The 72,089-nt window shown below is 35.7% G+C and overlaps 1 protein-coding gene, 1 long non-coding RNA gene and 1 other non-coding gene across 23 annotated transcripts; 1 reads left to right on the top strand and 2 right to left on the bottom strand.

Annotated features, from left to right (window-relative positions):
* The first annotated feature begins 20,702 nt into the window (after window positions 1-20,702).
* On the top strand, window positions 20,703-22,183 carry LOC114257200 (uncharacterized). The gene is made up of 2 exons (XR_014364642.1): window positions 20,703-20,937; window positions 21,868-22,183. It is a non-coding gene; the product is annotated as an uncharacterized LOC114257200 (transcript).
* A 5,653-nt stretch (window positions 22,184-27,836) lies between these two features.
* LOC145822835 (uncharacterized) lies at window positions 27,837-32,755 on the bottom strand. Its single transcript, XR_014364651.1, has 2 exons — window positions 30,989-32,755; window positions 27,837-28,614 (listed from the first exon to the last, which is right to left on the bottom strand). It is a non-coding gene; the product is annotated as an uncharacterized LOC145822835 (long non-coding RNA).
* Window positions 32,756-34,519: 1,764 nt separating this feature from the next.
* Window positions 34,520-46,061, bottom strand: LOC114257171 (exosome complex component RRP45A). 21 transcript variants are annotated; one of them, XR_014364644.1, is made up of 14 exons: window positions 45,763-46,020; window positions 45,585-45,664; window positions 44,206-44,355; window positions 41,563-41,707; window positions 40,565-40,774; window positions 39,936-40,031; window positions 39,720-39,834; window positions 38,910-38,990; window positions 38,609-38,797; window positions 37,476-37,768; window positions 36,700-36,758; window positions 36,495-36,577; window positions 35,360-35,599; window positions 34,520-34,971 (listed from the first exon to the last, which is right to left on the bottom strand). XR_014364644.1 is itself a non-coding variant. In XM_082921135.1 (13 exons), the coding sequence occupies exons 4-12, from the start codon at window positions 41,697-41,699 to the stop codon at window positions 35,382-35,384; spliced, it is 1,398 nt and encodes a 465-aa protein (XP_082777261.1). In that variant the 5' UTR covers window positions 41,700-41,707; window positions 44,206-44,355; window positions 45,585-45,664; window positions 45,763-46,020; the 3' UTR covers window positions 34,520-34,971; window positions 35,360-35,381. The 21 variants fall into 21 exon arrangements, 13 of the variants coding, with proteins under 13 accessions (XP_082777261.1, XP_082777258.1, XP_082777270.1 ...); XR_014364647.1 differs by having other exon boundaries at window positions 36,495-36,604; XR_014364649.1 differs by having other exon boundaries at window positions 36,495-36,604; window positions 45,752-46,020.
* Between the last annotated feature and the right edge of the window lie 26,028 nt (window positions 46,062-72,089).

Genomic DNA, 72,089 nt, shown 5'->3' on the forward strand with positions numbered 1-72,089 from the left:
GCGAACCATGATTGGAGCGACATGCTTTGACTCTTCCACAATTTTGGATATGTCATTGGACACGCGAAGAGGAGGAGAAAAGGGCGGCCAGGGAGGAGGTCATCGGTGGGGTGTGTGTCGAGGAAGAGGTATCCACGTGTTGTGTTGGGGCGCCACCATGACTCGGTGTAGGCCTTTCGATGTCTCCATGCATTGACAGATCCTACAATGCCAAAAACAAGGTGGTTAAGGTTGGTGGGAGAGGAATGATTGGTATGAGTGAGGCTATTAAGTTGTTGAGAAGGTGGTGATGCTGGCCATATGTGTTGGAAGGGGGTGAAGAATTCGGAAGATGGGCAGCTGGATTGGCTGAAAAATAACAGGTATGCTAAGTAGAGGACTAGTCCTGAAATACCAAGAATTTTGCATAGGTTAACAGCAAAATTATTGTTGGCTTTTTGGCTTTTCGAAGGGTATTTTTGTGAATGTGAGCGTGCCAGCAAGGATCAATCAGTCCTTACAGAAATTGTGATTGCCAACCAATTATCAGACGATTGTGTTTTAGTTCTTTTCAGCCTCAATGAAGAGGACTTTTACTGGTGGCTTGACTTAGGAGAAATTAAGAGAAATAACAGTGATATGAAGAACAATTGAAGTATTTCATAAAAATGAACACTTACAATGGTCCGAACTCAGCCTCGGAGAGGTTTACAACAGCAATCTACTTGAATCTACTTGAAGCTACTCCTATGAATCGAAGTGCAGTGCGGGTATTTAAAGTACAGGTATTTAAAGAACAGGTATTTAAAGACTGGAAATGTAAAAGACTGGAAAAGAAAATATATGAAGTAAATGACTGATTTGTATGATCTGAGTTCATCCTCTTTTCTGGGGGCTGCCCTGCTATTTATACTCGTCAGTGATGACCTTCGAACTGCACTTCGAACCGTCGAACTGCTCCTCCATGATCGCTGATCATGCTTCCTTAAAAGTAGCTCCAGTACGCCATTACTGGCAGTTGAGCTTCCCTCTTGTACTGGAATTTGAATATGAGTAACCGTTTGAAGATATGTCATCTTGCATCCCATTATTGATCTAGTGTTACTCAGATCATGTGAGGACCAATATTTATTGCCACGTGTACGATCAGGATTAAAGGCTTGAATAACCTTCCTTTATTACCCTTACTCTGTCACGTGTCGAACTGTAACTGGCTTTTACAAAATATGTAGCCAACATTACCCCCCGCACTAATATACCCAATACTTGGTGATATTAGTGGATTACAGTTTTCCCGCGCCTCTAGATCGTGTATGGAGTCCAAATTCTGGAAATACAACCGTCATCCATTTGGTGATCATTTGCATTAATTCGTTGAACATCCCAATACCTTAGTATTCGAACAGGCTATGGCTGCATCAACTGACCAAGCATATGAAGAGCCTTTGAGTGATGTTATTCCTCCTCGAAAGAATCTCCACGCATTCATTAGCCACCTTTACCCGCCCTTCTCTATTCAGGTAATGGAGGCTTTTGCAGATTATAAACCTTTGGACTATGAACACATTGCCTTTAATCCCTTGGTTTACAAACTTACAGATACAAAGAGTTCTTCCCCTAAGCTCCCTTTGTATTCTGACCGAACTACCCTCGAGCCTTTGCTTCGACAAGTTGCAAATATGGATCTAGGAAACTCTTCCTCACAGACCTCTGCATGGGATGAAACTGTGACCTCTTCATCTTCTGGGGCTTCTGGCTGGACAAGCTGGTCAACTCCTGAGACTTATGATTTAAGGGAACGAATCAATCACCATTTTGTTGAGTTTACTGACCCCTTGGAGTTTCCCTCCTACGCTCGAAGCTCAGTGGTCTACCCTTACGTGCCCATTGACCTTCGACGTAGCTTGGAGGAGAATCTGCTTGTGGCTTGGTATACTTCTTCCATGCCTACGAAGATAATGCACCCTGCCCAACGTCCAGAAGAAGCACAAGGGTACACCCCTTCATTCTTAGCCAAAAAGGCGAAGATTTGTTCTTCTGATTGGCTTGACTACATCAATGCCTTTGTTCCCTCTGCTCCCGTGCTATCTCCCATAATAGAAGCATCCACACCTTCTTCTACATCTGCATCTTCTGAGATAGAAGCACCTGCTCCTTCTCCTTTGTCTTCTGAAGCAGAACCATCTTCTCCTTCTCCTTCTCCTTCTCCCATCCTTTCCTGGACAGAGAAACTAAGACTTGCCCTTCCAATGGACAAAGTTTTTCCACCTTACCAACCTCCGTCACCCCCTTCTCCAGCCGAGCGAAAGCAAGCTCAACTTTTGCTCGCGGCTTTCTCTCACCTGCCCTTCAATGTTCTTGAGGATGACATTCCTCTTAAGAACTTTCAATGGGCTTGTGATATCCTGACTAGGGGTCATGTCCTCAACCCTCTTGCTCAAGCAGAGCTCCATTTGTTTTTGGACCAACTCCCAGTGCTCCTCTACTGGCATCAGAATTCTAAGATCACTATCCAAAATCTGGATCAACTTTTATCTCTTCGAATTCATGCCCAGTATGAAGCAGAGAATTTCATCGAAGAGTTTGATGACTTCAGGAATAAAGATTCTGTGTACTGGGATGATTTGGTTATAGATGAATTGGAACAAAAATCGAGGGAAGAGGCTTTCGAAGCAAAGGCTGAAGAACTCTATTATGAAGTGAGAGCTCATCAGCTTATGCAATCAACTTTAGAAGAGATAGAAGAAATAATAAAGAAAGAACAGAAATTTATTGACCATTGCTGGACAAAATTTCATGACCTTGTTATTTATTCTATTCCTTATTTTTATGAGCTTGAATTTGTACCCAGATAGGGTTACTTAATGTAATCATCTTGGCTTTAATATAAACAAAGTCTTTCTATACTTAACACTGTTTGACTCTGTTTCCTTTCATCTCTAAAAGCTAACTCATAACTTCGAATTGAACAATTTCATCCTTCGAATCAACTGTTTAATGAAGTACTAAAAAAACCAATCATGTCTTTTTCCAATTCATGGAGTAAAATTGACAATTCTGGCAGATATTATTTTAGTACGTCGATTTCAATGACTTTACTTCCTCAACACTAACTGTAACCAATATATGGTCATGGTTGATAAAGCCAATCAATTTTAAACTGATCTCTTTTGGCTTCGAAGGGCAACCTATGGCAATTCCCTCTTGCTCATACAGAAACCAGTGATTGGTCTTGGATGTTTCGAACAGTGCCCGTCTTCCTTAAAGAGTCCTAGGGTTTGCTTCGAATGTTGTCATTTTGACTGATAACCTTCAAACAGGTCTTTAGATTTTTGAAGTAGACCAATACTTTGAGCATTCAGGCATTTTTAAGCATGTAGTATGCTCTGAACAGCATTTCTCATACTCAGAGAATACTAGGGTTTGCTTCGAAGGTCGTTACTTTGATTCATAACCCCTAAACAGACCCATGATCAAGCAATTTAGCACCTTTAAGCATATACTAGGCTTCGAAGCCGACTTATGTATTTCGAAGCCGTTGTTATTTGATTTTTTGACGCCAAGATCTTGTTTTCGAAGCCAAATATTTCATTTCAAAGCTGGCCCCAATCCCCGGAATAAGCTTTTCCCTCCAAAAATTATCAATTTGGAAGAAATTCCTCGCATTCGTACTTTTAGTACTTAACGACTTACAGGGTATAATTTTGGACACAAAGGTTTTAAAACCCTCTCGCTTCGTGTTCCGAAATCTCTTGCCTTTTACAAACCCTTCTCTCTACTGGTTCTTCTTTGCTTCGGTCTTCATCTTCTGAAGAGTGCATTATCAATGGCTTCTTCTTCGCAAAAAGTGCCAGTCCCAGAGCGCGTAAGCTCATCTTTAGCTTTGAAGAGGCTTATTGACGCAGAATGTGAGAAGTACAAGGCTGGAGAGAAAAGTGCTATCGATGGGTGTATCTTCGTCCCTCGCCATCATGAGCAGCAGGACTACGTGCTCGGACCAATTTTCAAGGAAGTCCTTACTGAGCTCCCAACTTTTTATCCGCGTCTGGTGGACCAACGTCTCCTTTATGAAGGTGGCCTTGACTGGAAGAACTGGAAAAGCAATCGTCCTCATCGATGCTGGCCTACGGTAAGACCGGAATGGCAAGAATGGTATGATCGGATCATTCCTGCTAAAACAATGGATCTCCAAGAGCTCTGCCTCCTTGATGCCCTTCGATTATCTAGGGTAACTATTTGGAGGACCCTTTCCTAGTTCCTACTGCTTTGTGCTTTTGGAACCCCGTCTTCAATTTCTTTCAATTCAGATGTGGGATGATGGCCCCCACTGTTCTTGATATTTGCCATCTATTAGGAGTCTCCCCTATTGGTACCCCCATTACACCAGATTTTCCTGACTTGGCAGTCCCTTTCTCCCTCCCCTCTCTTAATTCATCTTACAGTGATTTTGTTAGAGCCGAGAACAAAAGAGTGGGTCCAGTAACTGATAGGGAATTCTTTTCCTTTTTATTATATTGGCTTTGCAAATTTCTTTTTTGCACCTCCTCCCAAAGAATCATGCCTGAATTTGCCCCTCTTGCCAAAGCCTTAGTTTTGCAGAAAAGAGTAGCCTTAGCCCCATACATTCTGGGCCATGTATATAGAGTTTGTTCCCTCTTTTGTGAGAAACCCTTAGATGCTAGTCAAGGGGGACCATTTTGGATCCTTCAGCTTTGGCTCTTTGCCTATTTTACTGAACTACAAACCAAATGCCTTAAATTTTCTGGGCTACACTCTCTCACTCATGGCATAAAACTAGCCAATGCTTCACTTTATCCAGCTACTTTTGCTTTTTATTTCTCCTTCTTTCATCAACTACCAGCTGCTCTTCCTGATCATCGTTTCCGTCCCTTCGAAGCTAACATAGGTCCAGCCTGGTTGAATCACTTCCTCAGTGACAGGCTCTGTGCCTTGCCTATTCATAAAGGCATGTGGGCTTCCCTACTGATCCCCAGAGAACTGTTTATTGGGACCACCAACCCCAGAGCCTATAAATGCATAGCTGAGCCTTATTGTCCTGCTCAATTTGCTAGACAATTTGGCCTCACACAAGGAGTTCCAATACCTCTCTGCAGCAACACCAACCTAACTCTGACCAAGAGAGATTTGAAGGTTCGAAAGTCAAGGCTAGAAGAGGCAACCTTCAAGTTTATGGATGATCTGGCCACTTTTGAGTACATCCCTTTCATACATCAAGGCACCTTTTTGAAAAGATATCAGAGTTGGTGGGTGAATAATATGGAAGTTTATTTAGTTGAAGGTGATCAGAAACAAAAGAAGCGGAGACTGCTTGAGCCCTCGATGAGGAGGAAAAGGGTGATTGATTTGTCCCAAGAAGAGACAACTACTAAGGAAGTAAAGGAGGAGGTTATTTTTAAGGAATCTGAACCTCAGGCTGAAGGAGCTGAGAAAACAGTTGAGGAACAGACAAGGCCAATTCAAAGAAAAAAGAGAAGAAAGATTACTGTCTCTTCTTCTGAGTTTAATATCTCCCCTTCCAACTTTGATGAGGATTCTGATTCTGAGACAATTGCCCAAGCAATAGGAAAGAGAAGGAAAATGACTACTTCAACTACTGCCTTGATTGAAGATCCTCTCCATGAGGCAGCCGCCAAGGTCGTGGAACAAAAACATTCCAAAGCCATAGTCGTCTTTGAAAGGGCTGAGAAAAGACGGCAACAACAAATTTTAAGAGAGAGAGCTGTTGCTGCTGATGCATTGCGAAGGGAACTAGCCAGAAAACAACGGACTGCTGGACACTATTCTCTCCGCAGTTCTCCCATTAGTACCAGTGCCTTTGGAACAAGTAATTTCTCTCATACCTCTGCTGTTTTTTGCTTTGTCAGCTTATGGTATTGAAGTTTAACAATGTTCTGCATTTCTTCCTTTTGCAGCGACAACTACTGCACTCACCTTTTCAATAAGGCCTTCCTCAATTTCGGTTGAGGTTGATCAAATGCAGAAAGTCAGGGTTGTTCAAATCGTACTTCCATTTCCAAAGCCCATATTTGGCGTACCTTCTTTAAGTCCCAGTATTCCTGCCTCTCTCTTTCTTGGATTAAAGCCATACCTCCCTTTTTTGGCTCGTAACCTACCTCAATCTATTTTTCCTTCGAGCCTTGCTCTTTCTCCATCCTTTGTAGAAAATCCAACTGCTACTCCATTCCCAATGGCAGTTGATTCTTCCACAGCAGACACTGGTAGCCCTTCAATTCATGGTTCATCACCAATGCCCACTTCCAGTCCCTCTTCTCTTGATTTGCTGGTGGCCAAGACCATAGAGGCTGCCAAAGATGCTCCATCCGTTTCTCCCATCCCTATGCAGCCCTTTGCGTCTTCCACTACAACACTCTCTATGCCCTTAATGTCAAGGGATGAGGTAGACATTTTTGAAGGAAGACTAGCTAGTCTCTTTGACACACCTTCTACCTCTCCCACCTCTACTGCTGAAGCTGAGCCATTAGCCTTGGCTAACTCCTTATTGGAAATCTTCGAGAGTTCCCCTTCCTCCAGTAACAAGCATTTTGTACCTTCAGTAGATTTGGACACATGCTTGCAACTGCTGACTTCCTTTTCAAGGATCCCCTTCGAGGCTCTACAAAGGCCTATCATCAGGAATGGGTTCCTTCAATGCTGTAACATTGCTGAGCAGTCTGCCATGAGTGTCTCAAGTCATCTATCTCAGGCTGCAGCTACTATTGATTTTTATCTCAACATTTGCCATGCTGCTAAGGCTGCGGATGATAAGCTGGCTAAGGACCAGAGCTTTGTTTCTCAAGTGCATACCGAAGTATCATCTCTGAAAGAACAACACTCTTCTGCCTCCCACTTTCGAGTCCAACTTCTGGAGAAGAAAGCTCAGCTCGAAGAGGAGTTAGCCGCAGTAAACCAAGCCTTGGTTCGAACTGATAAGAAACTGCACATCACCAATCAAGAGCTGGCTAATCGAAAAGAAGACATGGCTGCGGCTATCCAATTATTTCCTTCCCTTAGCAATAGGAAAGCTATTGTACAAAAACAACTAAAGCATTGTAATGATTTTTGGGCCAATTTGTGGCACAATGTACTTAATTCTTTATGAAAGCACAATATTTTGAATATTACTTGAACAAGCTTGTGTTTTTGCATATGGTGTTCACTCTATCCCTTGTGTTTCCCAAATGGTTGGAAAATAAGGTTTTAAATATCTGCCATTAATCTTTTTGGGATGTACATAACCATTCAAATTTCTTAAATGGTATGCTCCAAAAGGCAGAACCCTATGAATTTGGTATGGTCCTTCCCAATTAGGTGACCATTTGCCAAACTTATGGCTTTTAATCCCAATTGGGAGTATTGTCTTCCATACCAAATCACCTTCATCAAAGCCAATGTGTTTGACTTTCTTATTATAATTCTTGGCTGCTTTCTTCTTTTGGAAAAGAATGTTATTTAATGCCAAAATTCTGGCTTCATCTATGCCTTCTAATTCTAAGCACATACTTTGATGGTATTGCTCAGGATTCAATTGATCTTAACATCTTACTCTCAAAGATTTAACATTAATCTCAACTGGTAAGACTGCATCATGTCCATACACCAAGGCATAGGGAGTGACTCCGGTGCTTGACCTCGGTGAGGTTCTATATGCCCACAGAACATCCAATAATAGGTTATGCCAATCCCTGGGATTGTCATCCACAACCTTTTGTATTCCTGTTTTCAAAGACTTATTGGATGACTCAGCTTGACCATTAGCTTGTGCATAATAGGGTGTGGAATTAACAAGGCTAATTCCAAATTCTGCCACAAAAGCCTTCACCATCTTCCCATCAAACACAGTTCCATTATCAACTGTTATGGTTTGCGGGATGCCAAATCTATGGATCAAATCTTTAATAAAACCAATAACTTCTGTTTGGTCTACAGCCTTGTATGGCTTAGCTTCGACCCATTTAGTGAAGTAGTCAGTGGCCACTAGAATGAAACAATGATGCTTCGAAGAAGGTGGGTGTATTTTTCCTATCATATCCATAGCCCACCCTCTAAATGGCCAAGGCTTCACTACTGCATGTAGGTCAGTTATGGGCACGTGCCTTATTGTGCCATGCTTTTGACATGCCTGACACCCCTTTGCATATTCTATGCAGTCTTTAAGGATGGTTGGCCAATAATAGGAATGCCTTCGAAGCAACCATCTCATTTTTACACCAGGTTGATGAGCACCACAGATGCCTTCATGAACCTCAGCCATGGCTGTTAATGCTTCTTTCGGGCCTAGACATTCTAACAATAAGCCATCTCCCCCCCTTTTGTAGAGAGCATTACCATATATCATATATTGCATAGACTGCAATTTAACTTTTCTACTGGCCTTCGAAGATGGACCAGCCAAGTACTGCAGTATTGGATGCCTCCAATCTTGTTCTTGTAAGTCATTATGATTGACTTCCAAGATCACATTCCTTTTATTCAAAGGTTGAATTAATTTCTGATATGTTGTTTGGCTTATGTCCCGTTGGGTATTATCCCTTCTCTTGAAGTTCGAAGCCTTTTGAGCCACATCATTGGCTCTATTGTTCAAGAATCTTGGAACATGGGTTACATTTGCTATTTGAAACTGAGAAAGCAAATGTAATGCAACAACATAATATGGCAGGATACTTATGCTTTGACACTTGAAAATTCCTTTCACTTGGTTAACCACCAATTGAGAATCTCCAAATATGTCAACTGCATGTACTTGTAATCCAATAAGAATTTCTAATCCCACAATTAAGGCTTCATATTTAGCCTGGTTATTGGAACAGGTAGCTTCATCTACTCTAAAACCATGGGTAGTTTCTGTTCCTTGTGGAGACTTGATTACAATACCAATTCCAATTAATCCATTTGCTTTCGACCCATCGAACCACATTTGCCATGGCTCAACACTGGCCATACCAAGCTCCATTATCTCCTGGCTCTCTGTTTGAGATGGATGATCTGCCAAGAAATTGGCTAAGACCTGCCCTTTTACTGCCCTTTGAGGGACATATTCTAGATGAAATTCTGATAAGGCAAGCATCCATTTGCCAATTCTTCCCCTCAACATTGGTCTAGATAACATATATTTAACCAAATCTGTGGTTGCAATTACCAAGACAGTTGTAGGCAAAAGATAATATCTTAATTTTGTTGCAGCAAAATACAAAGCAAGACACAGTTTCTCAACAGCTGAATATTTACATTCACAAGAATTTAAAAACCTACTAAGGTAATAAATAGCTTGCTCCTTGCCTCCTTCATTGTCTTGGGCTAAGAAAGCTCCCAATGAATCCTCTGCTGCGGCTATGTACAACTTCAAGGGCTTGTTCCCCTTTGGTGGCATCAGCACTGGAGGGTTAGCCAAGTAGGCCTTGATACCTTCGAAAGCAATTTGATGCTCTGCTGTCCACACAAATTCCTCTTCATCTTTCAGCCTTAACAAGGAAGAAAATACTTTAGTTTTCCCTGCAGTGTTAGAAATGAACCTTCGAAGAAAGTTAACCTGCCCAAGGAACCTTTGTAATTCTTTCTTACTTGATGGGGGTTTGGCTTCAATGATTGCTTTGGCTTTATTCTGATCAATCTGTATTCCTTTCTTGTGAACAACATAGCCCAAGAAATTTCCAGATGATACACCAAAAGCACATTTAAGAGGATTAAGCTTTAATTTGAACTTCCTCATCCTTTCAAAAGCTGCTTCTAAGTGAAACAGGTGCTCTTCCATGGATTGGGAATTAACCACAATGTCATCAATATAACATTCCAGATATCCTCCAATAAGATCATGAAAGATAGTGTTCATGGCTCTTTGATATGTAGCTCCAGCATTCTTTAGACCAAATGGCATTTTAACCCATTCAAATGTGCCAATATTCCCAGGACATCTGAATGCTGTCTTGTGGATATCTTCCTCTGCAATGCAGATTTGGTTATAGCCGGAATGCCCATCCATCATTGACAAGACTTGGTGACCCACTGAACTGTCCACCAGCAAATCCACTATAGGCATAGGGTACTCATCTTTAGGAGTTGCCAGATTTAAATTTCTGAAATCGATACATACCCTCATTTTGCCATTCTTCTTGACTACAGGCACAATATTAGATAGCCACTCGACATACCTGGCTGTTCTAATAAAACCTGCCTTGAGGAGTCTAAGGATCTCTTCCTTGACCTTCTGAATTACTTCTGGACTCATCCTTCTTGGTTTCTGCTTATATGGCCTGAAATTAGGCTTCATAGGGAGCCTATGTTCCACTAATGACCTGTCCAATCCTGGTAGTTCATTATAAGACCATGCAAAGCAATCTTTGTATTTCTTCAGAACAACCAAAAGCTGGTTTCTGTCCAGAGCATTCAAACAAGCACTTACATAAGTGGGTTGTTGTACAGAACCTTCCCCTAGATTTACTTCTTCTAAAGGGTCTTGTGCATGAGAACTCCCTCTGGTTTCTGCTACCTTTGAAGTGATCTTCAAGCTTGGTTCTGCCCCCAGGTTCTTCAATTCAATATCTCTGCCCTCCTCTTCATAGACAAAATCTGTCCACAAGGCTTCCTCCTCCTGTATCTCCTGGACTTTTGTTTCAATGTCCAAGGCACAGTACTTACCAAGAGTCAAGACTCTAGCCTGTTGCTTCCGCTGTTTGCAGCCAATTATCATGGCCTCTCTCTCTTGCTCCTGAACTTTCTGGACTATTGCTTTTATGTCCAATATTGAAAATTTAATCAAAGCCAAGGATTTGGCTTCTTGTGGTTCCCCTCTTTGCCTATAACCAGGCGTCATTGTCATCTCTGAGGACAACCTCTTCATCAGCACTTTTTTGGACTAAGTGCTTCAGGTGTGTCACCTCCTCATCAGCCGTCACTTCGGCTGAATCATCATCTTTCATCAGTATACTGAGCGGCGACACTCCCTCAATATACAATTTAGCCTCCGCAAAGTCTGCACAGGCTATGAAGGGTTGAGGATCTGCATCGATTTCCTCTGTCTCTCCATTGCCTAAAGCCATCATGATTTTCTGATGTAAAGAAGAAGGCACACATTTGTTAGTGTGGATCCAGTCCCTTCCAAGCAAAGCATTATATTTAGCATCACTGTCGATTACGAAGAATGCTGTCATACAATCCCTGGTTCCCACACTTAAATTAATGGGTAGAATCCCCTGAGCCATTTGCTTATCTCCAGCAAAACCAGCAATGGTTGTGCTGGTTGGTATCAACCTGGGATTATTTTTCCCTAGTTTCTTCAAAGAAGATTTCGGGAGTAGGTTTACTGCTGCCCCATTATCTATCAGGACTCGGTTCAGCTGTATTCCATCAAAGAAAGCCTTGATGTACAAAGGCCTGACGTGCTGCGTCATCGAATCTGAGGGGTACTCGAATGGATACGATAGATTGATGCTTACCACTTCCTCACTTTCATATTCATCTTCCATCGGTGTAACCATTTCGAAGTTATCTTGCACCATGCTTGCTTGCGAGTCTTCACTAGAGATCTGAACTGGATCAGCTTCCTGCCCCTCTTGGTTTTCATCTCCAGCTTGGAATTCCTGTGGTAGTATGTGTACCATGTTCACTGAGACTGGGGGAAACGAGCCAAACTGGATGGCTGGCTGTACTTGTTCCCCCTCTTGGTTACTTTGGTCGACTCCCTCAGAAACATCCTGCATGATGCATTCTGGTATTTCATTGCTAACTGATCCCTTCGAAGGATCTTTCTCAAACGGCTCTTCAGTCAGAAACGTTTGCTCAGCCATGAAGGCTTCGAACATCTCTTCCTCCACGACCTCTTTCTTCTGGCTTACGCTACTCTCTTCTTCAGTCTCGCTATCTGTCTCCATCAGAGTCTTCTCCAATCCAACTAAACTAGACTTTTCTCTGGCTGTTAGTTCGGCATGAACCTTAGCCAATTGTTCTCGGCTGCAGACCACTTTGCTCTGTGGAACCGGCTTTGGAGCATGGTCTGACTTTGGGTTCTTCCTTCCTTCCGTTTTGACTGGTGAAGAATTTTCTTCACTTTCCTTCAGATCTTTCTGGTACTGGGTGTACCTGCGCTGAATTTTTCTCCTCTGTGATCTTGAGATGACTGGGACCATGTCTGGCTCCCTTGTCTTTGGGTGTTTAAGCAGCACCCAGTTATTCGGAGCCACCATAGGAGGCCTGATCATCCTGCCTTGGTTTACAACATCTCTTCGAACGGGCAATTCTCTAGGTTTGTTTTGCATTACAAACCAGTCTGGGACTCCAGGTACCCATGAACTTGCTGATTCAGACGCTGAACTGCCCTTTTCCACCTTCGAAGCCATCTTCAAAACTGGCCGTGAAAGTAAGTGCTTGTCTTCATGTTTTGAATCTGATTCAGACCTTCGATAAGGGTGACCATTTTCTGTCCTGCGAGAAACTGGTCTAGGGGGCCAATCTCTGGCTTTGATTCCATGAGCTGAACCCCTCTCCAGTTTTCTTTCAGAATGGTTACTCTCCATTCTATAATAGTTATGTGGCCTGGATTCATGCAAGAGCTTCTTGCCTTTGTCATGCATTCTGTTCACCACAGGCTCAACCACTGGTGATCTCTGCCTATCACTAGCCGGATACGGCCTTTTGTTGTAAGCATTGGTTGACTTAGGACGTCTCTGAACATCCCTATAGTATTGCTTCCCATCAGTTGGAAGCCCCTTCAACCACTTGTAACTGAGTCTGCACCTGGGGCACATTCTCTGCACCACCGCTGCTTCCAAGGAGTTGTCATCTAGTGTTTCTTCGTCAGATTGCTCCTCCTGATGTGAGAAACCTTGTCCAATAGCTGGTGGGTTTCTAGCCTCCTTCTTAGCAGTTATCTGGTTGGCAGTATGCATTTGCACGTTGACCTCTTCCAACTCTTGCAGAGATAGATTCTGGAAGTTTGGTACAACCACATTAGCTGTGCCTTCTCCAACTTCTGGAAACGGATCACTGTCAATTCCCATGGCTTTTTCTGTTTTAGCTGGGAACTTCAAACTTCCTTTCCGAATCTGTTCTTGGATCCTGTCTCGAAAAACAATGCAGTTTTTAGTCGAGTGAGACCAAGAATTATGCCATTTACAGTATACTTTTCCTTTCAGTTCATCTGGAGATGGTAGTTTTACTCCTTTTGGTAACTTAAGGAAATTAGCCGCGAGCAAATAATCAAAGATGTCATCTGCTTTTGTTAAATCGAAAGAGTATTTTCTGTGAAAGTCTTTCTTTTTAAACTGCTGGTCTATAGTTGTATCCTTATGAAGTAATGCTTCACAAATTACAGGTTCTTTGCCTACAATCTCTGCTGCATCTATTTCATAATTAGGATCTCTATAATATGTCTTATATGATGCATTATTTCGATCTTGTTCCTCTTCTAATAATGCTTCATATCGAGACACCTTATAGGTCAATTCGACCAAATCTCTGAATTCAGTTGAATCAAACTTCTTTCGAAGCCTGAATTCTAAACCATTTTGAGCCAATCTGACGAATTCTGGCTCTGGCAGGATGACTCTACATTTATTTCGAGCCCTTTTAAATCTGGCAATAAACTGAGTAGCCTTTTCTTCAGGCCTTTGACTCAATCTAGCCAAGTCTGCCATAGATACTTCTGGCTCTGATTGGAAGAATTGGGCATGAAACGCCTCTTCCATCTGTTGCCAATTTTGAATGGAGCCAGGTGTAAGGTTGATGTACCATACAAAAGCTCCCCCTATTAGGGAATTTGGAAATAATCTCAGTTTCATATAGTCATGGTTAGTAAATTCACCGCATTGAGTAGCAAACCTAGCAATATGTTCTATCGTTGATTGATTTCTAGTCCCATAAAAAAGGGTAAAATCTGGTATCCTGAATCCCCTTGGGTATTCATGTACCCTATCTACCCATTCTGGGTATGGTTTTCTGTATATAGGAGTCTGGACCCCCCGAGCCATTGGTCCCCATATCTCCCTAACAATATCAGCAATCTGGTCTCTAGGGACCATATTTTGTGCCTGCTGAACCACTACTGGAGGGGCAAACACAGGATTTGGTGGACAAACTTGTGCTTATGGTCCTCTTGGTCCATAAGGTGGTAAATTTGGGGCTGGTTGTCCTTGCGGTGCAGGTTGCTGTTGAGGGTATGGATAACCCCTTTGAGCATTACCTGCGAAAGGACCTGCAAAAGGTGCTGGAACAGGTGTTGTGTCTCTACCACTTGTAGGAAAACCCTCCAACCCCCCGGGTGTAAATTCGAATAAGGGATTAGTGTACCCCCTTGTGCCAGGTATGGCTTCGAACACGGGATTTGTAACCATTCTTATGCCAGTTTCTTGTATTTGGCCAGATCCACCAACTTGTGTGGCTTCATTATTAAGTACTGAGGCATTTTGGCCTGCTATAGGCCTTGAAATGGGTTCGTACCAAGACTGAGGTGATGGTCTTTCAAAGTTTTGGGTACTAGTTTGACCATTAGAATGTCCATTAACTTGCATAGGCTGTTTTTCTCTAGCCAATCTTTGTTGGGGGACATTTACAACTTCCTCCGTGTGTCTTGTGTTTGTTGGTTGGTGGTTATTCATTCGATCCAAAAAGGATGTTGCCCACCTTTCCATTGTGTTCATTAATTGTTGTCCCATGGCATCTACTAAACCATCCCATGGATTTGTTGGTTGAGTAAATGGCACAGTGGATGGTCCAATTCCTTGGTTTCATCCAATAATATGAATATATGGTTCTTGTCCAGAAGTACTGGTCTGTTCGACCATAGGTTCTGACAATATAGGAGTTTCCACAGGATGTGTTACCACATTATCCTCTGGATTTGGTATTTCTACCTCTCCTTCCACGCCTTCTTCCAAGCGTTTATTTTCTCCTTGTCGTCTTCTTCTAGCCATTTTTAATTAAGTCCCACCGGGCGTGCCAAAAATATATGTTGGCTTTTTGGCTTTTCGAAGGGTATTTTTGTGAATGTGAGCGTGCCAGCAAGGATCAATCAGTCCTTACAGAAATTGTGATTGCCAACCAATTATCAGACGATTGTGTTTTAGTTCTTTTCAGCCTCAATGAAGAGGACTTTTACTGGTGGCTTGACTTAGGAGAAATTAAGAGAAATAACAGTGATATGAAGAACAATTGAAGTATTTCATAAAAATGAACACTTACAATGGTCCGAACTCAGCCTCGGAGAGGTTTACAACAGCAATCTACTTGAATCTACTTGAAGCTACTCCTATGAATCGAAGTGCAGTGCGGGTATTTAAAGTACAGGTATTTAAAGAACAGGTATTTAAAGACTGGAAATGTAAAAGACTGGAAAAGAAAATATATGAAGTAAATGACTGATTTGTATGATCTGAGTTCATCCTCTTTTCTGGGGGCTGCCCTGCTATTTATACTCGTCAGTGATGACCTTCGAACTACACTTCGAACCGTCGAACTGCTCCTCTATGATCGCTGATCATGCTTCCTTAAAAGTAGCTCCATTACGTCATTACTGGCAGTTGAGCTTCCCTCTTGTACTGGAATTTGAATATGAGTAACCGTTTGAAGATATGTCATCTTGCATCCCATTATTGATCTAGTGTTACTCAGATCATGTGAGGACTAATATTTATTGCCACGTGTACGATCAGGATTAAAGGCTTGAATAACCTTCCTTTATTACCCTTACTCTGCCACGTGTCGAACTGTAACTGGCTTTTACAAAATATGTAGCCAACAATTATCTAACGAAAATCTACTCAATTTTATGGAAGTTGTTGAAGACTGCATTCTTAGGATGATGGAAACAATATGTGGGTGATTTGTATGTCTTGACTTTGTTTTGCACACTTATAAATAATTAGGGGGAGTTTTTTAAATAATTTGCTTTTCAATAAACACAAAATAATAGGTTTCACTTATATTCATTAATGCAGATCTACCACCTTTATGTCTAGCATAGAACTCCACATTTTTTTTCTAGAAAAATTACCACACTCTGGTATTTTTGTAAAGTTATTACAGATTCATAAAAAAGATTATAATTATAGTTATTAAAATTTATGAAATTTATCACTTATTTGTAATTATTTTTTAAAATTTACATTGAATTAAAAATTTTCCTTTTTCTTTAAACCCCGATCCATCTAAATCTTTCTTTATTTCTCTTTTCTTTTTTGAACGCCTATCTTAATCACAACTATACCCTAACCTCCACCCCCCACCACTTACATTCCCCTTCCCTAATTTTTTTCTTTTAGTCCCCCACCTTTTTCTTTCTTTGTTTTTTTTTTCTTTAAACACCTACCCTAATATGAACTATACTCCCATGAACAAATCTTACTCAACTAGCTAGCTAAGCGTCAATGCAAGAGTTTGATTTTGTTTACATACATTTTGAGTACGTAAATAATCAATAATGTTAAACACTCAAAATTTTTACTTCAAATTTTATTCAAAACATTAATATTTGGTTCAAATTTATTCAAGTATAGACCCCACAACACATTAATTCAATTTTTACTACAAATTTATTTTTTGGATAAGAATCGAACCATATTTTCTGGGCAAGAAGACTTATTGATAAATAATATACATATTAAATTTAAAGGGGATTGTGGTGGTAGGCGGTAGCTGGGATGGGGTAAGATTAATTTTAGGGGCATTTATGTGTAGGTCTTAATAGGTAAATTTATTGTCTAATAGGTCTTCTGATAATTAATAGCATTTTTCATTAAACTATTAAAAAAAGTCACAGAAAAATCACTAATTGTAAGTTTTAGCCATAATTTATAAAAATCGTAACAAAAAAGTTACTATTTGTTAATTTTTAACGACGTATGTAAAAAGTTGTCACAAAAAATTATTTTTAACGATAATTTTACTAAAACTAATTAACTTTCAATATGATATAATAGGAATTAAATCCAACTATTAGGATTTATTAGTAATTTACCCTTAATTTTAATATTGAATGTGGGTAATTCTATTTACACATCATTATTTATCTTAGTGTACACCATTTACTCAGTTCACACCATACACAAAAAACTTTTAATTTTGTCTCAATACACACTAATAATTTTCAGATAATACTAAATTACCCTCATCTTCTCCAACAAATCCTAACCCTAACAATTCTTACTCCCATAACAATTTAAGCCTGGCATGTCGTATTACATTAGATGTATAACCATCAAAGTGTAGATTGAATCAAAAAAAGGCATTTTCAAAGTAAAATACAAGAAATAAAACAAAATAAATTTCAGTTTAAATTTAAAATTTGATGTGTCGCAGTAAAAGCACTAGCAATAACAATAACATAATGGAATGTAATTCTATCAAGCCAAGTAAAAATTGATACTACTATATATCGTCATTAATTTCTACAGTGTTCAAAAATAATCCACAGGAGCATTCCACAAAAAAGTTCGCTAAAAATATAAATGCAAAGCCTGGAGGAAAAAAAAAAAAAGATGCATAACTATCAAAAAGTTCAAAATTTCTTTGCAAAAGTTGACTAGAATTCATCAAGCAATTTAAAAGTTTGCACAGCATTCATTCAATATGTCGTGTTGCTTTCATAAATTGTAAGACAAAAGGCATCCCTGGATAATGCTGGAATAACAACCTAAAAAAGAAAAAAAAAATTGTGAAAATGTAGTCATACCAATGTATGCCTCCTAAATATATTTGTCTAGCACATGCAGAACATATGGATAAGTCTAATTTAATCCAGTGATGATGATCGAAAGGGAGGGAGGTGCCTGCCGATGGTCAGAAATGGCAAAGGTTAGGGTTGAATTGGGAGGAAGGGAGGGAGGGAGGGAGGAAAGGATGTGTAATTTGATTGAAGGATAGAAATTAATAAAAAAATTTAGAAAAAAAATGTGCACTAAGTTAATCAAGTGTGTAGAAATAAAATTTCCCATGAATGTGGTGTCCAAAAATTTTTTACAAATTTTGAAATCTATTAGTGAAAATTGCACCCATAATAAATTCAATTTTGTGAAAGAATCTAGCCTAGACCCAAAACTTAGCTCGCCATAGATAAATGCACTTTAGCCTACAAGGTGTAAAATGTCAAAGGTTTGGTGTAAATTATGCCAAAAAAAAGTTTGGTCTGTGTTAAACATTTTGTTGTGGGTCAAATCTTTAGGCTATGTTTGATTGCAGATTTTAGGGGGGAAAAAAAAAAAAAAAGGAAGAAGAAGAAGAAGAAGAAGAAGAAAGGGAAGTGAATATGAATAAAATATACTTACATTTCAACAAACTTCACACACTATTTTCCTTTCTCCTTTTAAATTTCTCTCAAAATCTCTCAACCAAACACAACTTTAGTAAATTTTATTTGTTGAATTCAAATTTTGGATTTTATTATTTTTTTTAAAAAAAAAATTGTTTTTTCGGGTTATGTAGTCTGATTTCGAAAAGATATTTCAGTAACTTCTACGAAATTAAAACACCACATGCCTGACTACCAAATAACTTCTCCCTCAACATGGCTTGTTTAGGGCCGAAGTTGTGATGCTCATCCGTTTTAGGGACTTGAGGGTCCCATTTATTATATTGAACCTGTAACCATTGATTGCTGAACAATTTGTGGGTTGGGTTGGGTAAAATGACTTGGGCTAAAAGTTGGACTAATTCCAATATTAAGCCATTCTGGGGGTCTTGGATCTCTTATTTACAAAAGCTAAGCCCGACCCATTTCAAGGCTAGAATAAGGCTAGCTAAAATACTAAGTAATAAGATATCTTGAACTTTCATTAGAGGATATGATAGGATTGCGCCCAGGCCCATAAATTATACGTTTTAGAATTAATTAAATTCCAAATGATTTAGTTGATTGGCAATTGCTAATGTGGGGTTTCTATTTACACTCAAAAAATGATTAAGTACTTTCAATTTCTATACACTCTGTTTAATTATTTAAAATTTTATATTACTCTCAGTATACCTTATAATATTTTCTAAATTACCCTTGAGTAAACTCAAATAGTAAATAATAAACAAATTTAAAAAAATGTCAAAGTGGCCATCAAAGCATGTCTTCAATGGAGAGACAATAATGTGATCAATCTAAGGATTACTGTTTGCAAAGACAATCCAACTAGGCAATATTTTTATTTTCATTAATTAATTATTTGTTTCTTTTTATTATTATTATGAAGAAAAAGTGAACATAGATTATTAGGGCCCTTACGGTGATCATCTAGGTTTTAGTATTGAAAAACAGTCTGTAAATTGTTCCTTATTCAATTGTTTGGATTTTGGATTTGCACAAATAGAAAAGTGAAAACAAATCGAAAATTCAAACACAACTTAGTGGGCAACATATAGGGATTGTTGTTAATAACTTGTGATAGAATCTATTTTTTTTTTGTTTAATTCTATCAAAACTTCTGATTGTAGCATTTTATCATTGCACACTTAAGAGAGAGGGTGTCTGATTTAGTTGATGCATATGCAAATTGGAAGGATAAAAATATTAATTTAGCTAGCCTCTTAATGGAGTTCTACAATTCAAATTTCTATATAATATAAAAAAATAAAAAATAAAAAATTGCATATTTTGAGTTGTTTCAATTTTACATACTGGGTGGTTTGGGATGATCTAAATAAGTGTTTTGACTTTTTACGAAAAGATGTGCAGAAAGTAGAGAGATAATGTGATCCAAAAGAAAAATAGGTGGTAGCTCGAAATGGGTGAAGGTCGAATGGCCTGAAATTTGAAAACCACGTCGTTTTGCGATTTTCTTTTTTTTCTTCGTTGAACACAGGAGAACAGGGGAAGAGGAGGAGAGAGGGAGAAAGAGAGAGGAGAGGAAGGGCCAGTGCCTCCGCCGCAAGGAGCTCATCTCCTCCGCCGCCTCCGCCCGCCGTCCTCGTCGCAGCTCACAGCTCGTTCGTCGCCTCCGTCCGCCGTCGCAGCTCGCAGCTCGTCGCCTCCGCCCCCCGCCTCCGCCTCCAGCCCTAATAATTGGGTCCCCTCCAGTCCTTCTCCTCCTTCCTCCTCCTCATCCCTCCTCCTCCTCCTCCTTTCTTCCTCCTCCTCCTCTGATTTTCTACTTCTTCTGAAAAAAAAAAAAAAAAAAAAAAAAATGACACCAAAGGGAGGGGATGAACAGAGCTCTGTGTGTGTGTGTGAGTTTTCCAGAGGGAGGGAATGAACAGAGAGGGGTGGGTGTGCAAAGAAAAGGGGTGGGTGTACAAAGCAATTCGGGCCTTTCGACCCACGCCATTTCGAGCTACGAAATGGGGTTGGATCCAAAAAAGATAAAAAGTGTGTATTTATTAGTGCACCCCAAACGAGAATGTATATGGAAGTGAAAATAATTTTTTTTTTTTTTTTAAATGTTAACTAAATGAATCCTCATATTTTTTATGTTGAATTAGTTGAATGTACAACACCATATCATTATTATTTTTTATGTTAAGATATTTTTATGAAACATCTTTTTGAATTAGTTGAATGTATATGAAATTAAATTGAAATTGAAATTGAAAAGACATTTTTTGTGGTAACTAAGCTAATCGTCTTGATTGAAATGCTAGGACATGTTGAATTGTTATATTCATATTAAAGAAATATTTTGGTAATGATAACTGTTGGATTAGGACAGGTTGAGTTGTTATATAAGTAAACATTTAAGTAATTTGCCAAGCTAGATATGTAATGGTGGGTAGCCGGTTGCTTTTTCTTTGCAGGAAGTGAAATATCTTTCTTCAAAAATGGGATATGCGAAGGGATTGCTTTTCCGGATCTTTATGGTGGGCGATACTACCCTGCAGCTTCAATGTATACTCTTCCCAATCAACCAAATTGTGTTGTCAAGTTCAACTTTGGCCCGGATTTTGAATTCTTTCTGGAAGCTTTTGGCGACCGCACTGTCCCAAGACCCATGATTGAAGTTCCTTATCATGGCTATGATGGCAAAGTTGAGAATGGTGCGTCCAGTGAGAAGAAACATTAGCAATACAGCACCTTTTTAAGCAATTTATGATTGAAGTTCAGAATGGTTTCTTCAGTGAGATGAAACATTAGCAATTGAGCATTTTCAGCATATTTTTCCGATCATGGGTAAAGTTGGGGATGAATTCATGTTTGAATTATATTGTAATCTTGGAAAAAAAATTATGTTGTGTCTGGTAAATGAACCGTCGAGTGTTATAAACTCAAATTTTCTATGAAAACAGTAAAAGACTGATTGGTAGACTGCATGTGAATTTCAGAAAGATGTTGCATGACCTCAATGGTGCACTTTACAGTTCTAAATTTGATGTATTACTAGCTGTTATGCATTTTACATTTGCATTTATTGAGTTTTTTTAAATATGATTTTCTTCTCCTTTTCAGCCCTCGATTTTTCCTATTCGGGAGTGATAATATGTACAGTAACTCAGTTGTGCTCTTGCAGCGTTATGTTGTGTATCTGTTTCAGAAAAATATGAGCAAGACAAATTATCAATTCTTTCTCAACACTTGAGAAAACCAATTTGAATTTGTTTTCGTGCTCCTGTGACTAGTTTTACATATCGGATTTGAAACAATAATATTTGCATTAGGTTTTGTTTATTTAATTCTATGATGAAGTCTCTTTTTTCACTGACACGACCTTCATTCTCTTTACATTGCTTTCTTGCCATTTTGTTTTGGACATACAATGTTGAGCATATGCTGTTAACCCTAGTATCTCTTTGCCGTGACTGAGGAAGAGTGGTTGTGCATCCTAGTCCACTTGATCTTTTTTTCCCCTTTTTTTTTTTTTTTTTTTTTTTTTTTTTGTTGCCTATGTTTTGTTGGTTTTAATTTTTGAAAATGGATATTTTTTCCTTCCTTTGATTTTGGTCAATTCTTAACTTCTCTCCTGATGGCAGGTAATCCGTTGGCTTCCATCAGAATGCGCCCGACTCTGGAAGTGGTGAAAGAGCAAGATACTGAAGTTTTGGAAGCTGCCGATATAGCCAGTAAAGCATTTAAGCATGAGGAAAATGCTCAGGTTGGTTGATTGCACTTCCAAATGTAAAAAAATTGTATAAAGATATCTTAATATCCTGTCTTCTTATAATGGTTAAGGAATTTATATTGCATAAACTTGCTATATAGGTTGGATTCTGTAAGAGTGCCATATGTAGAAAATATTATAGTGGTGGAGGTCCACTGTTAACTTCAAAAATTCACCCGTGTTGCTTATCCTTGACTAAGCTAACTATTGTCAACACTGCAGTGTCTAGTATACCCGTTCTTACAACACTTGTTGGAAAAATGGTTTTTTTTTTGTGACTTTAATTAAAGATTAAAGTGGGTCCCAACCATCTATTATGTTGAGTCCAAGTAGGTCTAGATACTTTGCATTGAGATCTTTACACGACAGATAGAATGGTCAAAAACCATTGAGATTTGAATGAGAAATTACCTCATGAAGTTAACTTCATGGAAAAAAGGTAATGAAGTTTGTAACTCCTGCATTAATGGGGTTTGTAACTCCTACATTAATGGAGTTTGTAACTCCCGCCTTTATTGCAGAGGTTAATGGTGCATTATGAACAGCCATAAAGGCTGGAGGCTCTTCCTTTCTCCCCGATACATGTATAAATTGAGACCCTCCTGTCAAGTTTCAAACACAGAAATTTTTACTTCCATTTCACAAGTCAGTTTGCTTGAAAGTTCCTACAGTGAGAGAGTGCTGCCACTGTTTTGTTCGCTAAGCTAGACAGAGAGTGCTTCTGCCGCAGCTGGTTTTGACCGTCGTATCCTGGGAGACAGACGCCGGGATTCCTCAAGCACTCGACCAGTGAGGCGGCGAAATCTGTTTTAAGGAAACTGCTTCCGTGCAGGCTTCGGTTTCGTCTCTTTACCCTTTTATTGTTTTCTGTATTTCTGTTGAAATTTAGTTGTAATTATTAGCATGTGTTCTTAGTATATATATAATTTGATTTCTTCATAAATCTATTTATTTAATTTCAAAATTTGAACAACAACACTCACATCTCTTACAGAGGTATGCTAGAAAAGATCAAAAGAACAATGAAGGTGGTCTTAATCTTGAGTGACTCGTTTCTTATACTTCAAGGCCTAACGATGTCAGATTGGATGCCATGGTTGAAGTGGCTGATTTGCTATAAATAGGAGTTCGTGAAAATTTATTTTTTAAATTGTTACAATATAATGTATAGAGAGGTAGAATAGATTGTTGTGTATAGATTTTGTATATTACAAGCTATTATATAGGAGAGGTGTGAGGTAGGTGAGTGGTGGTAGTGGATGGTAGTGGAGGTGGTGGGTGGTAGTGGAGATGGTAAGTGTGTTAGGTTTAGTGGAGTGGATGTAGTGGGTTAGGTTAGTGGGTTAGGTTTAGTGTACATTAACAGCCCCCCTCAAATTCAAGGAGGATAGGAACTAACCAACTTGAGTTTGAAGAGAGTAACAAAACAGAAAAGTAAACTGATAAATAAAAAACAAAACAGGATAGGAGACACGGTATGGTCGTGTCGGACCGTTGTAGCAGACAGTTTACGGGGGTCATGTCGGACCGATGTAGCAGACACTGTGTGGTCGTGTCAGACCGTTGTAGAAGACAGTTTATGGGGTCATGTTGGACCGTTGTAGCAGGACAGTTTACGGGGTCATGTCGGACCGTTGTAGAAGACAGTTTACGGGGTCATGTCGGACCGATGTAGCAGCTGACCGGAATCAATGTCGGGACAGTTTATGGGGTCATGTCGGACCGATGTAGCAGACGCTGTGTGGTCGTGTCAGACCGATGTAGAAGACAGTTTATGGGGTCATGTCGGACCGGTGTAGCAGGACAGTTTACGGGGTCATGTCGGACCGTTGTAGAAGACAGTTTACGGGGTCATGTCGGACCGGTGTAGCAGGACAGTTTACGGGGTCATGTCGGACCGTTGTCGCACAGTGCGCCATGAGCGACTTATACATGATACTGTGTATAACCCCCCCTCAAACTCAAATAGGTGTGAAGATAAAAACCTATTTGAGGTTGAAAAGGGATGGATAAAGCTGACCGGTGTAGAAGACACTGTACGAGTGTGTATATAGGCTACCCAAAAGATATACATGGATGTAGATATCGAGCCCTCAAAAGTCGTGCCCTCAAAAGGTGTGCCCAATCTGTCAAAAGGCGTGCCATCAAAAGGCGTGCCCGATGCATCAAAAGGCGTGCCAGATATGATGGCGAGGCACGTGAGTGCCTTGGCTGGCGTGCCCGTTTGTCTGGCATCAAGAGGCGCGCGATGCGCGTGGCTGCCTCTGTGTCATGGTCTTTATAAACTGAAGCGGAGGAGACAGAAACTGAGACGGAAAAACTGAGAGAAACCTCTGAAAAATTCTTCGTTTTGCTGAGAAAGAGAGGCTGTAACACTGTTGTGCTGAGAGAGAGAGTCTGTAACACTCTGTTGTGAGAGAAAATGGCTTCGTCGTCCCGTGGTCTGCTGACTCTCTTTCCCGACCTCAACGAGTCCACAGGAGAGAGAACGGGTGCGGTGTCCCGTGAACCTCAACCAAACACCACTGGGTTTGCTCCGTTGAACTTTCTGATGCAGTCGGTGGAGCAAAAAATGGCAGTGCAAACGGATGTGGAGGCGAATCAGTATACTTTGAAGGCATGTGTGGAGTCCATGACGGCGGTCACAAACTTGTCGCACCGGCTGCAGAGTAAGACAAATGAGGTGCAGCAATTAAACTCCCAGCTGGCTCTGCTCCAACGCATGTATAAGGATGCGCGAGCAGAGATAAGCGTGCTAAGGGCAGAAAACAAGGAGCTGAAGCGGAAGGCCACTGTGATGTTCCGATTCGGAGGTCCGCCATATGCTGCAGTGGAGAAGCAGGGGGTAGTGATCATGCCCAGTGGAGTGGGAAACACGGAGGCAACACCGTCAAGGGCCGCTCAGGACGGAGGCAAGAAGAAGAGACCGGCGGCAGAGTAGAGAAGAAAAATCCCGCCTGTGGATGTGGGTGTTTGTGGTGGTTTTTGTTGTTTGTTTGTTTGTTTGTTTGTTTGCTTTTTTTTTTTTTTTTTTTTTTTGTGTAAAATTGTGATCGGGGTGATCCCGGCATGAATAAAGGAGTTTGGTGTGCAGTTTTGTTTGTTGTTTGTTTGTTTTTTTTTTTTTTTTTTTTTTTGTTTTGTTTTTGTTTTTGTTTTTTTTTTTTTTTTTTTTTGAAATATATATATAGATATATATGAAAAACGAAAATGAAAAATACGGGGATAAGAAGAAGATTGTTCAAAGTTCAAAGCTGCAGAGTGAAAGTGCCTAGGGAGAGAGCATTCAGGCAGAAAGAGAGCATTTGTTTTTTTTTTTTTTTTTTTAATTTTTTTTTTTTTATTTATTTATTTTTTTTTTTTATCAACCCTTCCACCCATACCCACACCTCTCTGTTTCTGTCAGTGAGCACATGGATTTGGAAGAGTGGGTGGATAATAAAAAATAAAAGAAGAGTGAGTGGATAATAAAAAATCAAAGCTGTATGTTTAAATAAAGGAAGAGTGGGTGGATAATAAAAAAATAAAAAGAAAGGGCGCATGATGGGTATGTGAAGTAGATAATAAAATAAAAGTGGGTTTAAAGAAAGTGAGGGATGTGGGCGGTGGATGAACAAAATAAATAAATAAAGAAATGAAAAGAAAAAAATAAATAAAGAAAGAAAGCAAGTGTTGAGTGTGTTGAGATGTTTTTATGTTATTTTATTTGGTTCACCGCCTCTGCGGTGTGTGTCCCCTCCATGTGCTGTGTCTCCTCCTTTCATCATACTACCCACTCTCTCTCTCTCTCTCTATCATCGACTCAGCCAAGTCTCAGACGGCATTAATGGCTTTGCCAAATCAGCAGACTGTTGATTATCCCAGTTTCAAGCTTGTAATTGTTGGTGATGGTGGAACAGCACATGAATTGTGGGTATGGACCTTCTGTTGGTATCTCAGCCGGAGATGAATTGTGGGCGGCTCGTTACATCCTAAGGCACAAAGAACATATTGCGGCTTATGGTGAAGGCAATGAGCGTCGTCTCACTGGTCGACATGAGACCGCCGACATCAACACCTTCTTATGGGGAGTTGCAAACCGTGGTGCATCGATTAGCCGGAAAAGGGTATTTTGAGGACAGGAGGCCTGCTTCGAATATGGATCCATATGTGGTTACTTCCATGATTGCAGAGACCACTCTGCTGTGGATGGGCAGACCGTGCGAGCTCGCTGATCGAGCGCAAGGAGCAGATCCACGTCTAGCGGTCGTATATGTGTGTGATCCACGTCTAGCGGTCGTCTATTGGAGGAAACAGTAGTGGAGTTTCAAGAACAATAGTTAAAGACAGGTTGAAGACGTTCAATATCCAGTTTGAGGAGCTTCATCAAAGACAGTCGCAATGGACAGTTCTTGACACTGAGTTGCGTGATAGCTCATAGGATGATTGAAGCCTTTATCAAGGAAAGGAACTTGAAGGTAAGTGTAGAGAATTTTAGCAGACTAGGTTGAGGTCCGGCGGGCGGCCAAGGCGAGGTTGCCGCCCGCCGGTGAAGCAAAAAATACTAGTTCTTAACCTTGCTCTGATACCATGTTACAATAATGTATAGAGAGGTAGAATAGATTGTTGTGTATAGATTTTGTATATTACAAGCTATTATATAGGAGAGGTGTGAGGTAGGTGAGTGGTGGTAGTGGATGGTAGTGGAGGTGGTGGGTGGTAGTGGAGATGGTAAGTGTGTTAGGTTTAGTGGAGTGGATGTAGTGGGTTAGGTTAGTGGGTTAGGTTTAGTGTACATTAACATAAATAATCAGAAATAATAATTGGAGCCATAAAATAGATGAAACTCAATATGCTAACACACTAGCAGAGTATATATTCCATGACATTATGGGAAAAAATAGATATATGATTCTAAGTGAATTATATTGAGCAAACTAGGGACGGGGACCCGATCCCCCGACCCTGATTAGAACGGGTTTTTTTCGAAAATTATCCCCACAGGGCCGGGGATGGTATTAAAAGGGGACGGTGATAGCTTTCCCAGACCCGGCCCCGCCCCGAACAGTCCCATATATATATATATATACTAGGGTATGCCCGTGCCTGAAGGCACGGTGAAAATACTGTTGGAATGAAAATGTAATTGAATATAAAAATGTTGGGTTAAATTGTAATTTATTTAATTTGTTGGGAAAAAAAATTTGAGGTGAAAATATAAATAGATGATCCGTATGGTTGTGGATTTTCAAATGAATTTTATAATTAGATTTTTGAAAAGAGTTTGTCAAACTCAAAATTTTGTTTGGTTGTATATGTTAAAAATTAAAAATAATTTTTACAAATTTAAAATTCAAAACTTACTTGGTTTTAGAGTTTCCAAAAATAGTTTGTAAAATTTTAATTTGTATTTTATTATTTTTAGTGAAATTTTTAATATTTTAATCAATATTTTTCACTTTTCAGATCCACTCAATTTAAATATTTTGCATTATAAAATTTAGAGAGATGGAAAAATTAAAAATGGTGATGACACAATTATTACCTTGGCCAAGAAAATGTGAAAATAGTGATGACACAAATGTAAACAAAGATCGTATGACAAAATATTTACTGTTGTAGTATTTTTGTTTATGTAACCCACTTGCAATTTGTAATAGAAAATAAGTATTTTATTATCCTGACCAATAACAGTACCCAAATAAATTTCTATATTCACATTTTTTTAGATAGTGAGTTTTGGTTGATATAAAGAAGAGAGATCTCATAGCTATAGTTTTGCATCAATTTTAATGTAAAGGTTGGTCAGTTTATTGTGCAAAAAATTAAATAAATGAAAAATAAATCAATTAAATAAATCAATTTAAACATAAAATTTTCAAATTTATAGGTAAACAAAATAGTGAAAAGTAAACACATAAATTCTACATAAAATTCAAGCAAAACAAAAGTATAAGATTTTAAACAAACAACAAAATGTAAGTCCCACAACACAGAAACATCTATATACGCCAGCCAATGTTCTGCAATAGAAAAAAAGTAAACAGCAAATTAAGCACACCAGCCAATGGTCTGCAATACAAAAAAAAATGCCAAATAACAATTTAAGCACCAGCCAATGCTTTGCAATACAAAAAAAATTCAAATAATTTTAAGCACACTAGCCAATGTTCTGTAATACAAAGAAAATGCAACACCCTTCCTGATAAAAAGATATATGGAGGCAAAAATTCAAATTCAACCAAATAAAAATATTATTAGTTTTCTTTAACCTAATTCAAGAGCATATTAGGAAGAAAAATTGGAATTGCGAATCGTACGATTCTAATAACAGAGCTTTATACAGAGTAAAAGAAAATAAATTTCATTAATTGTGTTTCATGTATAAATTGGAATGCTTTAATAGATGTCATAAATTGGCTTCATGAAGCAACAATAATACTATTCTTGAAAAACAGTTTAAGAATATATAAATTGGAATGCTTTAATAGATGTCATAAATTGGCTTCATGAAGCAACAATAATACTATTCTTGAAAAACAGTTTAAGAGAGCCTTTTTTTTTAAAAAAAATAAAATAAAATACCTTGGACTCGTCCAGAAACAGCCGGCACAAGCGGTTTAGCAGGTGACCTGAAAATCTGCAAATAACACCAATGTTAAGATATTGGGAATGAAAATTGCAGTGAGGATGAGGAGGAGATGAGGAGGAAAATAAAAAATGTAAAGGGGAGTAATGTAATAGGCTGAGAATTTTTGCCAAGTTTTTCAAAAGTGATCGTGTATTAGAATAGAGTGAATTGTATGCACAATACTATCAGGAAAAAAAAAAACAAAACAAAACAAAAAACAAAAACAAAACAAAAAAGGAAAGGGAAAGCCAAGGAGAAAAGCTCACTCCTTGCATACTTCTAATGGAGTTTTTTAAACTCCCCTATTAGACTGTTCAATTCATCAACAATAAATTTGGTTCACATGCATTTTCAACAAGGCATCTCACTAAAACACTTTTGTAATGCATGCAAGGACCTAAAAAACAATCAATAACATTTGAAATCTTATTCACATACTCTCAGATGAGTCTCATTTAAAACTCATTTGATTATCTATAAATATATTGTCTGAATTATTTTTGTTTCTTAGTTTTAAAATATATATATATATATATATATATCTATATATATTACATAACCAGTTACACTATTAAACATAAGTACAATAAATTTTCATTCCAAAAGTAACAATTCATCACCATATCTTTACTCTTCAATCCTCACAGAACCCAAATTGAAAGATCTATTAAAAAATTTCATCCTTTAATTCATAATAGGAAAGCCAAAATCGAGGATAAATATTTGTTCTCTACCAATATTTTTTTTTTCTTGGTAGTTTTTCTTTGATTTCTTTGGGATTCATATGTTTTAGTGGTCCTATCCCAATTGAAACCATGATTCTATCTTGACAGAAATGTGGTTATAACAAGATTCTTATTCTGAACCACAGAATCACAGTTCTAGAGCGGAATCATCACCTCAATAGAAAATTCATGCAACTAAGATTTGCAGAGCAGACCAAAATGGGTCTATAGAAAAAATCAAACCTAAGACCTAATATTAGGTGCTATCTTTGGGATGTCTACACAGAAGACCTTCATGTGTATGGTCACTTTGGTTTCAATGGGCTTGGGTTTCAATTCTTGGATGAATGTTCAAAAGAAAATTGTAGATTCAAATTTCAAGCCAAATTCTGCAAATATCATTCACCAGTTTTAATTGTTCCATCCACATTCTCCTGAATAATAAAACAGTGAACTCTTGGAATTGCATTCTTTGTTTGAATGAATTGACCCTGACAATATATCGAACTTTAGTTCAATAAGTTGAATAAATCCCTAGTAATCTTTCTGGAGATAATTAATTTTTTACAGTTGAGGTAAGGTTTTTTTTATTTGTTTTTTTTTTAAAAGTATATCTTTACTTATGTCTAAACTAAGAAACAATCAATAATTCACATACTCTCAGATGAGTCTCAGATATTTGCTGAAACATGGATATGTTTGTTTTGATAGACAATGAATTAAGAAAAGGAAAATTAACAGGGTGCAAACAGCCCCATGTCAATACTTTTCTGAAATCCTCATAGAAATACTTTTCTGCAAACAATCCCATTTCAATTACTCATAAAAATCTTATTCAATACTTTTCTGAAATCCTCATAGGTTTAGTTGATGAAACCCACAAATATGAACCTAAAATCGAAACTCATTTTATAGAAATCCAAAATCGAAATATAAACCCATTATAATCATTACAAAACCCATTATAATCATAATCGAAATATAAACCCATTACAAAACCAAAATCCAATTTTATAGAAATCAAAACCAAAATCGAACCCATCAATGAAATAGAAATATATAAACCTATCATATTTGCAACTAATTTCAAACGTACAAAAAGAAAATGTAAATTTTCAACCCATCATAAACCCACTTCAATGAAATCAAAATCCATCCTATATAATCGAAACATGGGAAAATGGAACCGAAATAGAAAATCCATCAATGAAATCAAAATCCATCATTAAAATCCATCAATATTTACAGAAATAGAAACCCATTTCATTGGTTAGAAGAGTGAAAGACCAGAGAAGAAACACATATGAAGAGTTGCTGGAGATTGCTAAAACCAGTGAGGAAAATGGAGAGTTGGTGGAGTATGTGAAGAGACACATTTTGGAGGGAAAAAGCTAAAACAAACAAATCAGAATTTTTTGCTTCAGAATTTTGATAAATATAATCTCAACCCTCCGAATTTTTTGCAGAGATAGAGTAAGTAAATTTTTTGCTTCGGAATTTTTTTTTTTTTTTTTTTTTTTTTTTGCTTCAGAAAAAAACAAACTGAAGGTAAAAAAAAATGTAAGCCATTGTTTAGCATTCGAACTGAAGGTGTGGATGACGGGATGATGAAAAAAAAAAACAGAGGAGAGAAAAGTGAGGAGAGAAGAGTGCCTTACCTAGTGATGGTGGAGAAGACAGTTTTCGATTGAGCTGTGTTCTTCCTTCTTCAGAGCTTTCTTCCTTCGATTGAGCTGTGTTCATTGATACATATGATGTAAAGAGTGGCTTAGCTGGTAAGTGCAGTGGGTTGGTGAGAATAGATAGGTAAACAAATCTCAGCCATTGAATTTTAGTCATTAATAAATCTAAACTATTGAAACTCTTTTTAATCTCAGCCATTATTTTTAAATTGGACAAATCTCAACCATTAAAGATAGTTTGTGAGAGAGACATTTTCAAAAATAAATATAAACTATTACTTTTTAAATTAGATAGATCTAAACCATTAATTTCAAAGTTATTTTCAAATGAACTCTCTATTGTTATATAGATATATATACACGTTTAGGCTGCTTTATATTATATATATATATATATATATATATGTTTAGGCTTTAGGCTTTATGATATATTATATATATATATTTTAGGCTGCCAGGTCGCAAGACTTGGTCAATGGTCAAGAATGAAAACACACACTCTCCCTCTCTCTCTCTTTTTCTTTCTTTCTTCTCCCTTTACTCTCTGTAAGAGATAAATGAACACCTTCCAGATTTAAGCCACGGAGAGCTCCTTCCAGATCTGAGCCACGACGGAGATAGATCGGCGACGGAGATCTACCGCCACTGGTCGCCCTCTAGCCCTCTCTAGTGTTCTTCCGATCTGATATATATATATATATATATATTCATATACATATACATATACACTATATCAACATCATTGAAATAGATATAGATATAGATATACATTTTGTTGTTGTTTGTGTTGATGATGATGATCATTGATGATGATTTTGTAGACTATAGTTGTTGTTGATGATGATGAGAGCCACTGTTTTGTTTTTTTTTTTGTTTTTTTTTTGGCCGGGGATTTTCGGGGTCGGGGAAATCCGATCCCCGTTAGGGGACGGAACCAGGGAGGATGATAGGTTCCCTATCAGAATCGGGGCCGGGGCTGGGAGAATTTTCACCATCAAGAATCGGGGACGGGAAGTGTGATCCCTAGCCCCGCCCTGCCCCGCCCCGTTGCCATTCCTAGAGCAAACCATGTTAAGGATTGACTTACCCTTCTTAATTCTTGTTTTTGTCACCATCCTAGTTATTACCAACACTCTTTGAACAATGTTAGGTGTCCCGAATTTTCATGGCTCGAATGATTCAATACGACGTCGTTTTGGGTGTAAACGACATCGTTTTGACACATTCGAACCACACAAATTCTGGCCATCAAGCATTTTTCGCACTTAGACTTGAGGACTTGTTGAAAGGAACTTGAACTTTGAAAGACATGCTGGTGATGTTGGAAGGTGGGTAAAGCTGAATCAGTATTGAAATATAAAGAGGGCACACTTGACTTGTATTGTGGATAATCCAAAATTGAACTTTCAAATAGGTGTTCTTGGGCTCTGCATAGGGGAGAATTTAAGTTTTGAAGTTGGAATAAGGATTACTTAAAACTCCAAGGAGAGAACCTAAGTGGCTTAGATTAGATGAGGTTGGGATGGTGAGTTTATGTCGAAGAGTGATGTTGAACACCACGCAAGGTTTTGTTGATGGACTTTTGATTATCTTTCTTGACTTTTGTTTCAAAATGGATGGCAATTTTTATACACACAAAAAGAGGTGACATCAAGTTGTTGCCTTCATAGAATAGTATACACACACACACAAATATAACTTTTTTTTCTGTCAAAATTTAATACAGTACTTAAAAAAAAAAAATGGATGGCTAGGAAATTTTGTGTGTATGCCGTGGACATTATATAATCTTATTAAGAGTTTATTTAAGTTTAAACTTTACATTATTTTGTCTTTGTTTTTTATTTCTATTTAGTTGAGCTCAAATTTTGTCTTGAGCCTTTCTCTTTGTCTTTAGATTTTGTACAAAGGGTGTACTCCCTTTTAGTAATATGTTCTTATACTTTCCGAAAAAATATATGGATTTTGAAGGTTAGTGTGCTCCTAGAGCGATTTTCTTGCAATTTATTATTATTTTTATTTTTAAAAAGTTATTTGGTGATATTGCAATTTGCTGGAGAGATTCCACATTAAGGGTGAAAAAAATGTATACAAATGTACATAAGGAAAATATATTAGTATATAGGGTTAATTACACTAATAATTCCTATAGTTTGAGATTTGTGTTCCTTTGGCTTTTTAATTATAACACATTTGACCTTAAATTTTGAATCTTGTTCTAAATAAAAACAATTGAAAATATCATTAGATTTTTCAAGGGTAAAATGGTCAATTTGATAAAATATAACCTTATTTGACAAAAATAAATATCAAAAAAATGTTTTTAATTTTTAAAATTTTTTTTTATTCATCAATGATAAAATTATGTAAAATTAATAAAAATTATATGATTAATTTTTAAAAATTAATTTTACATGATCATCATCTAAACACATAATAAAAATTAATTTAGTAAAAAATAAATAAATGTCTAAAAGATTTATCAATTTTACATAATTTTATTTTTAGTAGGTAGAAATAATTTTTAAAAATTCAAAAATATTTGTTTGACATTATTTTTGTCAAATTAGTTTATATTTTATCAAATTGACAATTTTACTCTTGAAAAATCTAATGATATTTTCAATTGTTTTTATTTGAAACAAGATTTAAAATTTAGGATCAAATATAAAGTCAGAGACCAAAATAACAGAGTCTCAAACTATAAGGACTATTTGTGTAATTTATCCTAGTATATATATACACACTTAAGATATTTTTATATGGTTTTTATTGGGTCTTCAATATTTTAGTTAGTTAAAATTCTTTAGTTTTCTATTTGTGAATCATATAGTTTTAGTTGATGGAAGAGAAGTGTAGCACTTTGTAAGTATCTATGTAGTTATTCTATTTATTGCAGTAATATTTTAAATAATTATTTATTGTCATTTTAAGATGTTTGCTTAACCCTTGTGAGGGTTGTGTGAGAATGTCTCCTCCATATCACCACCCTCTATCCATATTCTTCAATATTTCATTTTGTGAGTGATTTAAACTATTCATCTCATAATAATTTGTTTATGTATTTAACAATGTTTTGATGAAATTGATTTTTTGGGTAACACCTTGCTGAGATTACAATATGAATATTTCACGTTATCATTGCGAGCTTCAGATGAGTCATTGCTTGATTAGAGGATAACTACGCACGTAGTGCCCAACATATAATATAAATAAATTTAAATGCATCTTGTATTTAAATTATGCCAATTACAAAGGGGGATTAATAATAATAGCGACTCATGTTCCAATTCGTGAAAAACTTAAATCAACTTTGAACACATCTTAAAATTTGATAAATTTTTAAGTCAAATTTAAACAATTATTACTCAGCTCGTTTCAATTTATACTAAAAAAAGACAAGCTTGTGTAGCCCACTACTTGGCCCGTTCGTTTACAGCCCAAATTCAACCACATCAATCATGCATACTCCACAATAACAACGAAATTAACTTGCAAGCCCATGAATGTTTCTAACCAAGCAATAATTTCTCCTATTAGTTTGTCACTTACTTACAGTACGCAAGTCCAACTATTTCTCAGTAGCTTGACGTACACTAAAAACAATCATGTTTTACAGTAAACCTATCTTAAAGAGTAAGTTGGGCTCCACAAAAATTGTAATTTAGGGCTATGTCTATAAATAGAAGCATGATTTGATTGACTGACCGATCCATTGTGTCTTCTAGAGAGAGAGAGAGAGGAAAATAAAAATAAATCAATCCTCGAGTAAAAGTTTAGTCAAAACAAAACCTTGGGTGCAGAAGGAATATTAACACCTTTTCCTCTCCTGTTTCATTTTTGGATTACTCCTACAATAAACACTCAATGCAGCAACTTTAGAAGCATTCCCAACTCCATATGCCTTTCACTGGATCAAATCAAAGTCCAATGAAGCAATACCCCGGTATCACGATGACCTGCAAATAATAGTTAGACAACAGTGTGGACAAGTATTACTTAAAAAATATTTATCTAGATGAGCTTAATGATTTAATCCATGTTAAGTGGTCACGTGACTCACTTAAAGATGACTTCAGAAAATATACAGAAGAAGACAAAAATACCTCGATAAGACAAACAGATTGCACATAAAATAAGTCCCATGTTTGTTTAGTCTTGGAATTTGAAAATACCCTTCCTTTTTAACACCATAGTCATCAGAATTACATTGGCTATTAGCCTATATTAAGAACCAGTTAAAAGAATCAATAGCAGTTTCCTGAGATTCACCAGTTGATTCATCCACTTATGAGATGCACGGCAAGAAAATTACTTTTAGCACAAAGAAAAAAGTCAGTATCATACCTGGATATATTTTTTCATCCAGCTAACTTGCATCAACGTTGGAGGATGACTTCTTTTTTCTCTTGTGCTTGGGCTTCACTGCATCTATTAAAGTCTTCTTTCCATTTGTTTGTCCTCCAGTTCCCACTTCCCCATCTGCAGAAGGAGCCGGCTTAACATCCTCAATAAGTTGGTCTGGTTCTGTTTCAGATGGCTTCTCATGTCTTGATTCTTCTAGCTTCTTATTGGATGTTAACGCTCCTGCACATCACATTAAAGCACGTTAATTTCTACCTCATCATTGTTTTGTTTAATGTAAAGAAAGTTTAAACGCAACACCAACATGCAGGAATGAACATAGATCCCAAAACTAAAAATGGAAGCTGTCACAGAAGGCATTAAAAAAAACTTTTGAGAACAGCTAAACAAGAGTTTACTTTGTTCCCCAATTGACTTTCTACATACTGTATGCACATGCGGATAGAATATAGCAGATGTGATTATAAATAATTTATTGATTCACAAAGGGTACATAGTTACAGCAACAGAAAATACAGGTTCAATTGAAGAAAAGTTTGACTAGCTTCTTCATTTTTCAGATATCACAACCCAAAATTAGAATCAATGGGTTGACGAGTGTCAATATGGACAAAGACGTACAAGTAAGCAAGCCTGCTTACCATGAATGCCGAACAACGCATATTTATGTTGATTTACATAGGTAAGGTCGCATTCATTTGATGTTAATTCCTTCAATTTATGTTTAATTCTGTGGAAATCTCATTGTAAGGAATAACTTGGCAATCAACGTGGTGTTAAAGAGCTTTGGAGAGGCTTAGGAGCAAGGAAGAGATGAAATTAAGTTAGCACAGCACAATCGTGGAAGCTTCTAGAGAGTGCTATCGCGCCCATATCTAGCAGCCAACAGAAAATTGTCTAGAAAGCATGCTGTTGGAGAATGCTAGAGCACCCAATCTATCACACTAGTCTACTAGATGCACAGATGTATTGACAAGAATTGAGAAATAAATACAGGGGCATATAGGAACAAGGATAAGAAGCAACTGACACTTCTTCATTGGCAACCATTATTTTTTTAACCATACCACTTGAGATTATATAAAAAAGCAAAAAATAGATAACAATTTTGAAAGACCTGTGCAACATCAAGTGATCACATGCATCTCAGCCAACAAGACAACAATTAAATCCAGGAATATGGACTTGGGCCTTCCGCGACTAAGACCAACCAACCAAATCAGATAACTGTAAAGCTAATCAAAAAAAACATTTTCAAAGAAACACTAAAAGATAGAATGGCAATTGTTATGCTTTTAGGAATTGTTATAGAATTTAGATACCACGTGCAGCTAGAGAAGTTTTCAATGCATCAGGATCAATTCCCTTCGAGTATGGATCCCTGAAAAAGAAACCAACCTACTTAAAAATGAGAAACCATGTGCTAAGGAGAAATAGGAAAGGAAATTCAACACAATTTTTCCAGCTTAAAAAGCAAGCATGTGATACAGGGAAGAAAGGGCCAACAAACGATAGTTCAAGAACCATACTGTTGCAACTAGCATAGCAAAACTATTATGCCACTTACATATAAATAAACTGCCTTCACTAGCAAATGTAATTTCATTTTGATGTGCTTTTTGAGAACCATGGAAACTAGACATAGGCCTTGTTTGGGAACTAGAGTTTTTAGCCAAAAAGCCAAAAAGCCATTACAAATTATCAAATCATTCTCTCTACTAAAAAGCCACTAAAAAAAGCTAACTCCCAAACACCCCCTTTAGTCTAACAAGCATTTATAAAGCAAGCCCAGTTCGCATTTCATGGCAGTTTAAATGTTTTCCCTCACATAAGATATAGAATAATTATAAAATGGAAGGACTTGATTTCAATTTGTCAGTTGTCAAACTAGTCAGTTCCATTGTCTACAGCAGCTTTTTAACACCATGCTATGGTAAACAAAATTAAATGTATCATCAACATGAAAATCCAAGCTTTCTAATTTGCATGTTGTTTAAAAAGTTAATATGATGTTCCCAAAATAAATTTAAAAATTTAAAATGGAGTTCAGTAAATCATAAAGCAAGGTCCTAAATTTTTTTACAGAATAACATCATACCAACTTGAGGGCCCACCAATGAAACTCTTTGAATGGCCATCTTTCACGTTGATTCTGTCTTGCTCAGATGATTGGATTTCACCTTCCATGTTATTACTCTGACTAACACCACTTTCCTCTGATATCAACTTTAATCTTTCTACATGACGCCCTGACAAATCACCAACTCCTTTCTGATCTACGGATTGATTCTTGGTCACCAACTTAGCACCGGGTCCATTAACATCCAAAGCAGCAGAAGATGAGTGACGTTTAATCTTCCGCAATGCCCTTTCGGTGTTGTACGATTCAACCTGCAGAAGTTGACATAGGAAAATTAGGCATGATGAAGATCTATCAATTCAATGAGTAGTGAGATGGTATCAGAAATGATCACTTTCACAGGAGACAAATGTCATCAACATGACCTCTTTTCCGCTCCACACATGAAATGAACTGCTGTGTGAAAAACTGCTATTTCACATTCAAAAAACCAACCCTTATATAATTCTTAAAGAAAACACATGTACAATGTGTGAACATGCACTTATCTTTAGGAAGTTATCTTAGATGTTAGTAGCAGAGCCTTACAGTGGTGAAAGCTCAACTCTTGCATTCACATATTAAGGTTTTGTGGATTGAATTCAAACCTAAATTCTGCAGCTTCCCATAAACCCGACACAAGCATGCCCTTATCCAACCCATGTGGATCAGCTAGATGGATCCTTTTTCATCAACACCCTACCGTCCAATGCCCAAGAGATGCTTTACCATAAGATATACGTACTGTGTACTATATAGACTAGAAAAGGAAAGGAATTTGTTGATATAAGGGAAAAAATACACAAGGCATGAATGTATAAAAACTTCATTCTTTAAACTGGGAACTGTTTTTACTAATGAAACATAAATGCAACAGCCAATAACTTTTTATTTCCTAGGAATCTTGTGTTACAGCCTTGAGTTTATTTTAAGAGCACGCCACCTTCTTAGAAGTGTCCGTGCTTCGAAGATGACAGCAATGACAAAGTCCAAACCCAGCTATATATTTAACCAATCAATAATTTTACATGATGTACAAACCATGCATAATGAAAGAACACATGAATGGAAACAAAATATCAAATAAAAAATTTCTAACGGGAAAAACTCACAGCATTCTTAATCTTGCTTGTGACATCAGCAGCCTTCACAGAAGCAATTCTTAAACACTGTATAATGACATTCTGCATGACACCCGCTCCTCCAGCTTTTTGAATCGCACAAACATCCCCATTTGTATTAAGTGTAGCAATCATTCTTCCACTCATAACAGCCTCTTCATTATGGGTTGGGTCTATTACCTACGCAACCCTAATTATATTAGAAAGCAAACCTAACACCTGGAACTGAATAATAAATGAATTTTCTTTCATAACTAGAGACCGAAATACTTTTAGGAGTTAGTTTGCCTACCACAATGTTATCATTACCGAAAAACCCAAACGTTACAGCTATGGGGAGATGATGTATTATCAAAGGAAGTGGCTCCCTCACCTGTCAAAAAGAAATAAATGTTAAACCAGCTATACGTTAAAGATGTATAGGGAAGAACAATTCGTTATAGGTACCAAAATGATTTAATAGCCCACTAGGAGAGAGAGGCATCTTGTGTAATTACTTCATTGCAAATATTTTTAATCATTAGTAACAGCATTACATGGACTAAAGCTATACCAAACATTCTAGCATAGATTCTCAACATAAAATAAAATAAAAAGCATAAGCAATCTCAATAAGCTACACCAAACAAACTCAATTAAGACTCAAATCAATAACAAAATTAGATACACTGCAGCAAAATCAACTAAAACAATCAAGCTTTAGTAACATTGCCCTTTATAGGCCATAGACATACACTCCAAATTGTGTCTACAGCCAAGTTGCAGCCTTACAAGACCAGGGTGGGAGATCCTGAATGTTTGAATTTTTAACTGCTCTATTGATTTATCAGAAAATCAATCAATTACAGTTACGTTAAAAGATTAGTTGCACAGGTATAAAGAGACATAGAATATATTTTGAGACTACAATAAAGGCTTGTTGAATTTGCGAGACAAGCAAGTTTCTTAGGTAATTGAAACATCGCATTGTGGGCCTAAAATCAGAACATTCTTACATATGTTTACAGTTATCATTTAAAAAACTAAGGTTAAATGTTTACAACATCAAGTACATTGAAATCTTATTTCTAAAAAGAACATAAATAAGTGAAGCAGCGGACACCTCAGGTTGATGAATTATCACTTCCTGACCATCTTCTCCACCTAATGTACACTCAGGCCGCCGGAATGTCATGAGAGCAGCCAAAGCAGCAATATTGGCAGTATCAACAAGATTTCTGTTTTCATGATCAAGAAAGAGGAAAAGATTGTCACGCTGACATAAAGTCAGAAAAAATAGAAGATACTGACTTCGATTTACAAATATATTACAATTTACCCCCCATTGTCTAGAATGTGAAGATCAATGCGAATGGCCCACACTAGCTTCCCAGCAATAACACAAAGTGATTCCATGTCTACAGCTCGACTTTCCCTGCAAGATATTTCATTTCAATACAAAACCCTACCAAATATGTTTACAATAGGCATAATAGGAGGCCATTACTTCAAAGCAAGTTTTGCATTCATATGTTATTAACTACTAACTAGTGAATTTAAAACTATAAAATAAAATTTACAATTTTCAAGCAATTTAGGGTTGTGATTCTTTACAAATTGTAAGAATCAACGAGAAAAAAGTAAGAAAAGATCTTGAGCATGTTCAAAATAACATGATTTCATTGGATTATTTATTTATTTTTTTTGGTTTGATCAACAACAAAGCATGATTTCATCGTAATGAACAAGAACATGCACTGAAATTCCGAAATTTCGAAATTTTGGTATCTTTCATGATTGCCAAATGCTTTCATAAGCTCCCGTGTCAAAACTATTTGGAGAAAAAGGCTTTAAGAGCTTAGCCACAAAAAAAATAACTAAATAAATAGAATTACACTCGAGCATGGCCCATTCTGTTTCGGAAAAATTAAATATGTATACAAAGATAAAAATAAAAATAAAAAACACCTCAAACCACGGTCTATTATACGTCCCAACTCCACAGCAGCTTCTCCAGGACGACCTGCTTCAAAGGAAGGATCAGCCATTGGAGAGAACTCGGTGAATATTGAAAGGGACCCTTCATTTGGCCTATCTCGATAAGGTTGAACTAGTTGGGAAGTTACAAATCCCATAACATGAGTCTGACCAAGCTGCACCTCTGATGAACCATCTTCCCTACAAATTGTGGCATAATTTTAAGGCTATCCATTTGCACAATTGTCTCATTTCAACAAGCAAGAAGGGCAATGTCAAAACCACAATAACAACAATACCAAATGCAATGATAATAATATAACATTTAATCATCCAAGAACTCTGTTTGATTTGATAAACAAAATAACATCATCCATCAAAGCAGCTAGGAGGATTTCACACATACACTGATTATTGAACAAAAGGACTGGGTCCTTAAACTAACCATTCAAAACATTTGGGAGAAGGAGCAGTTGACTAATTAAATCATTGGCAAATCTCTTCCCAAGTCAATTGATATACACAAACAAAGGCCGCGTTTGGGAAGTGGCTATTTTAGTTTTTGTGTTTGGGAAGATAAGATTGATTTTTATTTGAGTTGTTATATTGAAAAGTGTGTTGAAATGATATTTGAGGTTGAAATGACAAATTTGTCCCTAATCTCATTTTTTTCAAAATTAGTGTAAAGGGGCAAAAGTGTCATTTTGTACCGGTGGGACAGCCATCAAGTGACAGGGGCGGGCTGCAGAGCCTATGTTCTATAGGCTGCAGAGCTATTTTCTTTTTTTTCTTTTTTTTTATAGTTATATCAATGGTTTAGCTACAGTGGTAGGCTAAATGGCTTTTTTTCATCCTGAGGCTATAATAGCCTACTTGAGGACTTCCCAAACACCGCCAAAAGCATCTTAATCTCTAGAAGCTAAAACATAGCTGCACAACTTTATAAATCTCCATTAACATAGGCGGACTGCCACATTAACAATCCTTACCTACCAAACTTGATAGTAAGCCGTCTATAATCAAATGGACGGCGACCATCAACTCTAAGGTCCGATAGTAAAGCAGTCTCGATGAATTTCTTCTCATTAACAGTCATCCTCAAGGTATTAGCCAATCTCTGCTCCATTTTTAGTTCTGCAAAAAATAACCCCCAAACCAAACCAAACATATTTAACAAATACGTACAACAATATACAATGCAAGCAAGCATGCATCCAATACAAATGTAAACAAACAATTTCCAAATAGTTCTACAAGGCATCTCTAATCCTTGACTCAAACCCTATATATCAAATTTATAAATTTGGCTAAAAATCGCCCTCCTTTATTCAAACTCGTACCAAATTGAATCAAATTTACAACTCTATTATTCCTGATGCGTTTAATCAAAGTTTAAAGGAAAGAACACAAAAATTCAAAATATTAGGGAGGGCGGGTTGGGTCATGGACTCACTGACTCAGAGGAGGTGGTGGTGGGAAGTGGCAACGTAGGAGAGATTGCAGTACCTGGAGTGGTGGCTGTCGAGTGCTCCGCTGCCGGAGAAAATTCATCCAATGAGCTGTGTCGTTTACGAATTTCGAACGGAGTGAGAGGTGAGGCCTTGAAACCGAACGGCTGAAGGTGAGAGGTGAGGGAATGAGAGAAACCTAACCCTAATGACAATATATATGTATATATATGGCCTTATAAACCGGCAACGAGAGGTGAGGCCATCGGCGGCGTGAGCAGGTAGAGGGGTAAGGAGAGGTGAGAGCCGCTATCTCTAAGCGAATTAGGTTTACACTATGTTTGGGAACTAGGAGAAAAATAAATGAATTGAATCGTTCAGTTATTTTTCTCTCATTTTTATTTGAATAAGTATACCATTTATCTATTTATCTATATCTACCAATACTATCTAAGGCAATGATAGAGACCACTAAAAGTGGTGCTCTAAGGTAACCATTAATGATGTGGCATCTATTTTTTTTTTTTTAAAAAAAAAAAGACACAACAACATTGTAGCAGTGGGTGGGACCCACTGCCACATCATTAGTGATGGCACTAATTAGTACTTACTCATTTTCCTACTATCTATATAAGTAAATGTAGTAACACCCTCCTTTCACATGACTTCCTCTCTCACATGTCTCTCTTCCCTATGAAGCATGGACACGTCAAATTTGATGTCGTGGCAGTGTCGGACACGGCGACACGCCGGGGATACGTATGGGACACGCCAGTTGGCGTGTCCTTTTAATTTAATTCTTTTTTTGCAGAAGACACGGCGGAGACATGACGAGACACGCGTGTCCACCAAATCTGGACACGCGTGTCCAAATCTGGACAAACAGGAGAGAAGACAAAGAGTAAAGGAGAAGAGAAAGAAACCTGGTCGGCGAGAGGATCCTGATCAACGACCTCAAACCAATCGACTTCGATGACCTAGAAAAGAAATCGACTTCGGTGACCTTTGAACCAGTCGACTTCGATGACCTTCGAACCAGTCAAACCAGTCGATGACCTCCATCCAATCGCGTCTCTCACTCGATTGCCTCTTCGACCAGATCGCGTCTCTCGCCTTCTCGCCTTTTCATCTTCTCTCTCTCTCTCTCTCTCTCTCTCTCTCTCTCGCCTTTTGGCCTCCTCTGTCTTATCTTATACATATAAGTGTATAGAACATATAAGATATAATACTTATAATACTTATATTATAACACATATTTTGTATTTTATATATTTATACATATTAATAAAAAAAAATACATATATAATATAAAATAAAATAAAATAAATTAATAAAAGCACATTATTTAAAAAATAAATTAAATAATTAATATGTATTAAAATAAAAATATTTATAAAAAAAAATATTTGTCGTGTCCCCCGCCTTGTCCGTGTCCTCATTTTTTGAAAATTATCATATCCCGTGTCCGTGTCCGTGCTTCATAGCTTATATATAGTTACACTAGTAGGAATGGCAACGGAGCGGGGCGGGGTGGGGCAGGGTGGGGCCGGGGATTACACTCCCCGTTCCCGATCCCCGAAGCAAAAGAAATCCCCGTCCCCGTCCCCGATCCCCGACGGGGACCCTATCACCCCTACCGACCCCGCCCCCTAACGGGGATCGGGTTTCCCCGACCCTGAAAAATCCCCGACCATTTTTTTTTTTTTTTTAATTTTGCAACTCTCATTTTATTTTTTATTTTTTTTTGAGGCAAATAAAAATAATATATATAAAAACATAATGCAACAATATCCAAACATAAACATCCAAATAAATAAGGCAACATAACAGCACGAAGGGTACTCGCACACTGTAACAAAGGGTAATCTCACACAATGGGTAATCTCACACACTGTACATGAGCAGCATAACAATAGCACAACCAATAGCATAAGACCTATAACTGAGCACAAAAGAAAATATAGGAGAACTAACAAAAAAAATACTCAAACAATATAGAACACTCATCTCTCAACCCACAACCAATAAATCCCTCAAAATAATACATGCAACATAATATATCAAATGTCCAACCAAAAAAATAAAAAAACCAAAAAAAGAAATAGTAACATTAGTCTATTACAACATGGAACAATAGTTATTCAAATAAAACATATAACATCAATGACAATGTTTTAGAACAACATTAGGATGGTCCATCATTTTCATAATCTGTAACTCCCTGCTCTTGTAACGCTTGTCTTGGAGAACCTTCTTGATAGCGACAATCTCTCTGTCGACCACCAATAGTTGTTCTTCAGCACCCACACCATCAATTATATCCAATTCACTGTCCTACAATTGATTAATGACCTCCTTTCTTTAGTGAAATAGCAAGCGTACACTATCAAATACAGCAAAAACAAATGTTCCTTATCTTGGTCCAAGCTTTGTACCTATCAACTAAACATTTTATAGGCAAAATGCCCTTATACATGATTAAAATGCTTCAATACAATACTAAAATTGTTCAAGATTCTCCATTTTGAGAACCAAACAGAGATTATCAACACACATCCATGACAAAATCAACACACATCCATATCAACACACATTGAGATTATCAACACACATCCATATGAACATACATCCATACCCTAAATTATCAACACACATTTTGGGACTCAGTTTATGTGTATCCATGACAAAATGGAAAATTAAAAAAATAAAATATCCAAACTCACAGCCACTGTTTATACTAATCAATGATTCCAATCAAACAGAAAAGAAACCACTGATTTTAAGCTTAGATTGTACTCATTCAAACAAGATATTTACTAATTATTAATTTGTCATCAATCAATAAGAAATATATATATTCATTGGAATTGAGTGTGGGACAAGTTCAATTTAATTAATTTAAATAACAATTTTCAAATCTATAATAAAGATTATCAATATTTCCAGACCCATTCCTAAGAACAGATCACACCAATTGCAGTTAGTTAATAATTGATGCGGAAGGAAACGACAGCAACTACTTTAAGCATGGTCAAGAAAAATTCTATTAAATTTTCCTGGAAAATCCTCTAGTTTCCTTTTGACTGAAAACATAAAAAACAAATCAACCAACTTTCCATGACACATATATAATCAGATAAACCCAGAAAGGAAACTTGAAATTAATTCATACATGAACACAAACCAACACTAAAAACACAAGAAAAGCAGAGCAATTTAAAGCTTTTGACATGAAACGATTCTACTTCTTATCGTAACAGCTTTGATAAACTGAAAACAGGTTCTTAAAGCAAATTTATGGTTTCAGAAAGCAGAACCCACAATTGTTTTGACCCATAAATTGGAATTAAACAAATACGCATTTACCATGTGATTAAATAACAATCTCTCCATGTTCAGAACGGTCAATGGTATCGCAACTCATGGATTTAAAAAAAAAAAGATAAGAAATGAAAACTAGTGATTAAACAAGAAAGCGAAATGGTAAAAAAAAAACAAATTTAAAAATGCAAAGAAAAAAGTCAGGTGAGAGAGACATTCGAAACAAGCATTGAAGAGCTTACCAGATCGATTGTTTCTCTATCTCCAAAAAAAATCCAAAAATATTGTTGGAGACCTCTGCTGTCTAGGACATCGAACTCAACTGAGTAAAAAAAAACAAAAAAACAATAGACATAAGCATAAAAGATGAGATTTTAGAGATAGGTATTTGGGGAAATAGATTGATTACTTTGGAGACACCTTGTTCACCAGCGGCGACGCCTTGTTCTGGCCGAGATCGAAAACCCTAACCACAGCTCTCTCTGGCCAAAGACAGCGGAGGAGTAGGGAGATCGGCGGTGATGAGATGAGGGAGAGGAGGACAGCGGAGGAGGGGGAGAGGAGGACGACGGAGGGAGATCGGTGGAGGGAGGGAGAGAGAGAGAGAGAGAGACCGAGAGAGAGAGGAGAGATGAGAGGCGGTGTGTGAGTGAGTTGTGTGAGAGTGAGTTGTGTTTTAGGGTTTGGCTTGGTTTAAAAATAGTATAGATATTTCAAATAAAAAAAAGTAGACACGTGATAATATAAGAAATAAAGGCCGTGTTTGGTTGTGCTTTTGAAATGTGATTCTACATGCTAGTTTCAGTTTCATGTTTGGTAGGAATTTTAGAATTAATTTTTCAAAACTCTGTCGAAAGTTCTGTCCATTCTGCGCGTTTCTTGTACATTCTGCGCGTTTCTTGTATTTTTTTTTGCCAAGGAAAGACCGCCCGGTCGTCCCTGGGGACATCCACCCGGATGTCCTCTGTTGTACAGTTTTTCTTTTTTTTTTTTTGCAATTGATTTATATAATTGGGAAAAATATTTTCTGAAATTTTTTTAATTTTTAATGTGCTTTAAAATAATTTTGAGTTGTATGTTTAGTTAGGAGTTGTAAATTTTTATATCACATATCAAATATCATATCAATAATTTCCCACTCAAATCAAACCTCTTTTCCAAAACTATTTTCAAAACTCTTTACCAAACAAATTTTCTACACTCAAATCATAATTCTACAACACAAACTCAAAATACAACTCATACTCTCAAATCACATTTACAAAACACAACCAAACACAACCAAAGGTTTTAAGACACTATGAGGGGTGTTCACTTTATAGATAGATAGATAGGGTACAATAGTAATTTTATATCGGGAAATCGGGGACGAGGCTCGGACCGGGGTTGGGTTGGAGACGGGGTTGGGAAATGTTTCACCATCCCCGGCCCGGAATTTATCGGGGGTTCAATTCCGAATACCATCTCCGACTCGTCGGCAGTATTTTTCGGGAAAAACCCGTTAAAATCGGGGTCGGGAGGTCGGGTCTCTGCCGGGTTGGGTTTAAATTGTCATCCCTATACACTAGTATATATCCGTGTCTGAAAGTACGGTACAAATAATATTATGATTAAAATATAATTGAAATTTCAACACTATTTAAATTTATATTTTAATTTGATAAAATCACAAATTTATTATAAAATTTTAGAATTTTCACGAAACTCTTCATGAAAACTCACTTTTACTTATATAATATATATAGCTAAATAGATAGATGTGTCTAACATACATACAATTTCTACGGACATACATACAATACTACTTTTGCTTATATAATTATATGAAAATTGTATATATGCCCGTAATGTCCTAGTGTGTTACGACATACATACATTATATGGAAATATGTGTAAAATATATTGAACAAAAATGAGAAAATAAAAAATAAACAAATAGAGAGAAAAATAAAAATAAAATAAAATAAAAAAATAAAAATAAAAGAAAGAGGAAGGCAGGATCATGGGATCATGGAAGGAGGGGTGTGAGAAAAGAAAAAAAAAAGACAGAAGTAGGAAAATAGAAAATGTATATGTACAACATTTTTTAGAAAATATATCTCAGCTATTATTTTATAATTTGAACAGATCTGAGCCATCCAAATGTCCTAATAAGACAAAAATATGTTGAAGATTTAAAAACTGTCCTACTTTATTAAAATATATGTTGAAAATTCATATGAGATCTAAATTTACGAAGTTTATCAAGCATTCAATATATTTAAAAATAATAATTAATTGTTCAAATTCATTTAATTTGTGAACTAAATAATTCATTAATATAATCTGCACAACACACAGTAAAATCTGACTCCTAATTTTGGGATCGCAGACTTTTCCATATAATACGAATAAAAATAAGTGCACAAAAATTAGAAAATAAATAAATAAATAAACAAATAAAAATTAAAGAAAATAAAAAAAATAAAAAGAAAAGAGAGAGGAATGTGAGATTATGGGATCATAGAATGATGGGTGAGAAAAGGAAAAAGTAAGAGAGAGAAGCGGAAAAATAAAAAATACACATATAGGATATTTTTTGAAAAATATATCTCAGTCGTTGTTTTATAATTTGAATAAATCTAAGCCGTCCAAATGTCCTAGTATGACAAATGTGTGTAGAACAAATTCAAAAACCATCCTGTTTTATTATATAAATTTTTGTTTCAATGTAGCGATCCTAATTTTTTGTAGGTCATTATTAATTTATTTTTGCCTTATTTTATTTTTGACTTTATTAATTGCGTGATTATATGAGAATTTAATGTGTTGTTTAATTAATTTAATGTGTTATTTAATTATAGATAATTAATCTAAATATTGATATATTTATATTATTTATAAAAAAAAGTGTTTTATATATTGATAAAATATATAACATATTTATGTATGTGATATTTATGTTATATTTGTATAATATAAATATAATAGAAAATTTATATAATAAATGATTAGGTTAATCATAAGAGGGCTGCAATTTGTGTGTGTGCGCGCGCGCGCGTGTTGGGAGGGGTTCATCCAAAACCGTAGGCAGTGCATGTAGAGAAGAGAGAGAGGGCTCGGAGAGAGAGTGGTGAGGAAGAGGAGAAAAAAGAAAAAAAAATTAGGGTTTTATTTTGGTGGCTTTATTAGTTTTTTAAATAATTCTTTGATTTTCAAAAAAATATTGTAAGCACAAAGCTCACTTCCCTTAATTTATATTTAATTCATTGTTTTTATTTATTTATTTATTTATTTTAATTTGATGTTGAATTGATTTCGTACTTGTATATAGATGATTTATTGATTTTAATTATTTTGATTAGTTGGCATGCCAGGCTTAGGGTTTCAATATGTATTTATTTTATAGTTGTAATCACATTCATGGCTATATGCAATTAAAACTAATTAGGAACTCATAGATAAATTCCTTATACTCCACTATGACTTCATGGATTGTTATTTTATTTGAGTGTTGGGAAGAAAGAGTGTATAAAAAAAAAAAGTGAGGATTATGAGATTTATTTGAATGTCTTAGACTTGGCATTGTTATGTTTGTTCTCATGAGTGAAATGTTTTGTATATGTATATTGTTGCATCGTTCTCATGAATAAACGAGTGCTTTGATTTACGCGCATACGTATATGCTAACCATCTGGAGAGTGTGGGTCAAACTCGAGATGATATCCCCATGCAAGTTTGGCTCCAGAGTGATGTTAGGTATGAAATATATGTGTAGGCCGGAAATGGAGACCGAAGTGGTGGACTTAAGGTACAAATAATTTAATTACGAGTTTATTGTTATAGTATGAATTGTATTGATATGTATATCTTGAAAAATAGCAAACGACCTCGATAAATTATGAAATTTGAGTAGAGGCATGTATACGTGATTCTAGACAACTTTTGTGTTTAAAATTTTTATTAAAAAAATCGATTATAACTTATAATCAGATGATCTTGATTATAGTAGTTTTAATTCATTTTAACAATTAACTCACGAAACGAGCTCATTTTTATTGGTTTCTCGAAAACTGAAGTAAAACATTATTCTGCACACTTTTTGTGTTTTGAACTTTTCTGGAAAAATAATCTTAGGGCAGTTTCTGTTCGTTTTCAGCTTCAGATTTTTCGGTTGAATTTCATCTAGGTTCTTCTATCAAGTTTTTCTCTCAACCTGTTTAGTTTCTACTAAATTCGTTTGCAATGTCTTTTAGTAAATTTAATTCAGCACAACTTTTGTTATTTGAGTTTTGGTTAATTCAAATTATTTAAGTATAAAATGGTGCATTTTTATACTTCTTTAGTAAGTTGCTTATGATTAAATTATACTAATTTTATTTTTTTTTTTGCAGGATGGTAGGTCTTACTAACTTTTTTATGCATGGCTGACCCACCATATTTTTATTTCTATTTTGTTTATTTTATAATCAATTTATATTTCGTTGTGTATGGGAAAGAAACTAAATGCCATCGTATCTTGGGAAACTACCCATTCGTCTCGGTGCGGTTGGAACCACTTGTCTTGTCCCATAACAAGAATTAAATGTATTTTTGTTTGTGTTTGGTGAACACGTGGGTGTTAAATCTTGTATTCATACCAGTATGTATATTAACTCGTTTTGTCTCTTGGCAACTCGGGTGTGTTCTGTTTGAGCGCAGCTAAGCTTCCTTTACAGGATTAGTTTAGGCTATGGTGGTGACAAAAAATAACTATGATCGTAGGACATGTCGTTTGGACTTCTTTTGTTTTCTTGAGTTTAGGGTTGGTATTAGTTATGTATTTATTATTTTTTTTATGACCTTGGTATTTAATAATTTGGCATGATTTGTAACTTTACATTATTTAAGTTATTTTGACTATGTATTGTTACTTTAATGTTAGAGGTATTGATTAGTTATGAAATTATGGTGGATGGTTTGGTTGGCGTTTAGTTTTTTTATTTCACCCCTAGGATTTGGATGATGGAATATTAATTGGGGTTTAGTCATAATTTAATATTTAATTGTCTAAATTTTAGGGCGTGACATTCAATCTCACACTGCTTCTCACAAAAAAAATATAAGCAAATGTAGTAGAAGCGTATAGACTTTCAATTATTTAATCCTAATTTCTCATAATTTTGAGAGAAAAAAAAAATGAGGTGACACTTCTTCCTCTCTCACCCTGTTTTTTCTAGCCAAAATAGATGAGAAAAAAATCCACATGAAATATATAAAATATATATATATATATATATTTATCACTTTAGATAAATTAAAAATTTTAAAACTCTCTTATCACCTCTTTCATTTATCTCAATTAAAGTATCCTCCTTTCACATGACTTCATCTCTTACATGTCTCTCTTCCTCCTTATATATAGTTACATTTTTGTTTCAATCTCTTCCTCCTTATATATAATTACAATTTTGTTTCAATCTCACACTGCTTCTCACAAAAAAATAAAAATATGATTGTATATCTCTTCCAAAAAACTTACCCTTATTTGTCACCATCACCTCTATGATCATTTCATAAGAAAGTTAGATTAGTACTTCCTAAATGGCCATTCCGTAAGAAAATTAGATATTGGTATATATGATACAACATGTTGCCATTACTTTATTTTTATTTATTTTTTAAGCTCCTTTCCAAGTTTTTGAGTTATATGTTTCACTTATTATATAGACAAACCAATTACTTTACATAGAATTTTGGGTGAATTACACTAATAGTCCCTATAGTTTGGGGCTTGTGTCACTTTGGTCCTTGACTTTTCAATTGTGACACATTTGACCCTGAATTTTAAATTTTGTTCTAAATAAGGACAATTGAAGACATCATTTGATTTTTCAGGGATAAAATCGTCAATTTGATAAAATATAAACTAATTTGATCAAAATAAATGTCAAACAAATATTTTTGAATTTTTAAAAATTATTTCTACCCACTAAAAAAAATTATGTAAAATTGATAAATATTCTAAACATTTATTTTTTTTTTTACCAAATTAATTTTTATTATATGTTTGGATGATGATCATGTAAAATTAATTTTAAAAAATTAATCATGTAATTTTTATTAATTTTTATCATTGGTAGATAAAAATAATATTTAAAAAATTAAAAATATTTTTTTGACATTTATGTTTGTCAAATTAGTTTATATTTTATTAAATTACCGATTTTACCCTTGAAATTAAACAATGCTATCTTCAATTGTCCTTATTTGAAATAAGATTTAAAATTCAGGGTCAAATGTGTCACAATTAAAAAGTCAGAGACTAAAGTGACACAAGTTCCAAACTATAGGGACTATTTGTGTAATTTGTCCTAGAATTTTTGTGTGATTGTATTCCATATTAATAAAGCAATCTGTCAATTTTTTTTTGTATATGTTTTTTATTTTTCTTATATTTGAGAAAATTTAATATTTTAAAAGTTACAATAGTATTGAAGTTCAAACAATACACTCCTAAGTCACGAGGAGAGCAAACAACAATAAATGGGAAGGATAATTGAGAATTACTAGAATGATCAAATAGATGGCTTTTATAGAGGAATTAGAAAGTTTTACCATGAGTAAGAAATTTTAGTTTGGAAGCATATATGGCCAATTTGAGTCTTAAAACAATATGTCAACAAGAAACTTATCAAAGACTCCTACGTAGAGAGGACACTTTTGTTTTTATTGCCCTTTTCTTTCTTTCCATTTTTTTGTTTTGTTTTGTTTTTTTGTTTTTTTGTTTTTTTTGTTTTTTTGTGTGTGTGTATAACTAGAATCTTGAATCATACAAATGGTGTATATGAGGTGGAGTGTACTGGCGATGTATTCTCTCTCTTTTATCCAATCTCTTTTCCATTTGAGTGTTCACTGTTTAATTGTACTTCAATTTTTTTTGGCACAATTTTTTCTTAATCCAATAGATATGAGCACACCATTGTTTTTTCTTTTTTGCTAAAGTTTTAGCTTGAGGTCGTGTGAGACAAATGGTTAGAACATTAATCTTGGATAATAAAAAATAATTAAAAAAAAAAACTAAAGACAAAATTACTTATATTAACGTGTGATTTTGGTACACATGAAAAAATAAAAATAAAATATTTATAAGATGTTCAGTCCCTTCCTTTTCTTTTATCTTCTTATATATTATGAGAATGTAGTACGGAACATGAAAGGCCTCCAAACCCTTAATACTAACTCTTAATCACTTTCTTTCCTACTGGTATTCTCTCAAGTCCCCTTTGCTAATTTTCCTAATTTCTATTTTTTTAAAAAAATAAACACAACAAAAAAAATCTGATATACAAACAGATAAAGTTAATAAATTTGATCTATCTCACTTCCATCAAAATCTTTCTTAATTAACAAATTTGATCCTATCTGTTCAATTAAAATCTTTATTTTACCTCTCAATATCTAATTTTAATTATTATTTTTTAAGTCTATCTAAACAAATCTAATTTGAAATTTTGATTTTTTTTATTTGAATTTTTATTTTTTACAAGAGCTTCAAACATTAAATAGAAATTTTCAATTTTAAAATTTTAAAAAATAAAAAATATATTTGGCATAAAATGATAAAAAAAATTACAAACCCACAAATATTTATAACCATATGTATATATATAAATTAAAAATATATATAAACCCATAGCAAATATAGATAGATAGATTTATGGCATTCAGTTTATTATTAATTCTTTTTTAGCATATATATGTTTTAGACATTAGGGTTATTGAGAAACATCTTATTTATTGTTAGTATTATTTCATTAGTTAGAAATCAAGTTTATTATTTCAAGAAAAATAGATCAGTTGAATGATAATAACATTTTGTGAATATCTGCCTTTTGAATTATTGTCTTTACTTATGAAATTTGAGAAGATGATCTTTATTCATTATGATTATAATTTTATGACAGAACTTAGAACTTAATGCATTATTAAAAAAATTATACACTATTAGATCAGTTATTTTTATGTTATATTACCAAAATAAATACTTCAGTTATTTTTCTCTTATTTTTATTTGGATAAGTAAGAAATAAAAGAAAAGAAATGATTGTAATTTTTTTATTTATTGTTTAGTTAGATTTCATAAGAGAAAAAAAAATAAATTATTTTATGTTATATTATCAAAATAATTTTTTATATTTTGAGGACATGGGTGTTAATCATTTTATTTCTTTTATTTTTACATGTACAAAATTAATATTATGAAAATATAAGAATTTGTGGATTTTTTTTTTTCTTTCCTAATCTCTCCACTTTTGAGAAGATTGAAAATGAGGGTTATAAGAGAGATGGATTCCTCTCCGTTTCTCTCCATTTATCTCTACTTAAGTTATTCAAACAAATAAGAGAAATAAATATCTCTTCATTTATTTTATTTTCTCTCAAAATCACTCAATCCAAACATAGTAATCGCCAAGTGATAGGGTGTGTGTGAGTGTGTGACGTGAAATGAACTGTCGAGTTGCTTTGAGCCCAGGTTGGCTTTTAAAACCGCCAACCATGCCGATCCGTTCAACCTGTCCCACCAAGCTGTATTATTGTGTTTGGTTTTGGTAGAGGGATTGAAAAACAAAATAAAATTGAATGGTGAATTATAAATAAAATATATCTAAATTTTATATAGTTTCACATCGTTTTTTATTTCTTTTTTTAAATTCCGAAAGTTTGTGTTTAGTTAGAAAATTTGAAAAAAAAAGAAAAGCTATAGATGAAATATAAATAAAATGTGCCTAAATTTTATATAATTTTACACACTTTTCTCTTTTCATTTACAAATTCCTAAATCGCGTAAAAGATGCACAGTTCTAATGGAGTTATTAAAAACCTAAATTAAGCAAAAATCAATGTGGACACCCAATCAATTATAAAATCAATCACATAAATGAGATATAAAAATATCATCACAATGTTTATAATTTATTAAATTTTATTATAATATTTTATATAAATTAAATTATAATAATAATAATGTACAAGTGAAGTAATTTTTGTCAAACTACATATTTCTTGATCGATTGGGCATATTGCTTTACATGTTTAGTTTTGTAATTGATTTTGTGTACATGTGTAGAATTACTGAGATTATAAAATAATTATTTCTAATTAACGAACAACTATTCTCTCCTCACAAAAATATTATGTTTACCGTGTATGGAAGTCTAGGAAAAATCGATGAAATTGAACCAACCATTCAAGATTGATAAAAATTTATGTTTTATTTTGATTTTGAAAACTTTTACATAGAAACAAACTTAGCCAACAAAAATATTATACTATGATGCATCTCAAGTCTTTATTAAAAGAAAGCACAACCAAAATCAAGCACACCCTTCACACAATCAATGTGCAAGATGATCCTGGAAAATGGTATCAAAGGTCGATTGTCCAAGTGCAGAGCAATAAGCTAGTCCAAGAAACAACCATGAATACCAACCCAATATTGCAACATATTACATGATTTAGAAGAAACATCCTAAAAAACATCCGCCAAAGAGGCCACGGAAGGGAACCTCAGCAAACAGAATAATAATCATTCACCCAATCAGTTACAAGTCAAATTACCCAAAAAAAACTTGCCCAAACATCTTGTTTCTCATTCCAACATAAATCCACAAATCCTTGCATGATTAGAATCTTCTCCAAGGACTTCTTGAACGGTGTCCACGTGATGATCTACAATAATACAGACAAAAAAAGGTTGGTGCTTTATGTCTGGATGGAAGGACTCAAACCAATAAAAAATATAAGATTATAAAAATGAATCTGCAAGTGAAAATTAGTACACCAATACACACTGATATTACAACTTTAGTGACGTTTCAATCATTTTACAGCTATCAGATTTCATGTCATAAAGGGCTCTCACTAGAGAAGTGAATCAAATGAAGTCACAGTGACAAAAAGGATTCAAGTATTGCTATTTGTTGTCTCTTATTTCTCTCTATGAGTTCCATGTGACAATAACAAAGCACCCCGTGGCATCTAATTATGCTCTTTCTAATACCTGTTTGTTTCAACATGAAATAATTAGTATATGTTTGGTTTTTTGTTGATATGATGTGGTAAAAACAAATTACCTACTAAAATCTGGGAAAGAATTACCAACTTTGTCCCAATACAAGTCATTACCCACAACGAACATTAAAATCGTTAGCGCCCTCACAATGACAAAAGTATATGCACACAATATGAAATTCTTGATACGGAATTCTATAATAATAAAAGGTATGTACCTATATAAATTTATATCTATATTAATGGTCCTCATAATACCTTTTACGATTTGCCATGTTAGTGTCTCAATGTCAAGTAGTATATGTAACCTGTATCTGTGTTTGTGCTACGTAGAACCACATATCCCATGAATCTCAGACAAGGGAAATGTGTGTGAATTGTTGTTTTCTTATGCATGCTCAAATCACTAAACAAATAGGCTGTGAAAGAATAATTTATTCTATCCATTCAACAGGAGAGGATATGTACAAGTGCTTCCCTGTCCCACCTCATTCCCAGTAATACAAGTCAAACCTAAAAATAAAATTGTTTTTCCCCCTTCTTTGTATTCGTTGTCCTGAGAATCCAACCATTGATTCACAGATATTTTCCATCATAGATTTCAAGTACTTATATTGATAAGCACAAAGATTTAGCAAGGAACATACTTTCTCTTCATATTCCTCCTTTTAAAGGGCCCCTTGCTGAATGCCCAATCAACGTTGATGGTTTGAGTGAGCAATTCAGTTCCATCCATTTCATTTATGGCTTTCTGTGATTCTTCAAAGTTCTCATATTCAATTAGTGCATACCCCTGTAGAACAATATTGCATGTTGAGCAATTCAGTAAAACAACAATTTAGCACAAACCTTGCTTATTGATATTTAATTTTATCTAGAAAAATTCAAGTTTTTGGTAGGCAGACTTCAAACCCACAACCTATCATACTACCAAAACACTCCTTTACCACATGAGTAAAGCCCCACAACAACTTGTACTGCAAAATACAAGGAAGCAGCCAAAAAAATTGAAACACATTATAAAATTATACCAAACAACATTCAACTTTTGCAAATCAGCAGTCTTCAAAAAGATGAAGGTTAGCTCTCACCCATGAGTTCCTCGACTACTAAATATGTTCCACATGGGAACTATTGATCAAAATATGTCTACACTAGTAGTAGTAGATAACTAGCCGTGTTTTGATAGCCTTAACTTTTAAAATAAGCATGGCACAAGATACTGTTGGAAAATTGGTTTATATATAAGGCATATTTTGGGCCAACTTTGAGCCCAAAATTGAGTGGGCCCCAAACGTCTTTTGGGATGGGTCCGAAGAGGTGACGTGTTCCTTGCCACGTGGCAAGTCACACGGTGAAAACGGAATGTCAAAACCATTTATGAGTGAATGGGAAGTTGACGTCGTTTTCGGGTTTAACATTAATTTTTTAGATAAAATTCATTTGGTTTTTTTTTTCAATAAAAAATTATTGTGGGAATTTAATTTAATTCTAAATTCAAGTTTTGGGTTCCTAAGTGGTTTCTTAAAATTTCTAATTATGGGAATTTAATTTAATTCTAAATTCAAATTTTAGGTTCCTTAGAAGTTTCCTAAAGTTTGTACCTCTTTATTTATTTAACTATTTCAATAGTTTAATATATATATATATATATATTTGAAATAGGTTAAATAATAAATAAACCTATTGTCCCTTTGTTTGATCAACAGAATCTTTCAATTTTGTTTTCAAAGTGCCTACGGTCAAAACCACTATTCAAATTTGAATAGTAAATGGTGCACCTGTTCATAGGTTTTGTGCACCTTTTCAAAATTGTTTTTGGACCTGTTCACGGCAGTGTTGTTGCCTATATATACTGCCATAATTCCAGTTTAAGGCCCCAAGAAAATCAGTCTAGACATTGTCTAATTTCTGTCCAATTTTTTTTCTTCGTATTATTTATTCTTCATATTAGATTTAGAATAAATTAAAGAGAGTATTAGAACGGAAGGTTTGGTTCGCTGAACAAATTGTTTGGAGTACTACTATAATTTGTGAAGATCATTGTATCCTAGGAGATAGATGCCACTCAACCGTAAGTACCATAGCGGGGCGAATCTGTCTTAAGGATAGAGTGTCACACACTCGACTTGGTCTTGTAATTTTTATTTGGTTCGACAAAATAAATTCGGTATGTTTTTATTTATTTTGTTTGATTTTATTTCAAGTTATTTTATATACACAGAAGATTGTTCCCCCACATGAATGGAATTTGACAGAAAGAAAATGCAACAGCATGATCTATTACAGAGAGTACAGAAATTGGAAATATTCTGCAAATGATAGGTATCTTTTGGCTTTGAACCTTCCCTTATGAGACACTATCGGATTTACTAGCTAAACAGTGAACATGATGTCTTGAACTGTTCAGCCGTTTGTGTAAACCAAGACAATAGAACTCACACAGTATATCCCCAGACACAGTTTAGTTCTCACTATTGTGTTCATTTTGGCCCTGAACAACCTGGTCTTTATAAGTGCTCTAAAGACTTGTAGCCCTTCACAAATCTTATAGAACCGGCCTAGTTCACACTCACATAGGTGATTCTTATGAAGAGTATCTTGCCATACTCCACTAGGTTTACCTAGATATAAGAATCATTAAAAGTATTACTTAACCTAAATCGCTGCAGACATCACTTATTTCATCATAGAAATGGGTAGGAGTTGGACTCCACAGTGATCCTTCTGAGTCAATCACAACTCGGTTGTCCCTTTGAACCTAGATCTTGGGATCTCCAGTCAACTAGGTTGGGTTGCCGTTGTGGTAACTCTTATTTCATAGGCTTATGTCCCATTCCCCTTGATGAATTCTCAACTAACTCTCTTGCTAACCCTTTGGTTAGTGGATCCGCTATGTTGTCTTTAGACTTAACATATTCTACGGAAATAATTTCATTAGAGAGTAGTTGTCTTACGGTATTATGTCGACGACGAATATGTCGAGATTTACCGTTATACATATGACTCTGTGCTCTACCTATTGCTGATTGATTATCGCAATGTATGCATATAGCAGGCACCGGTTTTGGCCAAATTGGAATATCTTCAAGGAAGTGGCGAAGCCATTTTGCCTCTTCTCCAGCTTTGTCTAAAGCAATGAATTCAGATTCCATAGTAGACCTAGCAATACAAGTCTGTTTGGAAGATTTCCAAGATACAGCCGCCCCACCAAGAGTAAAGACATACCCACTGGTGGACTTCGAGTCTCTTGTATCCGATATCCAATTTACATCACAGTATCCTTCAAGTACTGCTGGATATCTAGTATAATTCAGCCCAATGTTACGAGTAAATCAGAGATATCTTAGAATCCTTATAATTGCTTTCCAGTGTTCTACTCCCGGATTACTCGTATATCTACTTAATTTACTTACTGCATAAGCTATATCTGGGCGAGTGCAGTTCATCAAGTACATTAAGCTTCCAATAATTTGGGCATACTCTAATTGAGAAATACTTTCCTGTACATTTTTAGAAAGGTACAAATTAACATCTACAGGTGTTCTAGCTAGATGATCATCATCTTTGCTGAATTTGTCAAGTATTTTCTCAATGTAATGAGATTGTGACAAAGCATATCCTTCTGATGTTTTGGTAATTTTCATACCAAGAATTACATCAACAATGCCCATGTCCTTCATGTCAAAATGTTTATTCAACATTTTCTTGGTAGTTTTAATCATATCATTATTACTACCTATGATGAGTATATCATCTACATAAAGATATACAATGACATAACATTTATCTGTGTTTTTAATATAAACACATTTGTCACACTCATTAATTTTAAATCCATTTGACATCATTGCCTTGTCAAATTTCTCATGCCAATGCTTTGGCGCTTGTTTTAAACCATATAATGATTTAACCAATTTACACACTTTTTTTTCTTTTCCTGGAACAGAAAACCCTTCTGGTTATTTCATGTAAATTTCTTCATTTAACTCACCATTTAAGAAAGCGGTTTTAACATCCATTTGATGAATTTCTAGATTGTATAGAGATGCAATGGCAATTAGCATTCTAATGGATGTTATTCTAGTAACCGGTGAGTACGTGTCAAAGTAATCAATACCTTCTTTTTGTCTAAATCCTTTGACTACAAGTCTTGCCTTGTATTTGTCAATTGATCCATCCGCTTTCATTTTCCTTTTGAAAATCCACTTATATCCAAGAGGTTTACAACCTGGTGGTAAGTTCACTAATTCCCAAGTGTGATTTTGCAAGATGGATTCAACTTCACTGTTGACAGCTTCTTTCCATAAAGGAGCTTCAGGACTGGACATAGCCTCTTTAAAAGTTAAAGGCTCATTTTCTAACAAAAATGTTAGGAAATCTGGACCAAAAGATTTTGAAGTTCTAGCACGTTTACTATGCCTAGGTTCCTCTTCCTCATTTTGATCTAACTCTTGCTCTTGATCATGTTCTTGATCATTACTAGTAATAGCATCAAAAGATCTCTTATTGTTACTAGTCTCTTGTCCAGTCTTATTTGGAAATACATGTTCAAAGAATGATGCATTTCGAGACTCAATAATAGTATTTACATGCATTTCGGAATGTTCTGATTTATGAATCAAAAACCGATATGCACTACTATTCTTAGCATAACCAATGAAAATGCAATCAATGGTTTTAGAACCTATCTTAGTCTTTTTAGGACTAGGAATAGCCACTTTAGCCAAACACCCCCACACTTTTAGGTACTTGTAGGATGGTACTCTTCCATGCCACAATTCATAAGGTGTTTGATTTATGTTTTTTCGGAGTACTTTATTTAAAATATAATTAGCAGAAAGTATTGCTTCCCCCCACAAGTTCTGAGGTAATCCAGAACTTATTAACATGACATTCATCATTTCTTTTAACGTCCTATTTTTCCTTTCAGCAATTCCATTTTGCTGAGGTGAGTAAGGAGCGGTGGTTTGATGAATTATTCCATGTTCTTTACAAAATTCACCAAAAGGTGATTCATATTCACCACCTCTATCACTTCTAAGTTTCTTGATTTTCTTACCAAGTTGATTTTCAACTTCATTCTTATATTGAATGAAAGTTTCCAAAGCTTCATCCTTGGTTCGAATTAAATAAATATAACTATATCTAGTATAGTCATCTATAAAAGTGATTACATACTTTTTTCCACCTCTGGTTTGAATTGATTTAAAATCACAAATGTCACTATGAATTAATTCAAGTGGTTCCGTACTTCTTTCAATTGAATGAAAAGGAGTTTTAGATGATTTTGCCTCAACACAAACTTCACATTTATGATTTGAATCAATGTTAAATTTAGGTAAACATTCTATATTAATTAATCTACGCAAAGATCCATAATTAACATGTCCTAGTCTACCATGCCATAAATTTGAAGACTCAAGCAAGTAAGAAGAAGATGTAGTATTATTAGTAACTGAGGGTACAACGGTCATTACATTTAACTTGAAAAGGCCATCAGACATGTAACATTTTCCTACATACATCACATTCTTAGTAAGTACAAATTTATTACTTTCAAAAACTAGCCTAAACCCATTCTTACTCAACAAAGATCCGGAAATTAAATTCTTGCGAATGTCCGGTACATGCAACACATTGTTGAGAGTGAGTTCCTTTCCAGATGTCATCTTGAGTATAATATTTCCTTGTCCGTCAACTTTGGAAGTTGAGGAGTTGCCCATAAAAAGTTGTTCACCATTGTCCACTGAAGAATAAGATGTGAACATCTTTTTGTCGGCACAAATATGGCGAGTAGCACCAGTGTCCACCCACCATTCTTTAGGATTTCCAACAAGATTTACCTCGGAAACAACTGCAGAAAGATTGATGTCATCGACACCATTGGAAATATTGTCCACTTCAGTCATGTGGGCTTGAGCAGGCTTCTTGCTTGTTCTTCTTTTGTTTTTGCCTTTGCTACGGCAATCTTTGGCCCGATGTCCCTCTTTATCACAGATGTAACATTTGCCATTAAACTTGTACTTTTTATTTCCCCCCCCCTTTAGAGCCTTGTGATGAACTTTCTCCAAAAGACTTTCGTTTCTTGGTTTTTGAAGCATGTTCCACCACATTTGCCTTAGACTCCATAGGAAGCTTACTAGCCCGCTTTTCAAAATTGCGGTTGTCCTTCTCAATCCTCAAACGCACAATTAACTCGTCTATAGAAATTTCTTTGCGCTTGTGTTTGAGGTAGTTCTTGAATTCCTTCTAGCCTTTTGGTAATTTTTCAATTAAGGCTGCAATTTGAAAGGATTCACCGAGAGACATACCTTCTGCGTGAATGTCATGTAGGATGAGTTGGAAATCTTGAGCTTGGCTGATCACAGTTTTTGAATCAACCATTACAAAATCCAAGAATCTGCCAACCACAAATTTCTTTGAGCCGGCATCTTCCGTTTTGTACTTTTTCTCCAACGATTCCCAAAGTTCCTTTGCTGTCTTGATTGGACTGTAGACGTTGTATAATGTGTTGTCAAGTCCGTTCAAGACATAATTCCGGCAAAGGAAATCGGCATGTTTCCAAGCATCAACCGTAGCAACCATTTGCCGATCGGTTTCATCCTCTTTCAGGATAGGAGCATCTTCACGGAGAAAACGAGCCAGGTTCAGAGTTGTAAGATAAAACAACATTTTCTGTTGCCATCTTTTAAAGTCAGTTCCTAAGAACTTCTCTGGCTTTTCACCGTGATTTACTGGTACTGTTATAACAGGAGAGGGGGTTGGTGTCATTGCAGCCACCACAGTAGTACTGGTTTGGGCATTTGTTTCAGTAGCCATTAATTCTAATCTAGAAAACAAAATTTATAATTAGAATTTACACTACACAGAAAATTAAACCAAATTCACAGAATTAAATTCTGTAAAAATAAAAGAAACAAGAATGTAACTTTTATTTTCCAATTAATTTGAAAATAAAATAAAATTTTATTTAAACAAATTAATTCCACACAAAAAATTAAATTCTGTAAAATAAAAGAAATAAAAACTATAACTTTTATTTTTCAATTAATTTGGAAATAAAATAAAATTTTATTTAACCAAATTAATTCCACACAGAAAATTAATTTCAGTAACCCTTCAATAATTAAAATACTGAAACAGAATTTTAATTAATGAAAACTCAGAAAATAATTTCTAAAACCCAAAATTAATTTCTGAAAAAATTTCACAAAAATATATTCTGAATTGTTAATGACACCAGTATCGTACTACTAGTTGTTGTCAAAGAAAAGAGACAGTATATTACTACTATCTGTCAAATAGCATATAATCACTATTTATTTTTCCAACCAGAATATTATTTTGTAAATCCACAGAAAATAATTTTCTTCCGAAATTATTTACGAAGAATGAAAAAGGGAAATAAACGAAAAATTCTGTAAACAGAATAATTCGAGTCTGTCTTAAGATTGTTGGAACAATCTTCTGTGTATATAAAATAACTTGAAATAAAATCAAACAAAATAAATAAATAAATAACATACCGAATTTATTTTGTCGAACCAAATAAAAATTACAAGACCAAGTCGGGTGTGTGACACTCTGTCCTTAAGACAGATTCGCCCCGCTATGGTACTTACGGTTGAGTGGCGTCTATCTCCCAGGATACAGTGATCTTCACAAATTGTAGTAGTACTCCAAACAATTTGTTCGGCGAACCAAACCTTGTGTTCTAATACTTTCTTTAATTTATCCTAAATCTAATATGAAGAATAAATAATACGAAGAAAAAAAATTGGACAGAAATTAGACAATGTCTAGACTGATTTTCTTGGGGCCTTAAACTGGAATTATGGCAGTATATATAGGCAACAACACTGCCGTGAACAGGTCCAAAAACAATTGTGAAAAGGTGCACAAAACCTATGAACAGGTGCACCCTTTACTATTCAAATTTGAATAGTGGTTTAAACCGTAGGCACTTTGAAAACAAAATTGAAAGATTCTGTTGATCAAACAAAGGGACAATAGGTTTATTTATTATTTAACCTATTTCAAATATATATATATATATTAAACTATTGAAATAGTTAAATAAATAAATAAATAAAGAGGTACAAACTTTAGGAAACTTCTAAGGAACCTAAAATTTGAATTTAGAATTAAATTAAATTCCCACAATTACAAATTTTAAGAAACCACTTAGGAACCCAAAACTTGAATTTAGAATTAAATTAAATTCCCATAATAATTTTTTATTGAAAAAAAAAAACCAAATGAATTTTATCTAAAAAATTAATGTTAAACCCGAAAACAACGTCAACTTCCTATTCACTCATAAATGGTTTTGACGTTCCGTCTTCACCGTGTAACTTGCCACGTGGCAAGGAACACGTCACCTTTTCGGACCCATCCCAAAAGACGTTTGGGGCCCACTCAATTTTGGGCTCAAAGTTGGCCCAAAATATGCCTTATATATAAACCAATTTTCCAACAGATACAACACCCTTTCCATCATCTTTTCCCAATCAATATACAAATGTGTCAAATTTTCAAAGTTCAAATAACCGCATCGTATTTACATGGATTCGAGTACGGGTGTCAATTGCGGACATGTTCAAGAATATGTTACATGATGTTTACAAAATGAATATGGAACTTTTTATACATAGAATAGGGGTCTTATGTATAAATTTATACTAAACTATTACTTGAGCGTATTTCTTGGATACATGTCTAACCAAACATGTAGGACACAATCACACAAATCTCATATCCTAAATCGAGTGTCAAATGGTACTTCACAAATTCAAAGGAATCCAAGTAATACAAAATGCGTCTCAAACTCTCATGTCATTTGAACTTCTTGACTACAAAGCACAAACACACCTCCTTCCTATTATGATGCCATGTCCATGTCCAACATAAAGTTGACAATCTGATACTCATCAGATGCACGGAGCCACATGTCGAACATGCATTCATGCGTGTACTATTTTCGAATATATACATGTGACTAGGTCATGCACCAAGGATGAAATCTGAATTTTCAATTTTGTACAACAGTATCAACTAAAACAACTACGAATAATTAAAAAGTTAACATAGTTGCTACTTGCAAATAAGGGAATAGTAAACTAATCTTAAATTTAAAGAACATATGTGAATGAATAAAATAGGATATTTAAATGGATAATAGGCCTGACTAACATACAATAGTTTATAAGGAATTGCTTTTATGAGTAATCGAAAAATGCTGAAGCATCAAAGAACAAAGGTAGCCCGATAGTAAAGCAGTCTCGATGAACGTCTTCTCATTAACAGTCATCCTCAAGGTATTAGCTAGTCTCTGCTCCATTTTTAGTTCTGCAAAAAGTAACCCCCAAACCGAACCAAACATATTTAACATATACGTACAACAATATACAATGCAAGCAAGCATGCATCCAATACAAATGTAAACAAACAATTTCCAAACAATTCTACATGGTATCTCTAATCCTTGACTCAAACCCTACATATCAAATTTATAAATTTGGCTAAAAATCGCCCTCCTTTATTCAAACTCGTACCAAATTGAATCAAATTTACAACTCTGTCATTACTGATGCGTTTAATCAAAGTTTAAAGGAAAGAACACAAAAATTCAAAATATTAGAGAGGGCGGGTTGGGTCAGGGACTCACTGACTCAGAGGAGGTGGTGGCGGGAAGTGGCGAAGTAGGAGGAGATTGCAGTACTTGGTGCTGGAGAAAATTCGTCCGATAAGTTGTGTCATTTACGAATTTCGAACGGAGTGAGAGGTGAGGCCTTGAAACCGAACGGCTGAAGGTGAGAGGTGAGGGAATGAGAGAACCCCAACCCCCAATGACAATATATATGTATATATTTGGCCTTATAAACCGGCGGCGAGAGGTGAGGCCATCGGCGGCGTGAGCAGGGAAAGGGGTAAGGGGAGGCGAGAGCCGTTGTCACTATCGCTAATCTGATTTGAGAGAGTGTAAGCGAATTAGGTTTACATAGTTTGGGAACTAGGAGAAAAATGAAATGAATAAGAGAACAGAAAATAAATTTTTTTATTTGGATAAGTAGCAAATTTAAAAAAAAAGAAATGATTGCAATTTTTTTATTTCTTGTTTGATTAGATTTTATAAGAAAAAAAATTATTTTATGTTATATTATCAAAATAATCTTTTATATTTTGAGGACATGGGTGTCAATCATTTTATTTCCTTTATTTTTATTTGTACAAAATTAGTATTATGAAAATATAAGAATTTTTTAGTTTTTTTTCTTTCCTAATCTCTCCACTTTTGGGAAGATTGAAAATAAGGGTTATAAGATAAATGAGTTTCTATTCGTTTCTCTTCATTTCTCCCCAATTATTTCTACTTCAGTTATTCAAACAAATAAAAGAAATACTTATCTCTTCATTTATTTTATTTTCTCTCCATATCACTCAATCCAAACATAATAATCGCCAAGTGATTAGGTGTGTGTGAGTGTGTGACTTGAAATGAATTGTCGAGTCACTTTGAGCCTGGGTTGGCCTTTAAAACCGCCAACCGTGCCGATCGGTTCAACCCATCCCACCAAGCTGTATTATTGTGTTTGGTTTTGGCGGTGGGATTGAAAAAGAGATTTGAATAAGAAAATAAAATTGATAGGTGAAATATAAATAAAATATATCTACATTTTATATAGTTTCATATACTTTTTTTTTAAAAAAAAGTATATGAAACTATATAAAATGTAGATATATTTTATTCTAAAGTTTGTGTTTAGTTAGAAAATTTGAAAAAGAAAAGAAAATCGATAGATAAAATGTAAATAAAATATACCTAAATTTTATATAATTTTACACATTTTTCTCTTTTCATTTACAAATTCCTAAATCGCTTAAAAGATGCACAGTTCTAATGGAGTTATTAAAAACCTAAATTAAGCAAAAATCAATATATACACTCGACCAATTATAAAATCAATCACATAAATGAGATATAAAAATATCATCACGATGTTTATGATTTATTAAATTTTATTATAATATTTTATATAAATTAAATTATAGTAATAATAATGTACAAGTGAAGTAATTTGTGTCAAACAATATATTTCTTGATCGATTGGGCAAAATGTTTTATATGTTTAGTTTTGTACATGTGTAGAATCACTGAGATTATAAAATAATGATTTCTAATTAATGAGCAACTATTCTCTCCTCACAAAAATATTATGTTTACCGTGTATAGAAGTCTAGGAAAAATCAATGAAATTGAACCAACCATTCAAGATTGATAAAAATTTATGTTTTATTTTGATTTTGAAAACTTTTACATAGAAACAAACTTAACCAACAAAAATATTATACTATGATGCATCTCAAGTCTTTATTAAAAGAAAGCACAACCAAAATCAAGCACACCCTTATCACAATCAATGTGCAAGATGATCCTGGAAAATGGTATCAAAGGTCAATTGTCCAAGTGCAGAGCAATAAGCTAGTCCAAGAAACAACCATGAATACCAACCCAATATTGCAACATACTACATGATTTAGAAAAAACATCCTAAAAAACATCCGCTAAAGAGGCCACAGAAGGGAACCTCAGCAAACAGAATAATAATCATTCACCCAATCAGTTACAAGTCAAATTACCCAAAAAAAACTTGCCCAAACATCTTGTTTCTCATTCCAACATAAATCCACAAATCCTTGCATGATTAGAATCTTCTCCTAGTACTTCTTGAACGGTATCCACGTGGTGATATGCAATAATATAGACAAAAAAAGGTTGGTGCTTTATGTCTGGATGGAAGGGCTCAAACCAATAAAAAATATAAGATTATAGAAATGAATCTGCAAGTGAAAATTAGTACACCAATACACACTGATATTACAACTTTAGTGACGTTTCAATCATTTTACAGCTATCAGATTTCATGTCATAAAGGGCTCTCACTAGAGAAGTGAATCAAATGAAGTCACAGTGACAAAAAAGATTCAAGTATTGCTATTTGTTGTCTCTTATTTCTCTCTATGAGTTCCATGTGACAATAGCAAAGCACCCCATGGCATCTAATTATGCTCTTTCTAATACCTATTTGTTTCAACATGAAATAATTAGTATATGTTTGGTTTTTTGTTGATATGATGTGGTAAAAACAAATTACCTACTAAAATCTGGGAAAGAATTACCAACTTTGTCCCAATACAAGTCATTACCCACAACAAATATCAAAACCGTTAGCGCCCTCACAATGACAAAAGTACATGCACACAATATGAAATTCTTGATACGGAATTCAAAAATAGGGTGTCTACAGTTGCCCCTCTTTGACAGAAATTGGAAGTCATAAGTGACGTGAGTGAATGTGAAAGCCTAGAGATGACCCATTTTTGACGAGGCCGAAGACTTAGACACACAGGCAAGATAACAAAGAGATGTGCTCGCAGGCTGGGGCAAGATGCAAAAAAACATGCACGAAGCCAAACACAACTTATGATCATGCAAAGAAAGCTGTAATGAAGCAAATATACACAATAAATGCAACAATTTAAGCAAGCGAATGGAAATCAAACTATATTACATGCAGAAAGGATGTAAGAGAATTATACAATTCTCGTTACGTCTCATGTGGAGTAGATACAATACCATTCGGTTCGTCTGGTCGCACCAGCTTCAAATGAACCGTACATACAATATCGTGCCTGCAAAAGAAAGAAACTCAACAGGTACAACATCGTTAGAAACATGCATAGCAATGTAAGTGAAAAGTGTATGACAACGCAAGTGAAGTGAAAAGTGCATGACAATGCAGGCGAATAATGCATGACAATGCAGGTGGAAGGGGGTGCATGACAATGCAACCTAAGTGTGACGCATAACAATGCGGAAAGGGGTGCACGACAATGCAACCTAAGTGTGATGCATAACAATGCGGGAAGGGGTGCATAACAATGCAACCTAAGTGTGACGCATAACAATGCGGGAAGGGGTGCATGACAATGCAACCTAAGTGTGACGCATAACAATGCGGGTAAAACAAGCATAACAATGCAAGTGAAGTGTGCATAACAATGCCACTAAAAGAGTGCATAGCAAACAGACGAAATATGCACGACAACACAAGTGAAGAATGCATAACAATGCAGGTGAAAAGTGCGGGTGCATAACAATGCAACGGAAGTATTCATAGCAATATAAGTAAAACGAGCGCGACAACACAAGTAGTGAATGCATGACAATGCGGGAGTGGTGTGCATAACAAAAGCAAGAGAGGAAAGCGTGCATAACAATGCGGGAGTGATATAACTTCGATAGCATGCCCTGAAACAAAATGTCGGTTAAAGAAAAAAAATAAGCCTTAACGCGAGCAAATTAACCGGAACCTCCGATTTACCTCTCGGAGGGGTCACAACATACTTAAAAAGGATACACCTCATTCTTTGATAAGTGACAATGAGTCATGCATCGAAGACTTGAATTGAAGTTCCCGTGGGGACAATTTCGCACCAAAAGTGTACTTTTCTTGCACTTTCCCTAGAGACAAAAGCTCCAATCACCACAAAAACACACAGGGAGAACAATGGAGCTCTGAAGATCACCCAGGAGGGTGGCCGGGCAGTTATATCAGTGGCCGACCAGTTGTTGCCCACCAAAGTGGTCGGCCGACCAGAAAAACTGGCTGGCCGACCAGTTTATGAAAACAGGGGCAGTTTTGTCTTTTAATGCTCGGATCTTTAAGTACACAACTCTAAATCAGTTTTGCTTACACCTCCAAGGCCGAAATCAACTTCTCTTCATCCGTAGACCCTTTTCTCTCTCAGATCTGCACTTTATACATGTTTTCCAACGCCCCACGCGAAGTTGTTTCGCGAAAACTTTCAATTCTCTTCGTTTTGAACCAATTAAAATTTGTTTTCGGAGCTTCTTTCTTCATTTTCACCACTTGAGGTATGTTTGTCTCAAAGTTTAGCACCTTTTCTCGGACGTTGACTTTTGTTGACTTTTTCTATTCCCGAGAGTTGACTTTTGTTGACTTTTTGCAATTTCGGCTCATTTCGCTCATTTTTTGCATCATCTTGCAGATTTCTTCAGATGGCCGACGATATTCTGTATGGCGGAGGTTCTCCATATGCAAAGGACGAGCCCGACATCATACCATTGCCTCCGACGACTTGGTCGTTCGACCCGGAGGAGTACGACCCTCAGGAGCACATTCTACCTCCTAGCACCTTCCACCACTTCATGGACTTTGCGCGTCGGGCGCCTGCGGACCTGCTGCTACAGGAGTCGGAGTCCTATCTATCTCATCGCGCGCATGAGGTGCATGCTTTACTTTTGTATTTCTCGCACATTTCATGTTTTCGCTATATATCGTATTTGCTCGTTCTAAACATATTCACATACACAACACTCCACTCATTCTGAACACACGGTTTATACACACCATTCTACTAATTTGACACATAGCTCACCACACAACATTTTGTTAATTCAGCACACAGCTCATTTGGGAACACAGCTCATCTTTGGCACACAGCTCATTATACTACTCAATCTGAACACGCAGTTCATAACACAGCATTATGTTTAGTCTGAACACACAGCTCATTTGGGCACATAGCACATTTAGGCACACAGCTCATTATGCTGCTCAATCTGAACACACAGTTCATAGCACAGTATTCGATTTAATTGGCACACGGCTCATAGCACTGCTTAATCTGAACACACAATTCATAACACATCATTCGATTTAATTAACTTAGCACACCGTTCAATCTGAGCACGCAGTTCATAACACAGTATTCGGTTTACAGCACACTGTTCAATCTGAACACGTAGTCCATAATGCAGTACACTTTTTCATAACATAGCACATCGCTCAATCTGGACACACAGTTCATAACACGGTATTCGATTTTATAGCACACTGCTCAATCTGAACACGCAATCCATAACGCAGTATACTTTTTGATAACATAGCACACCGCTCAATCTGAACACGCAGTTCATAACACGGTATTCGATTTTATTGCACACTGCTCAATCTGAACACTCAGTTCATACCACAGTATTTGGTTTATTGCACACTGCTCAATCTGAACACGCAGTTCATACCACAATATTCGGTTTATAGCACACTGCTCAATCTGAACACACAGTTTATACCACAATATCTGGTTTATAGCACATTGCTCAATCTGAACACACAATTCATACCACAATATTCGGTTTATAGCACACTGCTCAATTTGAACATACAATTCATACCACAGTATTCGGTTTATAGCACACTGCTCAATCTGAACACACAGTTCATACCACAATATTCGGTTTATAGCACACTGCTCAATCTGAACACGCAGTTCATACCACAGTATTCGGTTTATAGCACACTGCTTAATCTGAACACACAGTTCATACCACAGTATTCTTTTTCCTTGGCACGCAGCTCATACTTTTCATTTTGAACAGACAGCTCACACTTTTCAAATTTGAACACACAACTCATACTTTTCATTCTGAACACACAGCTCATACTTTTCATTCTGAACACACAGCTCACACTTTTCAAATTTGAACACACAACTCATACTTTTCATTCTGAACACACAGCTCACACTTTTCACATTTGAACACACAGCTCACACTTTTCAAATTTGAACACACAGCTCATACTTTTCATTCTGAAACTGAATACATCTGTTCATTTTGTATGCAGGTGTCTTCTCGTTTCACACGGGGTTATGGATTGATCCTCGCGAGGGAGTGGTATATGGAGCTTCCAGACGGTGTCCGATATATTGTAGACGAGGCTGGGTTTGCCTATTTTGTGTGGGATTGTCACGTCATCCAGTGAACAGGACCCTCCTGGGTGCACTTGTAGAGAGATGGTGGGACACCACCAACTCCTTCCATTTTTTAACCACCAGGGACATGACGATAACCCCATATGACTTCTCCATGCTGACGAGCCTTGACGTGGCAGGCCGGCCGATCCCATATGATGTAGATATGGGTGAGTGGGAGACCGCTTGGATTTATCTGCTCGGAGCCCGTCTGCCAATCGACAGATCATCGGGCAGGGTCAAGTACACCTGGTTCTCTGAGTGGTACAGGGGGACTACGCCCATGACCATTGAGGCCATACAACAGTATGCCCGGGGATTTTTGATGTTCCTCATCGGAGCCACTCTGTTCTCTGACAAAGGGAACACAGTCGGGCTTTATTTGCTGAGTGCTCTGGTAGACCTATCACAGGTCAGTCAGTATGATTGGGGTGGCACTGGCCTCGCTACCCTTTACTGCTATATGAGCGCGACCTCCCGAAAGCGAGGGACCATAGTAGGTAGCTACTTGCGAGCCTGGGAGGTACATTCTGCCCTCTTGATTTACATTACTGCTTTTCATTATATGTACACTGCATACTACACCCAGCATTCTGCACTCGGCATTCTGTACTCAGCATTCTACATTTTCTGATTTTCAATATCTGTACACTACATGCTGCACACATCATTCTATACTTGGCATTCTGTACTCAGCATTCTATATTTTCTGATTTTCAATACCTGTACACTGCATGCTGCACACAACATTCTGCACTCGGCATTCTACACTCAGCATTCTATATTTTCTGATTTTCAATATCTGTACACTGCATGCTGCACACAGTATTCTGCACTCTGCATTCTGTACTCAACATTCTACATTTTCTATA

The sequence above is a fragment of the Camellia sinensis genome, chromosome 3 (assembly GCF_055761805.1).
Source record: "Camellia sinensis isolate YWXY chromosome 3, ASM5576180v1, whole genome shotgun sequence".
Lineage (NCBI taxonomy): Eukaryota > Viridiplantae > Streptophyta > Magnoliopsida > Ericales > Theaceae > Camellia > Camellia sinensis.

Bases quoted from the DNA above. Each gene is read 5' to 3' on its own strand.
- LOC114257171 (XM_082921132.1), bottom strand. From the start codon at position 44,333: ATGGTGTGGGTGCTGAAGAACAACTATTGGTGGTCGACAGAGAGATTG. The intron at 40,032-40,564 runs GTGTTTTTTATT...AATATCTTGCAG, and splicing joins ATAATAGACCGTGGTTTGAG to GGAAAGTCGAGCTGTAGACA. The intron at 37,769-38,608 runs GTGAGTTTTTCC...CAACTTCTGCAG, and splicing joins CAAGCAAGATTAAGAATGCT to GTTGAATCGTACAACACCGA.